We start from the raw sequence: 72,089 nt of genomic DNA on the forward strand, positions 1-72,089 counted from the left end.
AATTAGGTGGGTCCAAAAACACCAAGCTTGGATTTTCCCATTCATGAATTAAAAGGTTGTTATGGGATATGAGAGTAAATCAACTAACCAATTATACACACAATTAAGCAATCATAGGTGGCTAATTTATCAAGACATTTAATTATACTACCCTTCCAAGGTGCAATTTGGCATCCAACAATTAAATATTCTTTATTAGCACACAAGTAAATTACATTTTGGATTTGAAAAGATGCCACACTATTCTTATGGGAGAAATAACATAGATTTTTTATTAAGGGGAAAACATGCTTTAAAGGAGACCCTTTACAAATTAGTTTTGAGAGGGACCAAAACCTCATAGCTAAAGATAATCAAGACTACTCACTAGATGAAACAGAACAAAGAGCGAAAGGGGGGAAAACCAGCAAGCACTCCCCACTAAAGCTAGAAGTTGCATGAGAAATAAAAAATACAAGAGACACTAGTAAGTAGCCAAACCAACCAAACACAACTATGATTTCCCTTTTGTCATACCTTGTGGGAATGAAGAGTCATATGGAATGAGGTCTGAGGAGATTTAGATTTTTTGTTTTTACCTATTATTTAACCATCTGTTAGGAATATAATTATGGTTGGCACTTGGATATGTTGATGATGTATTGCATTGATGGCAAGTTTGTCATTGATGACACCATATATGTTTTAGTTTATGACACATGAAGATTTTGTACATTGCAGAGGTTTATTGAGTCAGTGAAGTTGGCATAGAAAAGGTTAAGTTATGCAAGCTTAGGATTGTGTTCACGGATGACTTAAGTGATACATCTATTTTTTTCTTACATTCATGTTGAGTAATTGATGAGTTATAGTTCATTTGGTGAAGATTGGTAATAGACCAATATGCAACAAATTCTGTCAGAGATAGTTTCTCGTAAAATGGTTGTATCATATAAGAGAATTTGAATTAAGGTTAGCAAGCTTGGATCCTAATTGAAGGCATGTATGTGATGCTATGTTTGTGATAGCATATCTTGGAGATTATTCTATAGAGGTCGCAAAATTAAAATGTGTTATATTTTATTAGCAGTTAGTTGTGCTACTAAAATGTGTTGATCCTTGTTGGAAGAAGTGTCAATTTTATTGTAATGTGTGGAGACATTATTGTAATAATTGTATTGATGCTTTAGGAGTGTAATCCTTAATGAGGCCCTATATAATTATTGTATATTGGGAAAGCCTTAATGGGCCAACCTAGTTAGTGATTTGGATAGGGTATAAAGGAAATTTATTTCCTTGATTTGGGAATCATCATGAATGTGGTGTATGTGGTCAGAGGATGCAAATTTAATCAGAGTAGAACAAAAATAAAGTTGAGTGTTGGATTTGGACTTCAAAGGAACTATATTGGAAAATAACTTGCAATATTGGTCAATTCAACTTATTGGATTTGTTATCCTAAATATTTAGTCTTCATTATTGACTCGTGTAGTTTGGACCGTGAGTTCAATTGTCCTCCGCAAGCCTTTAACAAAGTTTGAACCTTCTAAGAAAGGGTTCAAGGTCTCCTAACAAGGATTTGTCCTTTAACCAGAACTCTTGTATTGATTGCATTGTATTTGGCTCCTAATAGAGTCACATCCTTTCATAAGAAACATTTATATTAGTCCATTATCTTGTGGATACCATCCCCACCAGGATTTTCCCTCTAATGAAGGGTTTTCCTAGTAAACAAATCATTGTGTCACTATGTATGGTTTATCTCTTGCTACGCTTCATTATTTTGATTATGAAGTTGGATGCGATAAGTTGGATATAAGTTTAATTTGGTCACAACTGACAATGTGAACTCCTATTATAGAATACAAACTCCCATGGAAACATTTTACAATGGCCAAGGGTTCAAACCTAACTCCTCAAGTGCTCCATTTGAGACTACTACCACAATGTTAATGAAGCAGAGGCATGATAGGTCTACTTAAGTTGTGTTGCCACAAATTTCATGAAGGTGAACAAATACAATCTAAATGAGTGCAATAAAAGTGCTTGCAATTGAAAAAGCTGTGCATCAAGGCACACACAAGACTAGAATCACTAGAATTCAATGTTGTCACGGAGGGACACTCAATTGAAAAAGGTGTGATGGAGATCTACAATCATATTAACTTTATCTTCATTACTCATTCAAAGCAATGATAACCACAATTTTTTTTTAGGTGTCAAACAAAACTTGGGGAAAAATATTTAACAATGAAATTTCAGCTTATGCATGAATGAAACTAGAAACTCCAAACTTTCCCCCTACATATTGCAAAAACATGTTTTAAATTTAAATTAAATTTTAGTTTTATTTTTTAGTTGAAAACCATTAGGTACCACAAATAGACCAAAAATGTGTTGCATAGATCGAATAAACCTCTCTAGCTTGTTGTTGATATGCAAAGCTTTTCCAAATCTCAAATTGGAAAAATAATTTCAAAGGTTCATTAACTTCAGTAAGAAATATTATTGTCCAAGACTATTTCGATGAACTCAATGCAAAAATGCCATCCTAGAGCCAATTTGCGTCCCACCTCCACAAAACTCAAGGTAAACAATATATAACAAGAAAGGTTTTAATTCTATCTGAAATGGAACTAGAGACTCTCATTTCCCATGCATACAACAAAAACATGCTTAAACTTCAAATTTAATTTGATTTTAGTTTTTAGTTGAAAACCCATTGTATACCACAAGAAAACCAAGAATCCTCAAGATATTTTTAATAAACCTATTCATATTGTTGTTGATAAGCACAAGTTTTGCAAATGTGAAACTAGAAAAATAATTTCACATCTTTGTTAACTCTGGTAAGCAATATTATTCTCTAACACTCTTTTGATGAACTTGATGCAAAGAAGTCATTTTATAGCCAATTTGCATCCCACCACAAGCCTTCATATTAGTGTTCCACATGTCACTCTCAATCCTCTAAAAGTTCAACGAGAAACACTTGAGATAAGGCAACTAGCAAACTATGACCCCAAAATAAAACTGAGTGCAAAAAGATTCCAAATAGTTGTAACTTCAACAAATTAAAATTGAAGTATCACTAAGAAATTTGGAGTATGGTGAAACATGTCTTTACTCAAAATGAACATTGAATGAATGCACGATTGCATGTGTTTCATGAATCCCACTTTCTCAAGGGAGTGAGCAATGGCATCTTTCTTTCACCTTACATATCCAAATCAATGCAATAATAGATTAATAGTTGATTAAGCAACTTTTTCTATTTCCATGGGAAGGTAGTTGATATCTAATTGAATGGATTTTGTTGGTGGAGCCGGTGAGAGTGTTGACATTGGTCCTTAGGCTGGCACGAGGTTTGTGAGTTCTATTGTTGGCTTATATGCAATTGGATCAAGGTTTGGAATTGGTCCTAGTATGGGGTTGGCTAGGGTTTCTACTAGGGCTATCATTGGCGTTGGAGCATCTGGTTTGGGTGCTAGCGAGAGTGCTAGAAGTAGGCTTATTCCTTTGCTAGTGTTGTTGATGTTAATGGTGTAGCTAAGTTAGATGTTGGTGTCAGGGGTGGCAATGACACTAGTGCTAGGATTTATTTTTATGTTGGTGCAGTCGCTGGGTCTAGTTCTAGGAGTCATGTGGTGACTAGTGTAGGTGCGAGTGTGGGTACGAGTGCTAGCATTGGTGTGGATGTTGGTGCTAATTCATCAATTGGATCTCAGTTGTATGTTGCCAAGGTTGCAACAGGGTCTTCAAATCATCTTCCTTGTGGTGGGTTGGGCCCTAAGGAAAAGGTTCCCAAACTTGTCTCTAACCCTATTTGGACTACTTTGGAGGAGGATGTGGTGAAGGACATCAAGGGTGCTTCTTTTGTGTTGTCTTATCATATTGTGATTTGTCGATTTCAAGGCTTATGGTCGAGTCTGCCTGATTTGCACACATGGATTTCTTCTCACTAGAAACCCATTTTATCAAGTATTGTTCTCATATTTCCCATGGCCAAAAGGTTTACAAGCTAAATTTGAGAATGTTGGGGATAGTGTGAAGATCCTTTGTATTTCTTCCTTCTCTTGGCCATCCCAACATCACCCACTAATGGAGAAACTGTGGCACCCATTTTTTTCTGCGTGCCTCTGAATCTTTTTCTAAATTTTCAATTTCGGTGACGCTTCCTTATCTCCACCTTCATTTTTGGGTTGCTTCCCTCTTGGAGGTTGTGGGAGATGTTATTTGTGACTTCTTGAGAGTTAATGAAGAGTCATCAAATGTTATGCATTCTACTTATGAGATAATCCTTGTAGAGATGGACATTTCTAAGGGAGTACTTGAGAAGATCATGTTGGTGCTTCCTAAAGGTAGTTTGATTCAAACATTGGATTGTGAAGGGGTTCTCTTCAAATGCAGAAAATGTTATAACACTAAGCACTTGGTGGCTCAATGCAGTGTTCAAACGGTTAAGGGTAAAAATCCCTCTTCCTAATAAAAGGGGGCTTCTTCTAAACATTATATTGTTGCTAACAAGAATGGCATCTAGAATGTTGAGCAGGTATCCATCAAGCCTCTTGGTTATTTGACTCGTGTTGATTTCATTTAGGCTACTAGAATTCTGGTGGGTAACAATGTGGTTGGTAAGGATGTTGTTGATGTTGCTATCAAGGGTGTTGGTTTTTTTAACATTGTTGGTTATATTGTTGTTGATACTTATGTTGCTAGATTTTTTGCAATTGGTCCTATCCAATCTGTTGGATTGGGTGTTGTTAGCTCTATCTAGTTTGTAGGATCCATTGTGATTGGTTTTGATTTTGCTCCTACAGGTGGTGTTGGGATTTCTCCCAAAGTTGGCTCTATAGTTGTTGATTTTGATGTTACCGGATCTATTATTGTTGGTTATGTCATGTTTATTGGATCTACTACTATTGATTTTGTCCAATTGGTTGGATATGTTGTTGTTGGTTCCAGCCAGTGTGTTGGATCTATTGTGGTGGATTTTCTTATTCTAGAATCATAGGTTGCAATATCATTGGTTGAGTAGGGTGGAACTCGGCGGCTAGAAAACACCATCAGAAATCCTCTCCTTTTGACACGAACTTACTCTCCCAAAAGAAGGTAGGTAAAGGGAAATCTTCGTATTTGCCTTGTCTTTAGTTGTTTGAGGGGTTTCTTTCCCTTGGGGCAGATTGGCCTTTTTCACTTTCCTTCCTTTAATCTATCAGTCACTCTTGGTCACTTCTTGTGGGGTTCCTCTTTGGTCCATGGTTTTGGTTGTTGCAACTCTTCTTGTAGTTGTTATGTTAGTTTATGCCTAATAGAAAATCTTGTTGTGAAGTTGTAAAGGGTTTCAAGGTCCCTTCAAAACCAATTTTTGATTTAATACATGTTAGGAATTAGTAATAGAATATGCACAAACATTCAACATCCAAACTTAACAACCAATTAGAAAGCATCGTCCAAAATTCTTCCAAACCATACATGCATCCCTGGTTAAGCACATATTGTTATGACTCTAATTATGTAAGAAAGAAAATAAAATAGTGATCTAGACAATCAAACTAATAAACATATACTCGCAAGCTTATCATGTGATAGTGTAATTTTGAATTCCAACATCCTCCTTTGAATGTTGTAGATTGCAACAAAACTCATGGCAAAATAATATATTATGACATTTATAATCTCATCAAAAAAATCAAGAAAAAGTAATCCAACCTTACTACCCACAGTTAAACAACTTCTTAGCCTACAAAAAAAAATGCTTTTTGTTCACTAAAATTACTAAAAATGGAATAATCAAACGTATTCACAATCCACACTTTATTATACACTATCAAAAGTGTTGCATAAAAAAGAAAAAGTCTTTCAAATAAAGACATCATCTAAAAATAGAATTGATTAAGAGAACTAAAAAGAAAGTTAAAATGACCAATGACTAAGGCTCTAAAAAAACGAGCTAAAGATAGCAAGAACGTAGGATAGTAAAAATATCCTAATACCCTTCTTTAACGGTCATTCCATGAACTATCCTAAAAAAGACAATGCATATCTTTTAAGTATAAATCTTTTAGGTTACTCTTCTACTACAGAGATCGTCTCTAGTGTTGAAAGTTTAGCATCAATCAAAGTAATATTGAGTATATAAATCTATTATACTCATATATATATAACACAAGGCATGATTCAGATCGGGCCTATATTACTGTTGTTGCTGATTCACATCAGGTTACTATCATTATTGATATTATAACTTTGTTATCTCCAATCAGGGACCGAGTTCCATTTATGTTGCCATCGATATCCATATTAAGTATTATCGGACATGTCTTATTTGGCATGATTAATCGCTAGCTATTTATGCTAACTAATGGACGTGACCACGTAGGGTCATGGCCCTACAAGGACATGATCCTTCATCTAATATAAGTGTTTGCTCTCATTAGTGGACAAGGCAATATCAATACATAACGTACTTGTAGTCCCAGTATCACAGAGTAATATTGCACATTATCAAATATATTCTTTCCAGCATTCAATATTCCAGACAAAGCACATTGGAACATTCAAAAGGTACACTCCTACTACATGCATACATACAATAAGAAGTAAGTAAAGCCTGATATAATTTGATATTCTTTCTATCAGAGATCCTATAAAAATAACATGGTATCAGAGTCATTTTGATAAGAATTTTTATTCAAAACTTATATAAATATATATAATTTCAGACTTTACCATTTATTTATTTATTTTAAATCAAAATGGTTAACCACGTGAGGTTAGAGGATAGATTGGAGGGGGCATCAAATTTTTCTTCATGGAAAATTTGTGTCATGATAATTCTAAGAGAAATGGAATTAGAGGAGTATGTAGAATCAAATAAAACTATTTTGGAAAATGTTCCAGACAAAACAACATGGAAAAGGCACAACAATAAAGCCATGAAAATAATTATAGACTCAAATAAGGATCATATTCTTCCTTCTATTTCTAGCCTTTCTACAGCATTTGAAATGTTCTCCACTATCAAAAACACCTTTGAAATCAATAATACTAGCAAGTTTTTGACCTTAAAGCATGATTTATTATACATAAAAATGAATAGTGGGGAAACTATCACTTCCTATTTTTTAAGAATCTCTGAACTAAAAGATCAACTTGCCACAATTAGAAATCAAGTTGACAATAAAGAACTTACCATGATTTCCCTAAGGGGACTTTCTCTATCTTGGGAAACTTTTATTCGAGGACTAAGCTCTCGACCTGAGCTTCTAGAATTTGAATTACTCAAGAATGAATGCACTCAAGAGGAATCAAGATTAGTCTCAAGGGGGATAAACTTAAATCAAGAGGGAGACATTCATGCGCTTCAAGTAAGCTCGAACAAAAAAGGAAAATTCAATCGAAATAGGAGAGAATCCAACAAACCTTATAAGAAAAGAGATTGGTCAAAAGTGAAATGTTTTAAATGCGACAAAATTGGTCACTCTCATAATGTCTATCCTGAAGGAAAAAGAATTCAAACTGCTTTAGCAAAAATAAAAGAAGAAAAGGAGGAAGTAGAAAAAAATCATGCATTTTACCTAGCACTCTCCGATGAGTTAAACTCAAACAAAAACACTTGGATCATAGATAGTGGAGCATCTCAACATATAACAGGCTTTAGAGACAAATTTGAAAACCTCTCTGAATGCAACTCAGAAGAGGCAACCATCAGGGATAACTCCACTCATCCAATTAAAGGTATTGGATCTTGTTCCATTCATCTAAATGTTTGCATTACTCTTCAACTTAACAATGCTTTATATGTACCTAAAATTAAAAGGATTCTAGTCTCAATATCTGGCCTTTCTGATCAAGGATACAGAATCGTTATTTAAGAAGAAAAAGTTTTGTCTTGGCCTAAAAATGCTAACATCAAGAAAGCCATCACTATTGGTGTTAGAGATGGGAGCTTATTTAAAATTTGTAATGAACAAAATTTTGCACTAAGTCATGAAATCTCAGAGTCTACAGAAATTTGGCATAGGAGATTAGGTCACCTACATTTCCAAGCATTGTCATATGTAGGAAAAATTGTCAAAGGGTTACCTAATCTAAAATCAAATCACTTAGGTGTTTGCAAAGGTTGTGCCCTAGTAAAAATGTCAAGAAAACCTTTCCCGAAAGTGTTCATAAATCAAAAGCAATATTAGAACTCATTCATTCTAACCTATGTGGTCCTATGTCTGTGCCCTCTCTAAATGGGATAATGGAGGAGAGTACATCTCTAAAAAAAATTATAGATTTTTGCTTTACTGTTGGGATTAATAAGGAGTTTTATGTACCTTATAATCCTCAACAGAATGGAGTTGCAAAACGTAAGAATAGATCAATTGTCGAATCAGCCAAAGCTATGATGTATGATCGAAACCTTTATACTCTGATCTAGGTTGAATCATCTAACATTATTGTTTACATTCAAAATTGATGTCTGCACCCTGTCTTGGAAGATACCACTCCAGAAGAAGTATTTACAGACACCAAACCAGATCTAAGTCACCTAAGGATATTTGGGTGTCCAATCTATGTGCACATTTCTAAAGAAAAGATAACAAAGCTAGAACTATCCAAGAAGAAAGGAATTCTCATCAGGTATAGTGAAAATTCCAAAGGTGACAAGGTCTATATTCCAAGTTAGAAAAAAATTGAAATCAATAAGGATGTTAAACTTGAAGAAGAAAGTGCCTTCAACCTTTCTAAAAATAATGATGAGCTATTCATAAAACCTACCACTGAAACAAATGAAAATCATCCAATAGAAAATGAGACAGAGAATAATACTTCATCTCTTGTACATACTTCGGATGATGTTGAAAATTCATGTTGAACCTGATGAAGTATTAAAAGAAAGCAGGAAAACAAAACTCAATCTTGTTATGTTGCATTAATAATAGAACTTATCAAATCATAACTTTCTAACACTAAAGAAGCCTTATCAAGTCAACCTTGGAAAGAAGTTATGATTGAAGAATACAATTCAAAATTAAAAAATGATGTGTGGGATGTTATAACCCAACCTAAAAATAAATCAATAGTTTCTTCCAAATGGTTGTAGAAAATCAAGCATGCACCTAACAGTAGCATTGAGAAATATAAGGCAAGATTCTTAGCACGAAGTTTTTCACATAAGGAAGGTATCAATTATGAAGAAACTTCTGCTCCAATTGCTAAATATGCATCAATCAGAACCACCTTGGCCATTGCAACATCTAAAGGATGAAAAGTCCATCAAATGGATGTTAAGACAACTTTTCTAAATGGTGAAATTGAAGAAATGTGCATTGAGCAACCAAAAGGGTTTATTATTCAAGACAAGAATATTCATGTATGTAAGTTAAAGAAAGCACTATATAGGCCCAAACAAGCTCCCAGAGCGTGGTATGAAAGAATAGAGAGTTATCTTACAAAGCTAGGGTATTCTAAGAATGAAGTTGACCCTAATTTATATTTCAAAATAGATGGAAATGACATGATTATTCTTGTGTTATATGTTGATGACTTATTAATTACAAGTGAAGAACATCTAATAAGAAAATGCAAAAAATGGTTCCAATGCGGACTCGATGACGGGTAAATCAAAGCCTTAGCCAGCATGCTCTAGGGATAAAGTTTTGATTTTAAATTAAAAATACAATCAGCATATGAAGGCTCGTGATTAGGGAGTTAGACTTCCATTAGGTCCACCTAATGGGAGGGCTCTAGTAGCTCAGGAAAGCATAACTCTCACTTTTGACTGCATGCCCTTGAAGTCTTCCATCCACAGGAAAGCCAAAAATCTCCAGCCAATCCTCCTTAGGTCTATCATATCGCTTTAGGAGGGAGACAAAGGAGATGGCGGTAGAGGCGAAGGTAGAGGCAGTATAGAGAGTGAAGCTGGGAGTAGTTCCCAAGTAAGGGGGAGACAGACATGGACCCAAGCTGCAAGGAAATTAAGGTCAGGATTCATTAATGTAACAATACATTGAAATGGCATGTTCTATTGTAGGAAAATGAAGTAAGGGCCTTGGAGGATCGCTGTTTGTTGATGTTTCCTATAGAAACTAGTGCTTGTTTTGATACCAGTCATGGCTGGGAATGATTAGGGTCAATATGACTTACTATCTCCTTCACATGCTCCCATAATAGATCATCCATTTTTCTTATTGGCTGCATGTTGATTGCATGGGAAAAACAAAAGATTCGATCTTATCTTTTAATCCTTCGAGATTAATCATATGTCAACCATAAAAATGGTTCTAGGATCTTTCTTGATTATTCTTGCACACTCTCTAATCTAGGTTAAGATCTTCTCTATTTAAAGATTTTTCTATATAGTTACCCAAATTTGAAAATTATGGCTCGGCTTGAATTTTGTATCGTAGGCAACCCAATTCGAAAATTATGGCTCGGCTACAACGGCTCAACTTCCATTTTATATCCAAGGCTACACCATGAGAGTTTTCACCTCCAAGATTTCTTACAAGAGATTACACCAAGAGAGCTTGATTACAATTTTTCATATGCCTTGCTTAAATAGGCACTTACCACCCAAGATGTTGCAAACGTCATATGTTGTTTGGTAATGTATGACTCATTATTACCTGACAATACCTATTATGTGCTAGTAAACATATGAATATCTGAATTTAATCTAATAAAAGCCTTCATATGTTAATTTTATGCAAGGGGATATAACTTAAACATTTCTAATTGGTTAGAAATAAGGTTGGATGCCTTTTGTCAATATCATGGTTCATGATCAAACATTGTAACCTTCATTGGATACACTTTATTACCACACTAGTGAAGATTTTTGGGTGTCATCACCACCCCAAATTTACCTTCTCATTGGACAACATGTTCATTAGGAGCATAAATATTTGATATCACCCATTAAAAATTATTGCACCTCTATAGAAAAGAAGGCAAGAGATTATAGATTTTAGATGGATCTTAACAAACATCATTTCAATATCAAGTAAAGAACATAGGGAGTGGGACTAGAGCCCAAGTCATCCCAATGGTATATTGTCACGAATGGACGGATTCCTACAATTTTAGCATAGAGATTCTGAGCATACAATATATAAATAGATCTTATCTAATGTATTTTTACTATACTGCTATTTACAGGAATCAAAGCACTATCTCTTCTTTGGTTAATTCTCAAGGTATCCAACTGAACTCATTGCCAACTTTGTTCCAAGAGGCTATTTCGTAATCCAAACACCAATTGCAATTACGTATAAAAAAAATTAATAGAAAATGTATACCTCCACCACTGGGATGCACATCATGCGAACCTTCAGCATCCATAGATTGTGTAGGGTTATGCCCTCTTTTAAAGGGATTTGGAGGCATTTTGGGCTCATTTCAGAACTTGATTTTTGCTCATTGCTTTGTTGTTCTTCAGAGGCTACCAAAATTATGGGGGATCTTCTTTCAGATTCAGATTTTTTGCGCATTGCAAATCTTTGTTGTTTTGACCTAAGAAGCTTAATTATTTTAAGTATTGTTTCTAGCCAACTATGGTGATAATTATTGCTTATTGTAATTTTTAATTGAGCCAACTTGACAATCTATGATTCAACGTCGGCGTCCACCGTTTCAAAATCCTACATATCCATCTGCCTTGACACCGGCGTTGAATCAATGAGAGGGGCACGGGAGAGGCTCGCAGCAACCACCTCTCCTAAGGACTCTTGATTAGTCACAATTAGGGGGATATAATCCAATATAATGTTTCTACAATGATTAGAGTATATGGTTTTTTGGGGTAGCCTCTTGACTCCCTTATCTCTAAATTATGGGATTTATAAATAAGTCATATGGAAATGAATGAAAGAATGTTAGCAAAGTTTTAAGGGGTGTAGGGATTTAGAGGAAAGAGCGGTAGATCATCTGGAGGCCGCAATGAAACCCAAAATAAAAATGAAGATGTGGGTACTAGCAAGAACCAGAGGAATGAGGGTTTCAACCGCTCCCATGATCAAGACTTTGGAAATCAGAGAGGAAGAGGTAGAGGACATGGACAAGAAAGAGGACCTCCAACGCCTCCTACAGCTCCCACTACTCCCTCTTCATCTCCACTTTGTTTCATGGACGATGAGGATGATGATCATGGTGATCCCAATATACCTGATTCACCTGATGGCAGCTAGCTAAACATATCCTAAGATTTCTAAGAGGAACTATTGGCATGGTAATCAGATATGATCAAGTTGAGACAAATCTTCATGGCTTTTCAGATTCAGATTGGGCAGGCAGTTCTACAAAGAGTAAGAGTACTTTAGGATGTTGCTTCAGTCTTGGATATGGGATGATTTCCTAGTTCAGCAAGAAAGAGTCCTCAGTGGCATTAAGCTCTACTGAAGCAGAATCCATAGCCTCTTTCTTAGGAGCCAGAGAAGTTGTATGGCTATCAAAGCTTTTATTTGATCTGTATACAGAAACTTTGGAGCCTACTATCATTCATTGTGATAACCAGTGTTGTATTAACTTTCAACTAATCCAATATTTCACAATCAGTCCAAGCATATTGAAATTCCCTATCACTACATCAAAGATATGGTAGATCGAGATATCATCAAACTTGAGTACATTAGTACTAATGGACATACGGCTGATTTTTTTACCAAGCCTCTTGCTAAAGTGAAGTTGGTATACTTAGAAAAACTTGGTATAATTAAATTGTAATTTTGAACATTGAATTTAATTTCAATTGATGTGTTTATGCTTCTATGATTGTTGCTTCATATATGTAATGAAGGATGACGATCTTTCATGGACATATATATTCAAAAGGTAATCCTTGTAAGGTGACGATCTTACAAATGATAGGCCTGTTATTATGACTATTTGTCGGCATGTTCCGAAAGTCATGAATAACAAATGCGTTATGATTACTCTAGATATTGTTTCGGACAATTAGATATCATAATTTGTGTTATGATAGTGTTTATAGCATTGTGATTATGTTATTTGACAAGTCTCTATTTCTTAGAGTGGTAGTGTCAAATAATATATTATGTGTAGATCTTCTAATATTTTATTACTTCTCCTTTGCTAAAGAGGGAGTGTTGAAAGTTTAGCATTAGCCAAAGTAATACTGAGTATCTGAATCTATTATGCTCTGATATTATATATATGCATACGTATATATGTACATATATGCCTATAAAAATAATGGATTCACAATGGATCTTGACGATTCTTCGGCTTCCCCTTCTTATGCCAAGTCATCGAAACTGCAAAGGACATTGTGTGAGAGTAGAAGCCCTCGATTAACTCATCTCCGCATATAAGTAACACAAGACATGATTAAGATCAGACATATATTATTGTTGTTGTAGATTCACATCAGGTTACTGTCATTATTGATATTTATTGTTGTTGTCGATTCACATCGGGTTACTATCATTATTGATATTATAACATTGTTATCTCTGATCAAGGATTGGGTTCCATTCATGTTGCCATCAATATACACATTAAGTATTATCGAACATGTTTTATTTGGCATGATTAACCGCCAATTTTTTATGTTGACTAACGGTTGTGACCACATAGGGTCATGACCCTACGTGGCCTTTGGCCACATAGAGTCATGCCCCTATGGCAACATGACCCTTCATCTTATATAAGTGTTTGCTCTCATTGGTGGACAAGGCAATATCAGTACATAAAATACTTGTCGTCCTAGTATCACAAAGTAATATTGTAGATTATAAAATACATTCTTTCCAACATTCAATGTTCCAAACAAAGCACATTAGAGCATTCTAATAGTACACTCCTGCTCCATACAAACAATAAGAAGTAAGTAAAGTTCAATATAATCTATTATTCTGTCTATCAGAGATCATATAAAAATAACACCTGAATCTATAGAATGTCAATGATCAAGAGTAGCCTAGAAAAAACAGAGAAGGTTCTTCCCTACTCTGGAGTGGTCTACAACAAGAGACAAGAGTCTGCCATGGACTTTACCACTAAGGAGACCCTCCTAGAACTACTAGGCCAAGGACTAGAAGTTATCTACAAAATGAACACTCTAATGTTGGATAACAAAATTGTCCATCCTAGAAACAAATGCACACTAAGAATAGTTGTCACGGCTTTGAGAAAATCAACAAACCCTCAAAATATTGCAGATGAGCTAAATGCCCCAAAAGGGCCAAAACAAACTATAAAATACCATGATTTGAAGTTTACAAAGCATCATATTTCAGGAGAAAATGATGAAAAACCTTCAAACAAAAATTCCTAACAAATCCCCACACAAATTTAGCATATTACACAACTAAAAACAATTTTTAAGGAGAAAAATCAACCAAAACCAAACAGAATTTTAAGGTGAAATTTTGATCAAAACCAAACACAAAATTCGAGACACATATTGAAGAATACGAAACAAATGATTTTTTAGAGAGATTATGAAAATCTAATAGGGAATTTTTGAAGAAATTTATTAAAATCCAACAGATAATTTTTAGGAAAAGCTATTGAATCCCTCCAAAAACATTTAAGGTAAAAATTTACAAAAACCCATAGAATAATTTCCGTGGAATTCTTTTTGTTAGAACTCACTCATAAGGGAGTCATACATGTCCTTGCTCCCACTCTAACACCATGAAATTATTAAAAACAGATTAAGAAAACTAAGAAGAAAGCCTTGATGACCATTAACTAAGGTTCTAAAAGAAGAAGCTAAACATAGCAAGAAACTAGGATTATAAAAAGAGTCAAATAACCACATCCTCAATTATATTAATAGCAGATAACCAAGCCCTCCTCATCTAAAACACTTTGCCTTTAGATGGTCATTCCTATATGGTCTTTATATTAGCATCAGAAAGCAACACAAATTACGAAAATAAAAGAATATACAATAAGTCCAGAAGTCATCGGGTTGTCTAGGTTTTGGGCCACATGGCCATTACAGAAGCGTTTGGGTTTGGGTTCTTGGTGGGGAGTGCTAGAGACTATCCAAGGAGTGCTTCAGGTTCCTTGTGGATAAACACCCAAATATCCACATGGCACCCATGACATCCAAGGCACTCTCGGATGTATCCATGCGCTCTCACAAAAATCAAAGATGGAAAAAAGGAACTTTTTCAAGCAAAAACCCTAAAACTCACCCCTAACACCCAATTTCACCCATATGAAATTGTCTTTTGTTCTCATGACACATTCTTCGGCCATTTCTTTTGCATTTTGCATGTGGAAGGGTGACTAGTTTTTCCAAAGGAGATCGAACAGGGTGTCAGAGGAGCAAAGATAACTTGCACATGATGATGATGATGATGATGACAAGACACTTACTGATGCACCTACTGGAGTGCAAATGCATTTACTTATGGTTCAAACTCCAAATGTTGTTGAACTTGAATCAATTGATGAACTTAATGTAGATCCTTTTACTGATTGAAAAGTTTTAAGGCATTTATTTCAATTTTGTAATTGTAATGATTTTTATTTCCATTGTTACCCTAAACATATATGATAGATTTATATGATATAATATTGAAATTCTGAACCATTAGTTGTCATTTAATTTAGTAATCACTACCATTTTGGCATTAAGAATTGATCAATGACAAGTATCATACTATCATATGTACTTACAATTCTGGTTTTTGGTGTAACTGTATATATATGGAAAAAAATACACTCGTAGCCAAAAATTACAAACCCAAGGGAAAAAAATCCATAGCAGCATTACCCATATCAGAACTGGCAAATTCACAACGTCCATATACTGATGCCATTACAATAAAACAGGACAAAAATCTAAACAGAAGATCCTTCTTCCATTGAGCAAAATAACTCCAGGGAATATCAGGATGTCAATTCAAACTTGTCAACATTGTCCCTTTGTACAACCAGTGAAGATCCTTCTTCCATTGAGCAAAATTAAACTCCAGGGAACATCAGGATGTAAATTCAAACTTGTCAACATTGTCCCTTTGCACAAACGGTGAAGATCCTTCTTCCATTGAGCATAATTAAACTCCAGGGAACATCAGGATGTAAATTCAAACTTGTCAACATCAATACTGTAATGTGAATCCAGCCAAATAAAAAACAGAACAGAAGGACGTACAGAAAACTTATCACATTGATGACGGGTAACTACAATGATGGTAACAAGACCTACAGACATTGTGCTGTATAGATGACAAATCGGCATGCTTGATATGCAATAGTTGCATGTTCTTCCATCAGCAGGCTAGAGCTCGGTTGACTGAACAGAATGGAGGTGATCCAATCATTTTTTGCATTAATTCAATACACAACACTAACCATACAGACCACAAAAGCTTAAAACAACTGCTGGATATGGTCCAGAACTCGTGGCATCAATTACAAAAAGTGGAGAGAAATCATAAACATATCAGAGGTCATGAAGACTTTAAAAGAGAAAAATGGGAGAGCTACAAAGCTCTTATGTGTCATGGAGAGCTATGAAAAATAAAATTGAAGCAGTAAAGCATAATAGGTGTCATTGAGAATAAGAATTATGTAGCATCACAAATTGACACTTTTTAACTATGAAAATCAATAGCTATTTAAAATAATCAACAACAAAATAAAGGAACAATCCCTCAACAAATTCATTTAAAAACAAAATATAAATGCAAAAATAATACCGTTCATGGTTATAGGAATACCAGTACAACAATGATTTGCATATAAAACTTATGTTTTACACAACTTCAACAAAAAAGCTCTCTATGGTTCCTATAACAATCAATAGAACATGTGGGACCAACTATGACTTGTAGTGCAATAGTTCAACAAACATGTTTCATCTTATAGCAAGACTTGCACAAGCCACTTCATTTTCTTAACAGAACCATCAGTAATTAATAGGCAGCAAGCCTCAACCCGTAAGTGTGATTTATGGAAAAGGATTCAATTTTCTATTTGGATCACATAACAAACTGTTATAGTAATGTCTAATAATGGCTACACGTAGCATGGCTGATTTCCTGAAAACTAGTCTACGGGCCCTTTGTCAGTTGGTGAAGTTGAAAGGCCCTAATTAAGCCCACCAGGGATCAAACCTTATCAAATGCAATGCTCAACTGACACCAAAAAGAGATGAAGCAGGGAGACAATTTGACTGAATGGAAACCCCAGTCCTTGGTAATAGGCCTAAGCTTGGTAATTCTTCCTGAATGGAAAACCCTCAGTCCTTGGGAGAAATTCTTAAAACTCCAAAAATTCTCTTCTTCCGGCTTAGAAAGGATTGTGCCATCCTAAAGAGTGGTATGGAGCAGACATGAGATGGCGTAAAATCATGAACCAATCCCTCAAAGTAAAGCTGTTGGAAAATTCAAAGCAACTGGGAAAAGCTATTAAGGTTAGTCTTGCAGGACAAGTATCTGAACTACACGATTTCTTGCAATAGACCTACTAATGAATCTGTAATTGCAGTTTCAACAAACCTAATGTAAATCTTATCTCTGTCAAAAACTAATGGGATGCAACTGGACCAAATTTTGGGAGGATAACTGGCTCAATTCAAAATTACTAACATCATCCCCAAGTCCAAGCAAACATAATCATAATATAAGGGCTCCTAACATTCAAGGGTAGTTCCTGGTGTTCAAATAATGTTGAATATACTGCTAAATATAGTTGAATGACATTTATTTAAAATTAAGAGTATACTGCTTCATATAGTTGAATGACATTTATTTAAGGTAGTCACTTGTTGCCCCCTTGTTTGCTTGCTGCATCTGTTTGCTCACGGTCAAAAAAGCAATAACTTTTTGCTACAATTCGATCATTATTTAAAGGGCAGTGGCACCAGTTTCAAAAAAATTGCACTCCGCAAATTGGTTGTTGAACTACAGTGTTAACATTGTCAGAGTAGATCTCAGCTATAGTTCGGTTTTATTAGATGTTAATTTTTAATCTTCTATTATTGTTAAACATCTATTAAGTGTTAAATAAATTATAATACAAATATTTTATTTTAATTCACTATATAAATAAAGGCTAGCAACTCCCAGGTAAAGTATAATAATAAAGAACTTGTGATGTTTTCCATTTACATCTGATCTATGCTAGCTAAGATAAGAGTATAACTTTCAAAGTTGCATGAATATATTCAAGCTACAGATAAAGCTGAAACGTGACATGTAATCATAAACAAGAGACGCAATGTGTCACAGTTCCTACCATATGTTCAGTGGTTGATTTGATGTGGAGGGAGGGAGGGAGGAGTTTGGTCTTAGGTAAGAACTGGGCAAGATGTAGGAGGTTGAGATATATTTAAAGCAGATTTGAGTGCATTGATAGTTTAGTAAGAGCCTATGTAATATACATTGACTAATCAAATAATGAAATACAGATTCAGCCTAAGTAAAGCTTGTTTCATCATCATTATATCTAACCGTCAAATAAAGATTTGGGAGGAAAACATTTACAGATTCTATTTGCCTACAACAGCATTTGTAATTAGGGAAAGATATGAACAGCAAATCTGGAAAGAAGCTTTTAGAAATAATTAAAAACAATAAACAGCAGATATATTAATAAAATTCCACGTAATATACACTCTCGTAGTCAAAATTAATAAACAAAAGATAGTAATAAAATGTAGTACTGTAGTAATTTTATGTGTCATCATGTATGCGGCATACGGTGAAGAGGATAGTGCCTCATTTAACTCTGTTTCAAAAAGACAAATGCCAGTGGCTAAATTTGTGTACCCTCTAGACAATGTTCGTTGCACTAACCAGTAACTCATTTTAGTTGAATGCAACCTTGCACAGTGGCATGCAAAAAGGCTACAACCTGATCTCTGATGTATACAAACTCCTATTAATAAGAGATGAATAGGTGATGTTATTGTTAAGACAAAGAAGACTTGGACTCTCTGTGCCTTCAAAGAGAAAATTATAACAACGGAGTATGAAGAGTTAAACACTTTCCTGAGTAAGACTTCCTCTTTTGGATATATCCAGTTTCAAAAATGATTACAGTAAATGTTAAATGCGGAGAATGAAGGTAGTAAAGAAAAATTAAAATTTAATCTAAAGAACAGTACATGTAAATGTGGAAATATTAATTGAAACTAATGAATGGTCTCCCAATGCACAATAGCTGGAATTGGATCTGACTCTTCCATACATGCATTTGTTGATAGCTCCACCGAACTTAACTCCAATTTAACCACCTTGTTTTTTGCAGTTAACTGTAGTGAACTTGAATAAATGTCAAACTGTGCGTCTGCTGCTGCCACATGTCCATGCAGTTTCAAACATGTGTGCAGTCCAACTTTCTCTGTTCATATTCAGTACAATCAAACACATTTATGAAGTTAAAAGGCAAGGAAAAGCAAAATGGCATCTGCAACATTTTTGAGGTGCTGCTCTAAAAATATTTGCCTCCGCTTGAAGATATTTTAAGATATGGCTGTGCAGTATGTCTTCAAATAAGTTCTTTGATCATGTTGACCAGGCGGAATTCTAATTTTGTTCATTCATTTCTGGATTTTTTAGTTTTTCTTTATGGTCATGATATTTAAATGTAGATCTGAAAAATTATTTGTAATTTAATTTATGAAGATTGCAGTTGATCATGAATATGAAATTTATTGAGTTTTTTCTGATCTATACATTGCAATGATGCTGGTCTATATGAGCTCATTTATAAGTGAAGATCCCACTTAATATGATTCGAGCTTGTCAAGTTGTTTATTGCCATACAGTGATTAGAAGGTAATACAATGGAAGTTTGGAGCAAGGATATGGACAATGCTCAATGATGCCAGTGACCCAGCTCGCCATGTTTTTCAGTTAAGACCTGTAATGGGCACGCTGGAAATGCCCAAAAACTGAACCAATTGCCGAAATAGATTTTTTATGCAAACTAAAGATTGAACTGATGCTGAAATTATATTGATTCTCAAAATGATGAAATCAAGTACAAAGCAATGTATTCCAAAGGCCAAACCCCAAGGGAATGACGTCTAGAATGTTACAAGAGAGGATGAACGTCCTCTATTGCCAAGAAAGATATGAGTCACACAATCAAGTTCTTATCAAATGTTATTCACAAAAATCCGATGCTAAACAATGAGACTCTCACCCCTATTTATCTTTTTCCTTCACCCTTCTAGAAGGAACCAAAACATTAATTAATTGCAAGTGCTAGAAGCTTCCCCCTTCCAATCATTAATGCACTCTCTAAAAACTCCTCCCTTACAATACAATAATTAATTGTGCTTCTAGAAAATTAAATTACTAGAGGCTTCCCCCTTTCCAATAATTAATACAAACTCTAGAAGCTTCTCCCTTGTAATACAATAATTAATTAAATTAATTAAATATAAAGTCACCTTTTAATTTTTAATTTATTTAATGACTTTATAAGAAATTAATTTAACTACTAAAGTGGGGACATTACAATCCGCCCTCCTTGAAATTGCTTGTCCTCAAACAATCTAGCAATACAATGAACTCCAACCTCCCCCCGGATCCCAATTGAAGTAGTGGACACTAGACCAACTGCAAACCAGCATCACAAAGACCAACCACATGTCCGATAGCCTAGCACCCAAAACTTGTGCTAATGATGTAGAAGTCAGAATGTCACCAGAAGGCAGCTCCATAGAAGATCTATGAAACCTATGCTTCCTAACTGCTGCAGCATAAAATTGAATATTTGTAGATGGTGAAAACTGAACCCAACTCCACTCAGGTGAGTGATCAACATCAACCTCAAACATCAGATTGACATAAGACAATGTTGCATCCATTTTGAACATAGTACTATCCCAGAAGTGAACATCAACACTTTGTTGATTGATAGTATAATATGACTCTGTCACTATATCACTCACCTCATTAGCAATAACAAGTGTACTATCATCAGAGCACACATCTACAACCGCATGCATACTACTAAACTCCTCGTTGGATGGTTCAACTGACACAGAAGTGGCTGCTGATATGATAGTATTCTCGCCTAAATCCACTATTGTTGCATCGCGATCCCCTGACAAAGCCTCATTCCCATTATGTCCATTATTACCATTAATGTTATTCTCAGGATCGTTGTTGTTGCCTTGGCCTCCATTATTGTTGCCCCTATTGTTGTCGTTTCCTCCATTGTTATTGTTTCCATTGTGGCATCTCCTAGATTAATATTGATGCCCATCTGTCTAGCCATAAGCTGCAATATCATATCCATTCACCCATTCTGCTCCTATTGCATACGCTGCCCCTCCTGATCTAGACTAATATACATTTTGTCAAACACTTTTCCCTCTGTCCGGCTGTTCCAAATTCCCTATAAGACCTCCACAAGACGGCAAGACTTATAGCTCTGATACCACTGTAATGGCTTTGATACCATTGTAATGAGCACCCGCCAGTTATAACTTCGTGAAAGACTTTGCAAGAAAGCTCTGATACCACTGTAATGGATACCTTAGAAATGGCTCTACTTATCAAATGTCATTCACACATCCAAGCTCTTATCAAATGTCATTCACAAAAATCCGATGCTCAACAATGAAACTCTCACCCCTATTTATCCTTTTCCTTCCCCCTTCTAGAAGGAACTAAAACATTAATTAATTGCAAGTGCTAGAAGCTTCCCCCTTCCAATAATTAATGCACTCTCTAAAAACTCCTCCCTTGCAATACAATAATTAATTGTGCTTCTAGAAAATTAAATTACTAGAGGCTTCCCCCTTTCCAATAATTAATACACACTCTAGAAGCTTCTCCCTTGTAATACAATAATTAATTAAATTAATTAAATATAAAATCACCTTTTAATTTTTAATTTATTTAATGACTTTATAAGAAATTAATTTAATTACTAAAGTGGGGACATTACAATTGTAATGGGCACCCTAGAAATGCCCAAAAACTGAACCAATTGCCGAAATAGATTTTTTATGCAAATTGAAGATTGAACCGATGCTGAAATTATATTGATTCTCAAAATGATGAAATCAAGTACAAAGCAATGTATTCCAAAGGCCAAACTCCAAGGGAATGACGTCTAGAATGTTACAAGAGAGGATGAACGTCCTCTATTGCCAAGAAAGATGTGAGTCACACATCCAAGTTCTTATCAAATGTCATTCACAAAAGTCCAATGCTCAACAATGAGACTTTCACCTCTATTTATCCTTTTCCTGCACCCTTCTAGAAGGAACTAAAACATTAATTAATTGCAAGTGCTAGAAGCTTCTCCCTTGTAATACAATAATTAATTTAATTAATTAAATATAAAGTCACCTTTTAATTTTTAATTTATTTAATGACTTTATAAGAAATTAATTTAACTACTAAAGTGGGGGCATTACAAGACCTAAGACAATCACAATTACCTTGATAAACTTCATGTTTTCCTCGCAAAAAACCTCTGTAGCAACCAGATTCATACGCATACTACTATGGAAACTTCAATGAATGCAGAAACAAAGGAAACTCTGGCTAAATTCAAACACCATTACAAATATTTTGGGATTCACAACCGCCTTTGAGGATGAATTTCATGGTGGCAAAGAGGAGGACAAAGCTATGGTGAATTTGATGGACAAAACGCCCATATTTCAGTGGTTTTTGGACTGTCAAATCGCATGTCTTACAGCAGCGGTGGCAGTACGAAATAGATTTGTTGTCGTGGCGTTGGAGCCTGTGGTGAGGGAAAGTTTCAGACTTTATGCCCAAATTCAATTCATTGGGACATTGGTTGATAACTTTTTCGATACTGAGCGGTCGCTGCATATTTCGGCCTTTGAAATCTATTAAAAAGAGGTTTTTTGGAGCCACCAGCTTGCCGCCTTTTATGAATCTTGCATTAATTTTGTCACATGCAGGGTGAATAAGTATCTGATGGTGGAGATGATCTCTGATGGGGATCTTGAGGCATGGGAGGAGTTGCTAATGCAGAGCTCTGAGAATGTTTGTGTTGTCCCCAAAAGGGAAAAAAAAATTGGCCTTTTGGTCTCCTACTCCTGAGTAACGTCTGCCATTAAAGGAAACTCAGAGAAAAGATGATGGGGATTTGATATTGTTTAAGAAGACATCCATTGGGTCTTGATCAGCCATTCAGTGAAGCTCAGTGAAGTGATTGGAATAGAGATTTCATTTTGTTCCGAGAAAAATCCCATTTTGGGTTTTGATCAGCCATTAAATGAAGAATAGAGAAGTGATTGTAATAGAGATTTGGTTTTGTGTGAGAAGAAGCCCATTTTGGGTCTGGAAACGAAAATTGTTAGTGCATTTTTTTATTTCCTAGTGGGTTATTTATTTTTCCCTATATTGGGAGAAATTCAATTCTCTGAAAGCAAGGCAGAAAGAGAGTGTGGTGAATTCTTGTTCTTAAAAGCTTGCTCTGGATATTTCCGCTGCCTTGGCTTCTTCTTCTTCTTCTGATCCGTTTTCTGCTTCTGCAGGGATTGCTCTTCCATCGTATGTGGAAATGGAGGATGTGAGAAGGAAGTACGCTGTCATGCTTGAGGAGCAGAGGTTCTGGCAGACTTATCACAACTTGGAAAGACATCGGTGCTTTCAATTGCAGTATCATAATCCTTTTTGTGGGCCAGGAATCCAAAACATTCCTTTTGGATTGATGACAGTCATGGTATGTTGCAGGTTTATACCTCCAGAGGTATTGCTTGATTTGGGTTTTTTAGGGGTTTTTGATTGGTTCATAGTTTGAAAACTCGCCAAGCTCTGAAAAATAAATTCAGGGAAAACCCAGCCAGTTTTCAGCAAAAACTTGGAAACTTAAAAAATTGCTTAAATTTAATTAGAAATGCATTTTTTTGCAAAATTCAATGAGAAGATATATCCAATGAGGCAATAAATGAGAACACAAAACAAACAAGCTTAGTCTAGATATATTTAAACACAAAGGGGGGTACAAAATCGCATTCTTCTAAGGCAGACTCATTGCTGGAAGCAAAACAGTAAATAATTTATGTAAAACTAAAAGTAAATACATCATTCCAATTACATCTTCCTCTTCCCAGTTCTAATAAAAAATGAGGGAGAGGTAGAACTACAAGCTCTAATCTTAGAAGTCGGCATTGGCCATGACTGCCTTCTTGCTCGGTATGTCTAACTCCGTTTGTGGCTTGTCCTCAATCCTAAATATAGCTCTGCCTCTAGCTTCTCCTGGCACTAGCAGTGACTACTCATTCAACTCAATGTCATCCAGCCTGAAACCAAATCCACCCCCTCCTCCATAGCCTGCCTCTTCAAATCATTGATGTCATCCTCTTCAAATCATTGATGTCATCCTCTTCAAAAACTCAGCTCCAAACCCGCTGCAAATGTGCTTCAAACCCACCTCAAGTCCGCTTGAAATCGATTGAAATCAGTTTGCAAGTGTTTGGAAGACTTTTCCACTCTCAACAATATACAAGTGAAGAAATGAGAAATGAAACTGATTTGGGTCATTTTTTGCCTTTAACTGCTGTTATGAAACTACGACCAAGGTTTTGATAAAAACTCAGAAGTACTCGACAAGTTCTTGCCAAACAAATGTGAAATAAATAGTATTTTTTAATTTTTAAAATGTATTCGTTAAAGTGAACTTTTTAGTAGAAGCTGAAGTGTAAAAATACTTTTATTTAATTGGTCAAATTAATGTGACTTTAGCATCTACATGAATGCATAAGAATTCCTGCTTATGTCAGGAACTAATTACTCTATCCGGCCATAATTCAAGTCCTTTAACAAGATCAATCCATCATTATGCTGTAATAAACCTACATTATTAAATTCTTCTTAGAAAACCAGGGTCTGGTCCTGCCCAAATTAGGATCTGGATTTGGTCCAGCCAAAATTCGTCCAGCATTCAGAATATTGAATTTGAGTCTGCAGTGAAGGACCCGGAGAGAATTTAGAGGACTTCGTAACGAAATTTGGCTTTGTTAAATATATAGCTTCAGGAGAAGTATATATATATATGACTGTCTCTCTCTCTCTATCTATCTATCTATCTATCTATCTATCTATAAAGGTTATTAATATTAGAGATGTCATAATGTTTGTGATATATATTTAAATGTGCAAAAGTTATAATCAATTTGGAGATCGACTTAAATGATCGATTCAGATGTGTTCATTAAAGTTAAATAACTTGTATTATATACATGCCCACATAGGGACATGACCCTACAGGGCATGTATTCTTTCACATAACTACTTAATAGCATATCTGCCGATGGGACTGAGCATCAATTACAATCGGCAATACTCAATCTACGTCGGGAGATCTCACAGCCTCAAATATAATACGATCTGATCAACATACTTTGTCTGACTCATAAACTTTGTCTAACGGTTATATACAGCAGTAACAAATCAAATCAAAACTGTCTGATCTTGTACACTGAATCAGACATCAAACATTCAGTCTGATATTTATATATCAGACATCCAGTCTGAGATTTATATATCAGACATTTCTGATATCTTCAGTTAAGCAACAGTAATTAGAGAAATTAGAATCTCTACAGGCTTCAGCAGCAGACCCCAGAAAGAATTTGATCGGTTTTAGGCATTTTTTTCATTTTTTTGAAGCTCTTGTTTGGTCTATTATAGTTTTGCATTATTTGTGGGTTGTCATCTCTGTATTTGGTGACGTTTCTAAATGCTTGGTTGTTGTTTTAAGAAGATGCCAGTGTTGCAGACTTGCACATATGAAGAAGGAATTGCATGATTCTCCTTTTGCAATTGTAGATAGGTACCTAAAATATGCATTCAATATTCTAAATTCAGGTATCTTGAGCACAGCGAAATGTTGTGTTTAGGTTCAATGGACTTGCCAATATGGGTACCAAATAGATGAGTCATGAAAGCATATATAATTACATGTTTTAGGAGTTGTTATCTGCAGTCATTAGGAATAGAAAGGTCTATCATCAGAGATTGGCAAGAGTGCTAGTAGCAAATTCAATCCTTCCACTAAATACTGCAAGACAAATTTGTGAACTTGGAGGATGAAATTAGACCAAAATAGACCAAAACAAAAATTAATATATATGGTGGTGTATTTTGCTATGTTGTTTTATGATTAGCATAGTAGTGTATTATGAACTATTTGCTGCAGCAAATATAGTTAAACAACCTGTTTGGATCCATATACAAGAACATGAAATGTGGATACAGGAATTTTTTAAGGGGGTTTTGAATGCATTTGGGTACAGGTATGTGTGTAAACAAAAATAAATTTATTAGAAATATTGGGAGAAGAGATGACAGTAGCAAATATCACAAAGGCTTAGCAACACTAAAACCTTTATACATGGGGCCTGGCTTTATCAAAGTCTTTAGAAAAGTGGAGATGACACATAATACAAAATTACATGTACATGAAATTACTCACCTGCTTATGATCTTATATTTCTTTTCTGTCTCATCTTTGCATCATGCAGAGACAGTTCTACAATTCATTACTTGTATATAGACAGAATACCAGAATACCATCTGCCAAGAGCTTGGCTCTTCCAAGGTTTAGTCTTACAGACACCTGCAATCCATTTCCTACGCCACATAAGCCATTCGACTTAGAACTAGTATAACATCCAAACGTATTATCCGCACTAAAAAACATTTATATATGGAACACTTGACCATCTCATCTCAGGTGTAAAAATCAGACAGATAAAAACTATGATCTCAAGTGGTTAGGTACATATGAAGGAAGAATGTGGGCCTAAATGAGAATTACTATCTTCAAATTGACAATGAAAGCTATGATTAATTGACACATTCTAACAATGTTGCCTAACAGCAAAGAAAAATCCATGTATACAGCCTCCAAAATGACTGATTGTCATGATGCATAACATTATTTTTTGCTATGTGGCCGACTTATTGAGTATTGATGTCTTTGAGAATATACTTATGATTATTACTACATTCCTGAACTTGGTACTTTAGTGCATTGCATAAAACAGGAAAAGGAGGCTAATCTCCTTTAAAAGTTGATCCTGGATGCACCTAGATGCCCTGTGGATGTGGACAGATGCGTTGGACCCATCCCCCGCACATCTGTACCCAAATGCATCCACACTAGGAAGCAGAGGCAAGGGGTGTGCATATGGTAAATAGGAAAAAAAACATATTATTTTTGTACGGATGAACCCGAACCCAAACCCACCCCAAAAAATATTTGAACAAATCTCAAACCTGAATCCAAATCCAAACCAGGACAGGCAACTTGGTAATAAATGATTCTGTTTACTTTTGGCCGAATGATAGTCAGGATTTATAGGATTGAATGGCATAGCAAGTACACAAACTATCTTTACCATGCCTAGACTAAGAATTAAAAACGCAGAGAAAATACATGTACCATCTTACTTAATGATACTCGGTGAACTAAATCATATATATTTTATATAAAGAACTGTTGGGAACCATTGCTAAAGAATTGCCAGAACCAAGCAGTACTTAACCAGATGAAGATTGATTATTTTCTTCTTGAAAGGAAAGCAAGCCCAACCAGCTGACTTGGACAAAAGCACATAAATCTTGCTGCATATGCACAGAAACTTCTTGACATCCTTGGATATAAATTAAAATTTGAGATGTACTCCTCCTTTATGCTTTCTCAAATGGAATTCAGTTCTAAAGCAACAGTTGGGCATAAGGAACACAATTTTTTGCATATATAATGACCCTGCTGAAGTCCAGCAGGCTCTGTTTCTTCATAATTCTGCATAAAAGCTGTGCAAATAAATGATTAAGAATTAAGGAATACAACTTTCTTACAAGCATTGCTCCAGATCAAAAAAAAGGTCCCTTTTCACACTTGTGCCAAGTCCTGAGGGTTTTCCATGGCTGCCTTCAGTATTTGCTCCGCTCTCCTCTTCTTCTCATCTTTCTCCTCATCCCTTCCAAACCAATATCCAGGTGGGGGCACCCCACTGTTCCTAAGCCCAGTAGAAGCTGCATGGGAAGCAAAAGCTGCCTTCTTTCCAAAATCAAATTTGAAATGCACGTGTGGTCTTTCATCAGGCAAAACTTGCACTCCTTTAGATGCACCTCCATCTAGCTCATTCGCACAGTCAAGCCCCTGCTTAGCAGCCTCAATTGCAGGTGCAAAGGCCTCCAAAACAGAAGGCATTTTGAGTCCTTTTTCAGTCCCAGCACCCCAATTACGATCACCAGCCTTGAATGTAACCTGCTCTGGGACCCGAACCGGGCTTACAGCTCTCTCCTCTGCACTCACAGGCGGTGCCAGAAATGGGTTAGTGATTGAGTTATTGTTAGGGTTTGAATTAGGGTTCAGGCTTGGGCTAAGATGTTGAAGACTTTTCCCTTTGGCCCTGGCAATGTCATCCATTTCAACTGGAGCAGCAAACGGTTGAGAAGATGAAGGTCCTCCAGCACATGCCAACCGCTGCTGCAGATTCAACAATGACCTTTCTGCCTTACGTCTTTGCCTAGCCTGCTCAATTTTATCCATCCTAGGATCTGTCTTCCGCTCGTTCCACACAGGTGTATGCACATAAGTATGTGGATCGGGAAATGCGGGGAGCCAGTGTGGTATATGAGAACTAGGTGGGGCTTCCCCCATCTGTGAAAAACTAGGCATGAGTTCCCTTTTCTTTGCAACAGGAAAATGAGGCACAGGTCTCATGAAGGGAATTTCTTCTGACCTGTTTTATGAGTTCAAAGCATTTAAATTAAAATGCATCAAACATTCACATCCTGATAAATAAGCATAATATCATTACAAGCTAATCTCAAAGGAAAAGACAGGATTTACTTTGGGAAATATAAAAAATTGGTCAATCTTTTCTTGATTGAAAATGATAATTTGTAAATGTGTTTAAGAAATAACCATATACTCAGAGCTGTGCAAATATTGGCAAATACTGAACTTCTTATGAAAAAATATTCAATAGTAAATAACAAAAGAAAAAGTTGAAGTAACTATTTTTCATTTATCTCAATGAGAAGTGCATGGATGATTAGTCCAAAAGGAAAAAAAGGTGCTTGGTATCCCTAGCAGTTAACTTCCTCTAAAATTCAAAAGAATAGATCTTTTTTTTATCTCTTTCCCGTCATTATTGAATATTTTTACCTGTGAAGTTTTATTAAAGCTAATCTTTTCTTAGCTGGCAAACAATATGTTTTAGTCCCTACCTACATATAAGCGGAGACTAATGTTTTAAATTTTTACATTCAAAAGAGCAGTATTAACCTAAACTAATAACCGTGCACAACGGGAAAATAGACTTCTGCCAAGGTTGTCATTTTTCTACTTTTCATCACTGTTCAGGAAATGATGTTTTATTTAGTTTGATTGGATATTGCATATTTTTATTTTCCCTAGTTTCATCTACTTGCAAAAAAATTTAAACGCAAATATTGTGGTTTGCATGATGAAAGAAATGGAGAGTTTTAGTTTAAACAGTTTTAGGGCATCAGCAATTTCTTCCTCAACTGTAAAACTTATGAAATGCCACTCGGTAGCATAACCTGGAAATGGACTGGAGGATATTTCTGTGTGAGGCAAGCATGAAATGAATTTTAATTTACTTTTATTCTCAACTATAAAGCAAAAGTTAAATAGAAAAGTCTGAATTTTTTTGTGCAATGATTAACAGAGTTGCGGATCTCTGTAAGGGTAAACATTACTTAGCTGACCATCTTGTCAGATCCCATGGTAAATGCTTCTCCTGTGCCTTTGGTCTATTCAATGTCTTAGGAATGTCTTTGGTACAGTTTGGACTGCTAGCTTCTGTTCTTAGTTCTACTATGAATTGTACACAGGAAAATCTTCAAAGTTAGTCACATGCCATGATTTCTGTGAGTTTTTTAATGAATCTGTGCACAGACAGGGATATGGAAAATCGAGGACTTGAAAATCAGGAAGCCGGGGATCTGTACCAACCAAAACCAATACAAAGCCATCATATGTCAGCTCCATTGGCCATGTGAATCATCCCTCTCTAGTCCATTTATTGCAAAAACGGACCTAAGAAATCAAGTGGATAAATTTGAGGAAGCTTCAAGTTGATCTTATGGTTTGCTACAGTCATATTATACTTTTGCTCATTTTTCCTCATCAACATTGTTGACTTAATGGCATATTTTGTGCAGAATCTTGAAGTAAGTCACCTATGATGATCTCTGGTTTATAAAATTAATGCACCCTTTCTAGATCCTATAGGCTATTATCATGCACAGATCTTCAATGGAAGAAAGGTATAGATCTGTATTTTGGTAAAAGCTGTAGGTATGCCCTACAGGATTATGATTTATTAAGGTTTATAGCATAGTAACACAGTGATGCGTCCCCCCCCCCCTTTTTGCCCCACTTTCCGGAGACTTCAACGCACCAAGGACTTGGGGACTCCGTCCCACCGTCCCCAGCGGCACCACCAGATTCTGCTACCTCCACTGAGGATGGGGGACATCTCGATGTTGACTATTTGCAGATTCGACTATTTATGTTTAACATTCGACGTTCCAATTCAATGCAATGTTCAAGTATTTACTCTTTTACATCTTTATATCTTATATTGCAATACATTTTTTCAAGACTAGCATTTTAAGTACCATATGCATATATATATACCCCTCCTCCTGTCCCCAAATTAAGGCCCTCTGTCCCCCCATCCCAGAAACCTGTCCCCCCATTCCACCATCCCCCAAAGCGGTGTAACTATGGTTTATAGAGGCTGAATAGCACCATAAAAGTACTTCTCACTGTTGTTTAATGTTAGGAGAGATTTTGATTTGCAAGGGTATTAAAATTCTAAAAAAATGTTGTTTGGGTTGATTATTCTTTAAATGAGATGGTTAAAAAGCTGTATTTTCTTAACACGCTTCTCAATTAAATGAGAAAGTTAATACAAAGTTCGGTGGGATCCATTTTCATATCTGAGAATCTGGTTAAGGATTAAATTTGGGTGTTAATTAAGGATGTATGATTCTCTTTCTGAGCAAGGACAAGTGTTAGAAATTAGAATTAACAAGTATTAAATATGAACAAGACATTTCAAAGATTTGGTTCCATTAAATAGGTCTATAAATTTTCTCAAGGTGGGTTAAAGTACCATTAAACACAACCGTTTCCAGATATTTTGAAAATGAGTACACATTGATAATAATCTCAAAATATTTAATAACTTTGTCAATGAAGCTTAGATATCTCTGTCCCCATGCAGCAGGTTGCAAGGAAACGCAAAGGATATCAACAGATTTCCTGGAGATCGCAAGTAAGTTCTGATTGGTTTTATACCAACTACCAAGTACTTTTTTTAAACCAAAAAGATTAGAATGTTCTATTATACAATGTTCTTGGCCTTAGTGTTGTAGTGCCGCTTGGCAGTGCCAGATCAAGGCAAGAAATACCCAATTTTACATTGTGAACGTTTTCAAATTTGGTTCGGTTCTAAACTTCTAGCATATACAAGAATGACAAGAAACTCTCTTCCACTTAAAAGAAACATTGTTATTATTAAAGTCAAGTTGGACAGATAATTTTGTTAACACGATCTCAATCGATACCAAAACATGAGCTTTGGAACAGGGTGTAGGTATGTCAATTGTTCGATAAAAAGGCTGAAAGAGATCTAGTCACATGGGCAGCTTGTCATGACTGTAAGTGAACACTTACATAGAGCATTGAATTTGTCACTACAGCTGTATCCTGTTACAGTTGACTGGAACTCAATTAACTACTGAATGGAATACTTTAGTGCATCTATCATGTGAAATTCAAAAGTCCATATTTTATTTCAATTTTCAATAGACAATGAAATCTATATACAATAATGCAACAATATTGTACTATAATTCCATTAAACTTGACAGAATTTCCAATAGGCACATTCATCTAGCCTTAGTTTCATTTATATCTGGTCATTTTCAATCCTTCCAAGATCCTTAAGACAAAATCAAAGCAAATTATTTTGCACTCTAATTGGCCATTTTCAATCCATCTGAGGCTAAGTTACAATTTTGCTAGATAATACGAGCAATTTTGCAGTAAAGCGAGTTATAAATATCTTATGTTCTCAAATTAGACACTGACTTGAATAATTTGCAGTTGGTTTTTAGAAATTGTCCATAGAGTGCTTTGTGAGAAGATTCCAAACCCAAGAGATTGCGACAGAAATAGATGTTTCTACCCTACCATTAAACTTTTCCAACTACTCGATTTTTTATATTATTGACTACCTAAGTTGATCAATCATTTAATTTCATGAATTCTGCAAACACTCAGTCTGTTTTATAGATTTGCTACTTGCTATTTAATTGAAATTTTTTTATCAATTTGAACCATGAATCTTGGTGCAGACTGAAAATAGCCATCTGAATTGAAAGAAAGTCTATTATATCTGCATGTTACATGGTCAAAGAGTTGGTGTTTCTGCCACTGGTGCCATTTCTTATCCAGACTCGGATCAATTTTCTCCAGATATGGCTAACAAATGGCTTCAAAAGAAGTTATTTGGTTTGGTCAGTGAACTCTTATACATATTTTTCAATTGTATATTAGTTAAAGCAAGTAACTATTTGGAATGTCCATTCAGAGTATAGGCTAAATTGGTTTGCTTTGGTATGTGAGAGTTGGATTCCTATATGGCTGCATGCGACGTTGTATTTCTTGATGGCTTTCGCTTATTTCGCAAAAATACAATTCTGCCCAAATATGTTTCCTTAGCTATTTGTATACACTATTGATCAGCATATCATGTTTAATAACATTATTGCATTCAAGTATCCCTGCAACCCAGCCCAGCGCCCATCCTGCCTTACCCTGGATGGCTTCAACATAAGTTGTTAAGCAGTTCTATTTAATGTGATTTGATAGGTTTTTTGTAAGACTGTAATGTTTCAAATGATAATCAAAGTATGCAAATTGAAACTACATATGAGACTTGCTGTGCTTATCATGAAACTTTCCTTTGAACAAGGCTAGTTACAAAAGGGTACTTGGAGTAGCTTTGTAGGGGTGGGGGCACTACCAATCGCTGTATGTTGTCATAGAAACTTGGAAATTGAAATTTCTATGTCTTGACAATATAGGTGTAGCGGTGCAAGTAATCATTTTTCACTTAAAAGGATGTGTAAATCCAATTGGACAGTGTTATCCCTTTCAACTTAGAAATTAGAGCTCTGCCCATAAGTTTCAATGATATAGTGAAATTTCAATCAACAAAGCATCTATTTGCTACATTGCAATTAGCTATTTCCCTGAATCACTCTAAAGTTTTAAACATAGAACAAATCTCCTACTTTTGGTTGCATTGCAGCCTTTGTCTACTTTTGTAAATGAAAGAACCAATACTGGGACCTGTACAAAGGTTTAGCTAAAATATTCGATAAAAATAACCAATCCAAGAGTTGTGATTTTTCATTGAATACAACTAAAAGAACATAGTTGATTAACCCAAATATGCACAAACAGGTCTTGCATCAAGCCCAGTGCAATTCTCCCTTATTTATTGAAAAATTTTCCCTAACGAGTCCTACTATAGAGCTAATCTTTAAGTTACAAAACACATTTCTATATATTTTGTAAAACAACGAACCAATAATCATGCTGTGGAGAGATGACCAAATATAGAACTTCAAAAGGAAAAATCTCCCTAATGAATAATGAGGCAACCAGTCAAAAAGCAATTTCTTTTGGAATTCAAAGGAAAAATCTTTTCTAAAATCCTCCCCATCTTTACTAAATAATTTACCCTACTTCTACCAGAGCTAGCCTTTGAACAGCTCCTTTATGAAGTTAAAATTATATTTTAAGTTAACTTTTGAAAAACTCCAATCTTTTCAATATACAGATAATTTTTCTTTAAAATTCCGCCAGGAACCATCCAATTCGCACAGAATTTCTTTTAAAAATGATAAAATATAGCTCACCTGTTTGTGTAAAGGATGATGTCCTTCACTGTTGCAGAAGCGGAGAGACGACGAGATACGAAGTTCGAGGCGCCAACAAAACCCTGAGGGTGGTTCATGTCTTCCAACGACTGAATCACATCAAAGACGTTGCACTCAGTGCGGCACGCCAGATTAGCATAAAAGTGCGCTGACTTGCCGAGGTCACGGAGGTACCGCACTGCAATGTCAGCGAGGGCTTCGAGGGCAGACTCCTGGCACGACTGAAATCCCGCGGTTTCGCATATCTGCCCCACCGCAATGCGGGCAATGGCGCGCCCGAATGCATCGATGCCCGCTTCCACCTGCTTTTTCTCATTCTTTGCTTTCTCTGTTTCTGCTGTTGCTGATCCACCATTGTTCATGCTGGAGTTTTTCAGATTTTAACATAGCAATCTCAAAAGGGATTTCGTCAGCTCTCTTTCTTTTAGTTAATATCCTCGTGATGAAAGATCAAGAATGGAGTCACGGTCTACCTCGCGGGGTATCGAACCCTGGATCTCTAAATAATCGTTGGAAAACGAGTCACAGGGTCAAGAATGGTCTGGTGGCTTCAAGCTCCGAATAAGGAGAATAATTGCCTTTGGCACGAGATTTTTTTAAATCTAGAAGTTAGAATTAAAAGTTCGTAAATTTAATGGCAATTTGTTATTTTTAAATGAGAGTGTATTGTTTATTTTTAGTCCGGCAGGAGACTATAGTTTTGACGGAGTTTGTGCAATTAATATTTTCCTACAAAAATATAAAAACATTGACTAATTCTATATATTTGTCAATATTATTACTATAAATAGATTTTTTTTATTGTAATACAATTTTTTTTATTGGCTATTACAGTCTTTACTAGTGGTTTGAATATTTTTGAAAGAAAAAAAATCATTAAATTCATTAATATTTTATAGACCTCAAAGTCTTAAATGTATGAGAATAAATGTGGTAGTTATGGTTGCATCATGTTTCCACAATTTTTGCCATGTTGTCTTTAATATATTGTGTCATGTTGACAAAAATAAATATATACGGGCATAGAACTCTATTTTGTTGTGTGCCAACATAGAGTTTTATCCTTTTAGCTTGTTGTAAACATTTCTCCATTTTAGTCATTGTATTGTACCCAGTTTGTGTTATACTACTCTGGCTATTGATTTTATGAAGTAAATTTATATGCCACTATTTGATATTTATGCTCACCGGTGCAGTGCAATATATCATAATTCAGTCTTCTATATTTCTAGGTTCTGAAAAATGTTGTACTCAAATTCCAAACCTTGCAAATCAAAATAGGATCAATTATTTCTACATATGTAATCTGTCATAGTATAAAATATTCTAAATACCATATTAGCATATAAAATTATCTATACTAGCAAATTTAAAGTTATGCAAAATTTTCTTTTCTTGCCAAATCAGTGCCTTCTCAATTCAAATGGGTAGATTAAATATAGCTTCTCCGACTTTTATATTACTTCAACCTTTTGTATCCAGTTTGCATAATGACTCTGTCAAATCTGTTAAAACAATATCTATGTAATGCCCAAAACAATATTTCCTCTTCTTGTTTATTACTGAAACAAGTATCTATTTTTTACCAAAAGGCAGGGACTCTAGCTCTTGTAGAGCACTTGTTTTTTTTTTTTTTTTTTAAGTATCTTTTTTTATTATATTGTTATCAAATTTAAGGTTTATATGTTTATAGTCATCAATAACATAGGTTTTTTGTTGTCACCATAAAAATCAAATGTAATGAAAAAGATGGACATCACAATAAATCATTAAACAATTTTGAAGAATGAGATTATTATATTACTCCACAAAATAGGGGTGGAAAATTCACACATCAAATTCTACACAATATAAAGTGAAATGAACCAATGAGACAATAGACAAGATGCTAGGTGGTGATAGTTATGCCACTAATAGGAAGTGGATCGTTGTTATTAATATAACTAGGTGAATTTGTTTCTTTCACTTGACCCCATCAAATAAGTAAATAAACTAGTTTTTGGATTGGTTAGAGAAAGCATTCACTATTTGGTTGGTCAAAGAAAGGAGACATTATTTGGTTGGTCAGAGAAAGCACTCACTACCCTACTAAAGTGAGTTAAAATCTATTTCTTACTTTGCATTGTCAATTGGTGTACAAAATTCGTTAATATTCATCAATCTTGTATATAATTTCTAAGGAAATTTTAAGCCATATATTGTATATAAAAAATCCTAGTATAGATTAGCATATCAATCGTGTTCATCATAAGTCAAAGATTCAAATTGATTTAATCTCTCACATCTTGTAGGGAACTAAAAACCTAAAATATTCCCTAAAGAGAATGAGTTTCCATCAAGAAGTAGAGAGGTGCATTTTTTGTTAGTTGAGTTAGGGATTGAATATAAGTAAATGTATTCATGTATAGATGATTTAATGTTATATATTAGGTGATAATAAAAATAAGGTAGAATGCCTTGTATGCAAAGTGAAGAGATATTGTAAAGATGTACAAGGTCTTATATTTCCAAAGAAGGTTTTGCATCACATGCCCATTATACCTAGACTTCAACAAATGTTTCAATGCAAGTCTCTTGCTTAATTGATGGACTGGTATGCAAAGAACATGATTAAAGATAAATTTATGTGAATTTTGGTCAACTCAAAAGCATTGAAACACATAGAGGAAAAATGACCAAAAAAATTCAAAGAAATCCCACAATATCATATTGGGTCTTGTAATTGAAGAAGTGTACATATTTTCTTTCCTAACCTCAAATTATAGTGCTTGTCCTGTGGGGTTGATATCGTATAATGGTAACCCATGGATAAGTGTTAGAAAGGAGTACCCTATGCTAACTCTCATTGTTCCACGAAAATATCAAGTTAAAAATATGGATGTTTATCTTCCACCTTTTATTGATCAGATGCAACTTCTATGGATAGGCATAAGAATGTAGGACATATCACATACTCTATCAAATGTGTCCTTCATATTGTGTGGTGTGCTATGTGAGGCTATACATGATTTCCTAGGCCTTGGCATTTGTTTCGGTGAGATAAAAAATTATGTATTTACATGTGCACATAATTTATTTTCATACCAATTTTTAAAATTAGTTTTGTACTAATTTTTTGATGTTATTAACATTATTTTATTGAATTGTATAGCTTGAAATAAAGGGGATATTTGTGATTGTAGAAAAATCTCAAGGAGGGTGTTATTCTAAAGATCTACATAAGATTCTAAAAATCTCATAGAGGTCATCCCATGATTATGAGTCTATGTAATTAGCTTTAGAAGTATGAAGAAGACAAATCAAAATCTTAGGAGTTTTTTTAGTTATATCTACAACTAGAACAACTTGTAGTTAAATGCCAACAGGAATGAAAAGGAAATCCATATTTATGGGCTTCCTTACTAAAAGGATCTCTTAGTATCTCACATATTAGATCCTACACAAATCTTCAAAAAATTTCAAGATTCTATATTTTGGTATGTACAGAGAAAGAGAAGGACAACTTATCTTTCAGGTTGATCTTTTAAAGACCAAAATTGATAGAAAACATTTGTGGCCTAACAAGGAAAGTGAAACATGTGGAGAAACTCCATACATTTTTACAAAAAATAGCTAGACCAACTTTAAAATGTCATTCATTCAATAAGGACACCTATTGGCTAAAGATTTTACAATTGATGAACATATCAGAGGATTTAAAACATGTGGCTTTCATAAATTTATGAAGGTATTATATATCATCATTTGGCATTCATTGGTAACATTGATTAATTACTAAATAAGTTTTGATATTTTTTGTGTGGGGAAAATTTACTAATGAAATTTTCATAAATGTATTAGTTGTATATACACATAGAGGAATTATGACCAATAAAATTCAAAGAAACCCCGCAATATCATGTTGGGTCTTGTAATTGAAGAAGTGTACATATTATCTTTCCTAACCTCAGATTATAGTGTTTGTCCTGTGGGGTTGATAGTGCATAATGCTAACCCATGGATAAGTGTTAGATAGGAGTACCCTATGCTAACTCTCATTGTTCTACGAAAATAACAAGTTAAAAATATGGATGTTTATCTTCCACCTTTTATTGATCAGATGCAACTTCTATGGATAGGCATAAGAATGTAGGACATATCACATACTCTATCAAATGTGTCCATATTGTGTGGTGTGCTATGTGAGGCTATACATGATTTCCTAGGCCTTGGTATTTGTTTCGGTGAGATAAAAAATTATGTATTTATGCACATAATTTATTTTCATACCAATTTTAAAATTAGTTTTGTACTAATTTTTTGATGTTATTAACATTATTTTATTGAATTGTATGGCTTGAAATAAAGGGGATATTTGTGATTGCAGAAAAATTTCAACGAGGGTGTTATTCTAAAGATCTACATAAATTTATTTTTGTAAACAAGAAGGATTTTCTACGAGCAGATCCTAGATTCAGAAATCGCCTGAAGAATCAATTTGACAGAAAAGTTGAAAATAAAGGTTATCCCATGATTATGAGTCTGTAATTAGCTTCAAAAGTATGAAGAAGACAAATCAAAATCTTGGGAGTTTTTTTAGTTATATCTACAAGTTTCAATTAAAGAACTAGAACAACTTGTAGTTAAATGCCAAAAGGAATGAAAAGGAAATCCATATTAATGGGCTCCCTTACTAAAAGGATCTCTTAGTATCTCACATATTAGATCCTACACAAATCTTCAAAAAAATCCAAGATTCTATATTTTGGTATGTATAGAGAAAGAGAAGAAATCTTTGAGGTTGATCTTTTAAAGACCAATTGATCTTTTAAAGACCAAAATTGATAGAAAACATTTGTGGCCTAACAAGGAGAGTGAAACATGTGGAGAAACTCCATACATTTTGACAAAAAAAAGCTAGACTGACTTTAAAATGTCATTCATTCAATAAGGACACCTATTGGCTAAAGATTTTACAATTGATGAATATATTAGAGGATTTAAAACACGTGACTTTCATAAATTTATGAAGGTATTATATATCATCATTTAGCATCCATTGGTAACATTGATTAATTACTAAATAAGTTTTGATATTTTTTTGTGTGGGGAAAAATTACTAATGACACTTTCATAAATGTATTAGTTGTACATCGTTTCATTGGTGATTAGAGGAGATTCACATCTTACATTTTACTTAAGGACTGCAATAATTTAATTGTTAGCATTTACAAGGTATGTGGTTATATGAAATATTCATGTGTGAGAGGTATAGATATATTGTATTGCATTTTAATTCTTGATTAGATGTTCATATTAATCTGCTATTATTAAATTAGATGGGTGACCTCTAAGGAGATCCATGAATGTGAAGTGTATAAATGGAATAAGGAAATTGCAAAAATTGTATGTCTGTCTGAGAAGTAACTCCCTACAAGTTTCATGGACCTACAAATCCATTTACTTATATACCTAGTTGATGGCATTAATTTGGCAACTATCGTATCAATGAGGTGGATGTAAAATCTAAAGAGACGTGTCTAACAAAAGCAACATCTATATGGTTGCATGGCTGAAGGGTGTGTACTAAATGAAGCATTTTACTTCCCATCTAAATACCTTGATAAATATTTTGAAGGTGGACCATGCATTTGGGATGAAGAACAATTATTAGATATTATTGATAGATAAAAACAACAATCTAATGGTGTTGAAGTAGAAATTAACAATTAGATTTGTGATCACTCTGGTTATTTTTCTTTTAATCATTAATTTACTTTGTATTATTTTTTATGATATTCATGTTGATATGTAATAAGTGTAGGAAAAAGTATTAAATACTTGACAACTTCATCCTGTACCACATAGACTTAATGAAAAAATGGATTGACTTGTATGATTAAAAAGAGAGAAGTGTTAGAAGCTAGGACATAGTTTAGGCAATCAAACCCAAGGAATAAACCATCCCTTGTTGATCTTCTTAGGGAATGGGGAAAATATTGCACACTAGATTGGGTTACGAAACAATTTCTAAAACAAATAAATGCAGGTACATATTCAAACATAACATAAGATGAAATCAACATATCTAGAGGTTGTGAAAAAAAGGTATTGTTGAAATTATAAAAATATTGTTTCCTTATAATTTTTATAGTATTAACTATTTTAATATTTATGATTACATTTATTTTCACTTAAAAAATAGTCTTTCACAAGTGAGGAAATATCCAACAATGTGGGCATACTGTTGACATTGTCATGTAGAAAGTGTAGATGTAAAGAGATGATCCTTCAATTGTGGCATCCATCATGATGTTGAGGATGGTTATGTATAGACACAAGAAGAACCCTATCTAGAGTTAGATGACGTTATGGAAGACAATAATATTAATGGTACAAATAGTGGTGATCCAAATACATATGGTAACAATATAGATGGTATACAATCAATTTTTAATGATGATGAAGTTCAAGATGAGGATGGCGATAATAGTGAATATTGGATAGAATATATGAACACTGATAATGATACACTAGCAGACATTGTAGCACACAATGATGATAATGACGAGGACTTCTAAATTTTTAGAATGATTTGAAATCCATGTTTAAAAAATGATGGTTCTTATGGCCTAAGATTTTAAAAGCTTCAATAATACTATTTGTGTCCATGCAAATTACCTATTGCAATATCCTTAAATTGTTCAAATTTTGGTATTAATTATTGTAAAAATAAATTAGGTTTACTTGGATGCTTCTTCCATTTATTTCATATCAACACATGTTAGTGAAGACACAAAATTTAATAATATATTAAGTATTGTAACTCAAAATTATTTAAATAAGTAATTTTTTTAATTTTGTTAAATAAGCATTGTGATTACATACTATTGTATGTATTCACCCAAAAATGGCCCTCTAGACTATAAGCCCCCTTTCTAGCTATTTTGCATAATTTTATTTTGCATAATTTACCTATCACTCATCTTTGATCAAATAATCATTTTTTTTAAAATTAAAACCTATGGTTTGACCACCTTATCCTAATTCTTTTATTTAATTAGAAGAACATGTCCCCTTTTAATTAAATAAAATCATCAAAGTCCCTTTATTCCTAAGTGTGCACATGAAAGGACATTTTCCTATTTTAAAAATAAAATAAAAGTATTATTGTCTACACATGTAAGGGCACACTTTTTAATGCGATAGAAATTTTTATTTTCAAAACAACTTTAATCCTTCTCCACATATCTTTTTCCTCTTAAACACCGTCATTGATCTTTCTTAATTGAGAGTCTTGTGCACAAAGTCAACTTGAGACTCATTCTCCACCCTTGATTTTGCCTCTTAATCTCTACCATTCATTTCTCTTTAAAAGGAGGTTCTCTGCTCACTCTCTCATACCTTATGCTTTATGTTGTCATTTTTCTTACTCACTCTTGAGCACTTTGCACTCACATTTGCTTACTTGCACACTTAGCTTGGGTTCCTTTTATGTAATAGCTTAGCTCAGATAGTTTAATTCGGGGTTTAGTAACTCTTTGTAAGCTTAGATATTGCATCTCATTTAGCTTTACTTGCATTTGCATTGCATACTTGATTCTTGGATATTGGTACCTTTGCTTCTACAACTTTGAATCTTTTGTTCTATGGTGCACCTTGCAAGGGTTGCTTAACTAGGTTCATTTGAAAGCCACCCCATTATCATTGTACTCTTGCATGTCATAGATAGGAAGCTATAGTTCGCCTCTTGAGATGCTCTTCATCATGGGTATTCTTGAGAAAAATGGTCCATAGAAGCATGACACTTTTTATATGCAATTTTTACGCCCACCATGGGGCTGGAATCCTTAGTTTAGCTCCATTTTACTTGTTTTTGTTGGATTTTGTACTTGCATGTTTTGAATTTTGTTTTGCGGGCATCAATATCATACGACACTTTCTATTATGTAGTACGACACTTCATTTTACTACAGTACAATACTCTTCATGTTTTGTCTATCATACTAGTACTCTGCACTCTATCGTACTGCCTTCTATAGATTTTTGTATTGGTTCATGCCCTCTATCGTACTGAACTAAAATATCATGCAACTTCAGTAGGGTATATCGTACGAATCTCTATCAACAGATGAAGTATCACCCAATCTAGTCTGCTAGTATGATTTCAGTTTAGGGTTTTAGTTTATATTTACAAGCTTTTATTTTTGGTTTGTCTGATCTTCTAATAGGCTCTAATAGTGGTTAGAAGGTTACTTTGAGTTTTCATCCTTATTTGATACCCTAACCTTGTGGTTTTGTAGGGCTCACTTGCTTGCTTTGCTAATGGAGAAATTGCAAAAAGGGCTAGTAACACTTTTTGTAGGGTTTCCCAAGCATAAAAACAAAAGGGTTTTCTTGTGTCTTCATTTAATTTCAATGTGCTTGTATATACTAGTTTCTATTTCATTTCATAGGCACATAAAACCCACACAAGTAAGGTTCCTTTTTTGATAGGATAGTATGCTCTTTGCCCCTAAGGAAAATGAGACATCTTGACTCTTCATTAGATAAAGAAAGTGGGTGGCATATTCCACTCTTTAGTGGTCGTAATAAACTTTCTTGGTGTGTTTGGGGTCCATGGATTGGGGAATAAGAGAGTATGCTCTTTTCCCTTTGGCAAATTATAAATCTTGACCTCCATGGTGTGGATGCATTTTGTTCGATCTCCTAGTGAGATTTACTCCTATAGAGGGCATGTTATTTGGTGGAAACATACCAATAGGAATGACCCAAGTGGGAACAAAAAAAATTGAGCTATTTGATCTACTATAATCACAAGTCCCTTGATAAAGGTGAAAGCCTCAAGGGACATATCTTGACTTCATTTAGTGAGGGTACTTATGGGATTGTGACCATGAGGAAATCATTAGGTGGGTATGCTTAAGGTACTCTTGTGGTTGTGACGCCTCCATCCCACATCAGGTGCAAGAGGGGTGTTATGAACATAATCCTTACTAAGAACTATAGGTTAGAAGCTACCCTATTTTGACACTCAATACCTTGGTGCAAGGATCGATCCTAGTGGACTACCCAGATCACCCCACGATTTACATTCACCATATGTGTTCCTTTAGATATGGGTAACCCATATATGACAAAGCCAATATCTATTATGGGAAACCACTTTGTGTAAGGCAAGAGAGCATCAAGTTGTGGGCTAAGTTATTGAGTATTAAGTTGTGACTTTATGTAGATCTTACTTCATATGTGTTCAAATGTGTGGGACCCATGGAAATCTTATTAAATATACACAATTGGTAGTCTCATAGGGCTTTACTTTTCAAGACCTCACAAGTGCTTGTATTGGAAAGGTTGCTTTGTCCCTTGTCCAATTGTTTAAAGATGTATGTTTGCATCACCATTGCTACACAAAACTTGATGTTTTTATTGTTAAAACTAAAATTGGGCATTGTCATATCAGTCACTCAAGAACATTTGGTCAAACAAAAATAGTCAACTTAGGTCTTTTGGTCACAAGAAGTCATAAACTATTTTTTACTAGAAAATTGTCATTTTGCACTACTAAGAAATATCATACGATAATCCATGTATCTAAAAAGCATCATACTTCCTTATATAGTCCATTATACTACTATCTTTCTTTTTTTTATACTACCATACTCAAAGTATCCTTCTACCTGGAGGTATCATCTTGTCTCTTGCAAAGTATCATACAAACCTATTTGTTGTCCTACTACCACCCAACTTACTATATCGTATCACCCTATTTCTACACTTAGTTGTCTTAACTTTAGATTTTTTTTGGTTGATCTAAGGTGTCTATACTTGTCCATACTAGTTCTCTAGTTTGAAATCTGTATGTTAGGGACTACTTAGGTTGAAAAAGATTACCATGGAAAATTGGTTAGATACTTGATTTGGAAATTTGTTCACTTTTCATCTCACTCATCTATCTACATAACTATTTAGCTACTCACTTATCTCTTGACTTGAGTCGTTGGTGTTATATATTACTTGGTGTCATATATACATTAAAACATAAGATTCATTAGAACATTGACATGACCATTCAATAGAACATAAATAAAACATCTAGATACAAACATCAGTCCTTATAAAAAAAGTTACATAAGTTCACATGAATCATTTCTTTTATGTTTTTTTTGTCCTTCTCTTTCAAGTAAAGTCAACATTTAGGGTTTTTAAAAAAATAAAAATTGTCATATAAATTTTTTTTTTTCAATTGTAATATTCAAATCCAATTAGATAATTTGCACTTCAATTGGGAGGGAGGAAATATTTTGCAACTTGTCTATTTCAAATTTTGGGAAAAAAAATTGTGACATGGGCGATAAAGGTAAAAGATCAAGTAAATATTCACGGAGAAGAACTAATGAACAAGAAGATGAAAATCATTGAAAAACATTAGCAGGATACTATAGGAGGCAAGGTATGTACATGTGTAATATTTTTTCCAATCCATATTATTCATATAGTGCACGTAATCGTATTGTAGACTTTTTGTATGTATATAGTTAGGATTAGGGTTTATCCAATTAGGAATATGGTAAATATAAACTTAGGGTTACTATTAACTTAATATTAACGGTTTATTGAATTATGAATATTTAGGATTAGGTTTTATTAAATTATGAATATTTAGGATTAGGCTTTATTACATTATGGTTTTTAAATTATAAATATTTAGAATTAGGGTTTATTACATATATGGTATTTAAATTATGAATATTTAGAATTAGTGTACATTTTAATTATGGTGTTTTAATTTATGAATATATTTAGGGCATAGTGAAATAGGGCAACTTACTGAGGTTGGAGAAAGTTCATCCCAAGTTCAAACATGTACATATGCACACATCACTTGCAAGTACAATCTCTTTCTAGATTTCTACCTATCTAGAGGCAAACTTTATATCTTTGATTTTTACTTTTAGAGACAAATCCCCTTACAAACTTGCTTGATTTTATTTGTTATATCATGCACGTGCAGTTGTAGATGATGAAAATATTGGACATGATGAAATTGAAGATGAAGCAATGGATATCGAAGGACCATCTAAAGGTTAGATAAAATTGTATTTAATAGCTCATTTATTATGTATATACACATATGTGGATCCTAAAGAGAAGTTGTATCTTAAGTCTTTATTTTAATTTTTCCCGCAGCTTGAGATCAAACAATAAATGAGAATGTTAATCTAGCTCAAAGTTTGAAGAGAAAAATTAATCATAGAAACATAGATCATTTAATTGAAATAGATGTGGAAAAATTGAGAGAATATGCTAGTCGACCTACACATACTACAAAGAAGAAATTGAATAAAAAGTCTAAAGAAATAATTGCACAATTTGAGAAACTTGATACAGTGGAGAAAACTCAACTATTATCAATTTCACTTCTTAAAGATGAATTAAAAGAGCCATTGAAACTATTGGGTATAGATACAAGTGTAAAAAAGAGGATGACTTATAAACTACAAAAAGATATTGTTAAAAGTGTGAAGGAAAGGTTACATTCCATTGGAAAAAAAATCTAAATATACAAATAAATCCATTGCACGAAGAGTGATACCATCTATTTTAAATAAGAAATTATGGCAAAAAAGACAAATCTCTTCACTATCATCTCATATTGGGTATAGTCGAAAGATGATATTACATTATTTGAAAAGGAGAAACAATTTGGATGATATTACATTAGAAGGAAACTGGGCACTAAAGTGTAGAGTCCCTTGATCTGATAGTATTGTGGAAACAATTAAGAACTTAGTCATTCAATTTTGGATTTCACCAAATAGAAGAGATATCATCAAGTAGATGATTGGGCCTAAGGAGTATCTTAAACATGCAGAACATTGGTTGGATGTCACACAACATGAGTTGTATCCCTTATTTTGTAATTTAAATACTGACACAAAGATTGGACAAACAATGTTTGAAAGATTGAAACCATAATTTGTGAAGATAAATAAATCTTTTGAAACATGTTGTTGTTGATATCATGTTGAATTTGATTTACACTATCAAGGGTTTAGAAAGATGATAGAATAAAGTGGTTGTTCTCAAAATTCTTTTCTTAAACAACCGAGCCAATTCATAACATCAATCTTATGTAACAAACCAAATGATCATGCAATAGGTGAAATAGATTGCATAAAAGGAACTTGTGAAACATGTGGTAACCTGACCAAATTTCCTTTGAGAGATGAAGATACTAATATGACGAGGATGGTAAAATATAAGAGATATAAGTATATAAAGTCAGAAACAAAAGTTGGAAAAGAATCAACAAGGTTGGAATATGTAGAGGATGAAATACTTGCTGGAGAATTTATGTTAATTTTTTCGTAAATTGATTCAACCATATATATGTCATGCTTTTTTTGCTAAATGGCAAGGAGAATAGTTTCAAACACTAAGAGAAACTTTCCCACTTGGGACAATTTTATCTGTTGTTGACTTTATCGAGAATTACTCCTTTTCTCAAAAATAACTTCAATTGGAATACTACTATACATAGCTGGATACTATTATGGTTCAAGTGTCTTATCGACATGCACAAATTGATTTGGATGGTGTGGAAAGTATAGATCAACCACGAGTCATTAAAAAAGAGTATCACTTTTACATGAGTGATGACAAAGAACATGACACACATTTTTTGGAACATTGTTTTAGGACATTTTTTGATTATTTGAAATACAAAGCCATAAAAATGGAAAAAAAACATTTTGTATGGTTAGATGGATGTGCAACATAATTTAAATCAGCTAGACCATTTTATGCATTATGTAGATATCATTAATACCTTAATATACCACACATTTGGAGTTTTTTTTAGAGTGGACATGGAAAGGGTGAGCATCATGGTGTAGGAGCTTGTATCAAATGTGCTTTAAGAAAGTACCAAATATACTATAAAGGATATCACATTAATAATGTTCATGATGTGGTTGAGTGGTGCAAATCACATTTTATGATGCCAACAAATATAGATAACATGTCATCACAAGAAGATCGAGTCATACCCTTCAGAGTGTTTTGAGAGGTATCAGTTATAAATTAATTTGAATATTATAATTGAATCAATTTTATATATGTTATGTGATAACTATTTATATGTATGTATGGACCTTACATTCAAGTGTCAATAGAAGATCAATGCATGCATGCAAGAGGGTAGAGAAGACATGATCTTTGCATTTAGTTTTGAGTACAAAAGTAATGTGTGGTCATTATACACAAGAGAATACTAATGTTTTTGTCCTGATTGCATTGATGAAAACTATGATGGTTGCATTAATCAAGAACGTGGATATGTGGGTGAATGGACTTTGGTGCCACTAGATGTTATCAATATGAATGAGTTTTAGGATAAAAACTATGATGATATTCCATTGATTTCTAGTGATTATGACCATATTTTAGGATTGATCAGAGTTGGTATGTTTTTCATAATATACTCATGTATTTTTCGTTATATATATATATATATATATATATATATATATATATATATATATATATATATATATATATATATATATATATAAACTCGGGTACATGACACATGGAATTTATATACATATACTTTGTGTACAGGCAATGTTTTTGCAATCATGGTAGAATCTGAAAACATAGAAGGTGTTAGCTATTATTTATTGCATTGCACCATACAAAGAGAGAAGCAAACAAAGACTGGAATAAGTAATAGAATTATGTTTCCCATAGGTTAGTATATAGTTGAATCATGTACATGTGTATGTACATCTATGTTTTTTATGAATTCAAATTTATTGACTTATTTGATTGACCTATATGCAGGTTCTATTGTTGTACAAGGAATATATTTGAAGCAAAATAGAGTACTTAAGAATGATATTCATTTCATTGATTATCAACCTAGCAATAAGGTATATCAGTATAGTAACCATGTTGTTACCACTAGTCTAACTCTTCATCTAGCCAAAGGACTTGGAATATATAAGTGGTGGCTCAATATTGATGATTACATGAAAATATTAAATGTTATCTAGCAACGAGCTGACCCACTTGATACAAGATAGAAACAACTTGTAATTTGAAACAACTTGAACATTTTGAAATTTGAAATTTGGTCGAACTTGATCATTTTTAATTTTCAATTTGGTTGAATAAATAATATATTACTTTTACTCTTTCATTTAACTTGTGAAGTTTAAATTGTGATTTGTAATGAATTATAGAAATTAGGAACTTGTATGCGACTAATTAAGACATGTGCCTTGAGGGGAAGAATTCAAACACTTGTCTTAAGGGGAAGAAATTAGGACTTGTCTTAAGGGGATGAAATTAGGACTTGTCTTAAGGGGATGAAACTAGGACTAGACTTTAATCATATCTAAATATCACTTGCATTAGTAGGAATTAGGAATTATGTAACTAATTAGGAATTATGTAAAGTTAATTACCTAGTCCTGACCCTAACCAATTTCATAAACCAACATAATCTAACATGTAAAATAACATGTAATCTAACATAATCTATCATAATCTAACATAATTTCCAACATAACTAGAACATTATCCAACATAATCTAACATGTAAAATAACATAGTCTAACATAATCCAACACAATCTAACATTTATTCTAACATAAATTCCAACATAATAGAACATTATTACTTTTACTCTTTCATTTAACGTGTGATTTGTAACTAATTGTAGAAATTAGGAACTTGTATGCGATTGATCAGGATATGTGCCTTGAGGGGAAGAAATTTGAACACTTGTCTTAAGGGGATGAAATTAGGACTTGTCTTAAGGGGATGGAATTATGAATAGACTTTAGTCATATCTAAATATCACTTGCATTATTAGGAATTTGGAATTATGTAACTAATTAAGAATTATGTAAAGTTAATTACCTAACTCTAACCCTAACCAATTTCATATGTATGTGTACATCAATTTCATAAACCAACATAATGTAACATAATCTAACATGTAAAAGAACATGTAATCTAACATAATCCAACATAATCTATCATAATCTAACATAATTTCCAACATAACTAGAACATATCCAACATTATCTAACATGTAAAAGAACATAGTCTAACATAATCCAACATAATCTAACATTTAATCTAACATAATTTCCAACATAATAGAACATTATCCAACATAATCTAACATGTAAAAGAACATAGCCTAACATAATGCAACATAATCTAACATATAAGAACATATATAATCTGGATGAAATTCTAGATCAAATAACAAATAACAAAAACATGTATAATCTGGATGAAAGTCTAGACCAAATAATCTATAATATTAAAAAACTATAGATCGTCAAGTGCATGACTATCATCATGACATCTCTTCACAATGTGGTCTGAAGACTGATTATCAGGATGCTCAGTAGATGTGTTGACCCCTATATATATTCAAGATAAAGTGAAATCAATGTATATTAAATATCTCTTTTAAATTTACAAATTGTATGCGATTTATATATTACATTTAAAACTCACATGTGTTTGATTCAAAAAAATTAAAACTCACCTGTCCACTACTGACATCGTCGAATGACTCTCAACGACGTACACAATTTGGCATCAAAGATGAAGTAAAAAGAGGAATCTCCCCCTACAATACATACATACGCATGTGCAACAAATCAAATTAAAACATGTATTTAATTACAAAGACACAATATGTATATGTGCATAAATTATTAGTTGAACAAATGTTCAGTTGAAATTTTAACTTGAATATAAAAAAACTATAGATTTACCTATGTAGATGTTGGCATTTGATAATACTTAGACTGTCTATCATTGATCGTGCCCACCAATATATCTAGATTTTGTTGGGCCTAATCTAGCTCCATCCTTGCATCTATGCTAGCATGACTGGTGGTTGGCACATGTTCTAATAATGATGAGCCAAGTGGACTAACTAGATGAGATGGCATAGAAGTAGAATCATCACATGTCAACAAGTCCATCCATCCTGTGGTCGACAAGCTGAAGTCAACATCATCAAGGCCCACATCTGAACTCTAAACATGCCCTATATTGGCTGAAGGGTCTATACTAGTATGTATTTGTCCCTTTGCAGCAACATAGTGGTTAGTAGGTGGAGCATAATGTGTACTACAACCATGACCACTACCTGATTGATGAGAGAAATGTGGCTAAGGATGTGTCCCAATACCACCATGGGCACGATGTCAAACATCTTATATGGGTATGCCAAGATGCTTTGATATGAATCTATATGAATATAATAGATTCTCAACAAAACTACTCATAGTATCTCATGCCAACACTCTAGTAAGACCCTCTAAGCTAGTTAGTGAAGGGATGCCTACTGCACTATACAAGTCTCCTGAAGATGAAGCACCAGGCAGTGATCTGGAACACCGACATGACATCAAATACTGGCCAACCTCGTCACTCAAAATAGATTTGACAGCTGTGGCAATCTCTCCAACTCCTTGAATCACCCCTCGCAATTGCATGCTACACATGGCCTCATTAGCTAATAGACCTAATATAGGGGAAATAGTAGGTGACCTCTCTTTGACAATCAACCTATGTGTTAGTGGTGGACGACCCCATTTCCTATCAACTAGTCTGCCACACCCCTATCCTAAATGCAATGGTAAATCAATGTAGTTCACCACCTTGCCTAAGCGAACCTCAACATAAAGTTATCATGCAAAATAGAGTGGAATTGACCATGAGCAGCAAGGAAGCGTGGGTATATAAGTGCAGCCATTTGTGGATCTGTACACTTAAGGGGATAGTACCCCTTCACATACTTTAGTGGAAGATAATAAGGGAAATATTCCCTCTTTAGTGTCTCTTTGGGCACTAAGTGCTATACCTGCTGCAGTGAGAGCCTTGAAGAGACCTGTTGTATCTTACTGTCAAGGAAAATTTGTATAGTACATGCAGAATATGGAGCAGCACCTTGAATCTCATCTCTAATATAAGTAAGGCTCTGTAAGATGCTTTGACATGTACTACTATACACACTAAAGCATGTGCCACTAGCCAAGGATTCATGAAGTCTATGAATCTCCTGGTTAGTGTGATCATAGAGCATGTCGGGTAGGATAGGCTATTGATCTATGGGAATAGCACGCTTGTGGGGGGGAGTGAGGACAGGCTGTTGCTTGGGGAGGATAGGAGGTTGTTGTTGCTTGGGGGGGATAGGAGGGTACTGCTGTTCAGGGGGGTAGGAGGCTGTTGCTTGGGGGGATATGAGGCTATTGATCTGCCATTTGAAGGTTAATGTCTGTAGTATGTGTGCGTGTATATATTGTATAAGCCTGAAATTAAAATTAAAATAAGACATTTTTAATAAACTCAAAATTTATCAACTATAGTGACATTTAAGAAACTAGAATTTCGTAAACATGAAATTGAATGTATATAATACATGTAAACATGAAACAAACATAACATATGTGAACTTGTACATCCTAAATTAAAATATGAGATTTAATAAATTTGAAATTTATTGTACTTGATGACATTTAAGAAACTAGAATTTTGTAAACATATGAAATTAAATAATACATGTTTAAACATGAAACAAACATATGTTATGTACATGTACATAGAATTTTGTAAACATGAAACAAACATAACACATGGGTGGACTACTTGACACATAACTCTAGGTTAAATATAGAACTAGATTCACTAAATAATTGTGTGTGTGACAACTTCATAAAATTGTTTCAATTAAATCTAGATAGAGTCTAGATCACATGGGTGGAATACCTGACACATAACTCTAGGTTAAATATAGAACTAGATTCACTAAATAATTTAATATGTATATTGTCACGATCATGGCTAAGGTTACTAGGGAAATAAGTAGGACTATGGTTAGAGTTAGAGTTAGAGTTAGTGTTAGGTTTAGAGTTAATTTTAGGGTTAGACTTAAAGTTAAAAAACATTAGTTTTAGATTAAGACTTGTTAATTAGGGCTATAGTTAGGTTTAGAGTTATAAAATTAGTACTACATATTGTTCTTGAACTGCATGTACCTCATAACTTGCTCAAATCAATTTGATTAGGGTTGGCATCAAGCTTAATGTTTTATCATGATTATGGTTTATATTATGGTTCTAGGGTTAATTTTAGGGTTACCTGGTTTAGTATTAAGATTGAATTTAGGGTACCATTATTAGGATTTAATCATGATAAATTTTCATTAAGTTAGGGTTATGAAAATATGGTAAAGGAGTGTCTGTTCAGAATAATGTTCTATGTTGAGTAAGCTAGTATGGTTAGAGTTAGGGTTAGTGTTATAAAATTGTGTAACTTATATAGTCAAATCATTAGTGTTTAATATCAGTGTGAGACTTGCATTAGTGTTACAAGTAGAATTATGATTAGGTTTAGGATTTAGTGTTAAATGTTGAGTAAGTTAATATAATTAGTTCGTTACTTGGTTCAATATTACCTAGGATTAACATGTAAATATGTTATGGAACTATAGTTACATGGTTAGGCTTAGGATTGTGGTTAGGATTTCTAGAGCTCTATTGTTAGAATCATGATCAATGTTAGCAAAAGTTAATATAATGTTTAGGGATATTTAGGATTAAATGTTTAGGGTTAGTGCACAAATCTAGATTAAAGTTTTTAGTTAGGATTCATAAATTAACCCATTTTTTAGGGTTAAGAAGTGAGGATTGTGCTATAAAAAATTATAGTTAGTCATCACATCATGGTTATGTTTAGGGATAACTTTTGGGTTAAAATGATATAACTTTAGGTTTAAAGGTTTATGTTTCTAGGATAACTTAGATTTTATAGTTATGGTTAGAATCAACCTGTCAATTCTAGAGTAAATATATAATGTTTAGAGTTAAGAAATAAGATTAAATTTACATGAGGGTTAGCATTGTGTTACATGACATTTCTAGGGTTAGGATTGCACAATTATATTTATTTAAATTAGATTAGGTTAAATAGTCAAGGTTTAATTAGACTTTCAAGATTAGGGTGAGGAGGTCAAGGTGAAGTTTATGTTAGGGTTCATATATGTGACCTAACCCATCGGAACTAATATTAAAGGGTTAGTCCATTGAAATTAAATTATTAGAGGTAAGGTGAAGATTTAAACACACAAACACAGACACACACATGTATATATGAACTTAAATTTTAATATATTACAAGTTTGTGCATGTGTACATTAAAAATTTAAATGTATGTGTACATATGATCCACAATATGTATGTATGTATGTATACATACATACATACATACATATATACATACATATATATACATACATACATACATATATATACATACATACATACATACATATATATATATATATATATACATATATATATATATATATATATATATATATATATATATATATATATATATATATATATACACATATGTACATGTACATGATCTATGTATATATAACATATATATATATATATATATATATATATATATATATATATATATATATATATATATACACACACACACACACACACACACACATGAATAGACATGTGCATATACACATACATATATGCATGTATACACACATGGTATATATATATATATATATATATGCATATATAAAAAATATATATGTATACATGCATACATGATATATATACATACATACAAAAAACATATATAAAATGAAACTAAAAACATATAAAATGAAACTAAAAATGTACAAAATGAAACTAAAAACATGTAAAATAGTTTAAAAAAAGGGAAAAATCATACCTTTTTCGAAGGTTGGTAAATTCAGATGCCTCTCCTCTTCCTTGTGCTTCCGATCGAAACTATTTGCCATTGTCGAAAATGACATGTGGGGTCACACAACCCTATTTGAACATTCCCATTTTTCTTACTTTCAATTGAAATTATATAAACTAGTTTTGATCAAAACTAATTCATATAGTTTCAATCAAAACTAAGGAGCTTGACAATGGGGTTAACAAACCTCGGTTGGGTTTTATAGTTTTGATCGAAACTACATAGAAAGTTTTGATCAAAACTTGCTATGTAGTTTCGATTGGAACTACATGGCATGCTTTTGATTAGTTTCGATAAAAAATAATTAGTTTCTATCAAAAGTTTAATAAAAGTTTCCATTGAAATGAGGAAATGAAAATTTCATGGTCGCAGGATTTTGAAGAAATTTCTTCCTCCAAAAAAGTGTAACCTACTATTGTGGGTTCACCCTATATTGTTATAGAAGCATATCTATGTCGTCATTGATATTTCTTCTCACTCGTAGACATGCACACGTTGTCCTTTGCAAAGGTAGGTCCTCTGCAATAACAAATTAAAGGGTTAAATTTTAAAAAGTCGAGACTTTAAATATTTTAAAGAATGTTGTGGCACTCTTTACCTTGCCTAACCACATCATCTTGCATGTTGTATTGGACCTCAACATGCTCATTAGGAACAACTTCTACATCCCCTGCAACTACAATACAAGTTGTTATTCTTCATTCATCTCATCATCAGGATCATCGTCATTGTCGACATCATCACCACCACTATCCCATGGTCATTTTCATCATCATATCATCCTCCTCCTCCTTCTCATCATTATCATGATCAAGAGAAACATCATCATCGTGATCAGTAGCAACATCATTTGCATCAGAAGCATCATCGACTAACTCTCGATCGTGATCCACTTTTTCCTCTTCCTCAATATCTTCTTCTTCCATCGCATTATACTTTATCAACCTTCCCTTTGGATCATGTCTAACAAAAAATGACCAACTTGGTTTATGTGGAACCTTTGAGTAAAATACCTACTCACATTGGCTTGGAAGAACATAGGGCTCATCCCCAACTAGCTCAAACAACCTTGTATCAATCATTGGAAATCTATTCTCATGCTTAATAACAGTTCTATCAGGATCATTTTGATTGAGTCATATTCTGTACCATTTGATGACAAAGAGAACTAGTTTGAAGGAATTAAAGTCACAATCAAGTATATATCAACCAATTGTATCAATTTTGAGATTCTTGAGGATGTAAGTCAATTCTGGATGAAATATTGGTCACTTGGAAGACTACACTTATCCCATAATCACAAGTTCTCTTTGTGTCATCTAAATCTTTGATACAAAATTTATAACATTGCATAACATAGACTTGAGGCATTTCACCTACAATAATTTCAAACATGTATAAATTATTGCATCATGAGTTCAAAAAATACGGTTGATTAACAAACTTATAAGTACTTGGAGATCTCTTAAATTGTATGCTAAATCTATTTCCTTTTGTGTAACATTGAGATCTCCATTACAGAGCTTGTTTAACCAATGAAGACACATATTCCCATTTTAATCTATGACAAGAATGTTGACATCGTTCAATCCATATCATCATCCAATCTTGATTGTTTTCAATAAACAAATGTATTACATCCCACTTTTTAATAGCTATACAAAAGTAAATAGATGACTCACAATATATTTATTTTGAAGATTAAGAATTAATTAACTACAATAACATCTCATAATTTATTACCTTTCACTTTCCTAAATCTACTATTCCCCACCAAGTACTACTCATGGAATTTTTTAATGGATTCGACATCCCAAATGCAATCTATATGGGTCTTTGCTATAAGATTAGGAAGATATTGAATAATGTACACCATCTGGTATACCATATATCCCTCAATCATAGAACCCTTAGGATGTGCTCTTTGTCGAACCAAAACCTTAAAAAATTTCAAGTGTCTCTCAACTATCCGCATTGACCTAGGCCATAAATGTCTACACAATTCAATCTCCTCAACTAGGTGTATGATGTAGTGTTCTTGTGCATTGAAAAAGTTGAAGGTAAACACTTTTACATTTCATACATTAGTAGACGAATTTTTTTCTTCCAATATTTTATATCTTCTTTATGGATTTCTTTAGATGACAACCACCTACAAGGGATTCAAGACACAAAAACATATAAATACAAGACTTTACAATATATTCCTTGTTTGATATATTGAACAAATATCACTACTTACCTCATGTATTTTCCAATATAATATATCACTTGTTTGATATTATTTTTGAAGTTGTTTGGAAGCGATTAGGGTAGCACATATTGCAACAATTGTCAATTGATAATTTCATTCTTTTCTAACATAATACAATGAAAATTGAATGCAGTTTCACAAATATAGTATAAATACAAAAGATTGTGACTTACCTTGATGAAGGTATGTCAATCATGCGTTTTCAGCCCTGGGCCAAATTCACTTTTCTTTGATATGAGATTTCTTATATTCGTAGCAAATCCTATAGGAAATTGAATTTTTTGAATGACTTCTTTTATGGCATTACTTTGTTGCTCCATTAATAACCAAAGAAGGACACTTGCATTAATCTGGTCTTCATTGTTATTTGATTCAATGATATTTTTCATTGCATGATTGGAATCATGTATGTCACTAAAAATTTTGGCAAGTTTTTCTTTGTCACAACTTCCATCCAATATTTTCCATAGTGTCTCTCTTACATTCTTTCCAATATGCATAGTATCAAAAAAATGCACAATTTATAGCTGCTCTTAGTAAGATAGCCTAATGAGTTCTCTGGGATAACATTTTAGTCCATTTGGAAGGTGGTTAGTATTGATGCCTTGACAACCTTGAATTCTATTATATTCCAACTACCATATGTGAGGTGTCATTCTTCGTGGCTTTGATGTAGTCTCTACTTTCCCATTGAAAAGATGTTTTTTGACACTTCGATACTTATGATTTATGTGGAGGAAGTGTCTATTCTCATCAAACACCTGCTTTCTTAAACTTTTGGAATGCCGAGATTTCATCTTTGGACCACACATTGGACATGCAAATTTTTCCTTTGTTTGAAGACCTACAAGATAACAATACAACTGGATTAAATATGTTCATTTTTGGAATTAATGTTATCGTGTACAACTAGATTTTAGCATAACATACCACAGAAATGTCTTAACTCTGGGGCATCATGAATTGTCTACACAAGCATTGCATGGAATTGAAATTATTTTTGTCTAATTGGTTTAGAGATATCATACATAGTGAAACCACTTCATAACACCAACAACTTGTTGATAAGAGGCACACTATATACTTTCATATCTTTTGCTTGGTACTTACCTAGTTGAATGAATAACATCAGTTAATTATTATTGTAATTTCACTCCAATACTTATAATTACATGTTATTAACAATAAAATAATAAAATACCTAAAACAATCATAGTCAACATAATGTACTCTCTCTTTATTGGCATCCATGGAGGAAGGTTAATGTTGATAACAAAAATAGGCCACACTAAGTAAATGGATCTCATCTCTCCAAATGGATTGAAATCGTTAGTTGCTAGAGAAAGCCTAAGATTTTGAGGTTCTTCTTTAAAGTGTGACCACTTTTCCTCTATGTCCATAAATGCTAAACCATTTATAGACATTTGAATAATGTCATCTTGACTTCTATTGCATGCATGGTAATCCATAAATTGTGCCAAACTACTACACTTGAATAATCATTTAAGATGTGGAATAATGAGGATGTAACAAAGAACCTTGTGAGGCACCTTTTTTGTGTTAGAGTAATAAGATATTTCCTTATTAATTAAATTATTAAGTCACTTATTATCTCTAGTTTACTTAAGCTAAACTTTAGGCATATAATAATAATAATTATTTATTAATTATTATCATGCAAACTAAGTTTTACCCTGTTAGGGTTTTGATCTCCTTTATAAGGATGATATCTCCTTGTCACTATTCATTCACTTTTGATAATAGTAATATGTCTTTTGCTCATCAAGGATGTCTCATCTATGGATTTGATAATTTCAACCTCCATAGCTTTTTGCTTCTCTCTTTTGTGACAAGTGTTTGCATGCAGGTGATTCTTGGGAGTTGTGGGGTTGATCTTTCATCAACATTTTGTTACTTGATCATCTTGATATCTTCTCATATGACATTTAGGGCATTATGTTGCATTTTTGTGTTCTTTATGATAAATAACATGATCTTCAGGACAAGAATCTATTGATTGATACTCCATTCCAATATGTTTCATAGTGGCACATAATTCTTGGTACTAGCAAGGGAGAACATTTGATGGTGGTAACAAATAGTTGTATATGAGCAATGTTAGTATGCTAATAGAAACCAAATTTAAATAAAGCTTCTACAAACTAAACAAAATTCATAAACTTCAAGATAGACTAAGATGAGCTCTCAATTGAAAATATGAGCCATTAATGGACTCTCTCAATGAGAAGCTCTCTTGTTGAGTAGCTTTGTCTAAATAGATAGGATGTATGCTCAAGCTTATGCTTCAAAAATGGCTTCAAATGGAGTTGGAATTTGGGTGTGAGTGTATGGTTTTGATGTAAAATGGCTTCTTAAAATGGCATTATGACTTTACTTCATGGATTGTGTTATTTTGCAAAGGGGAAGGATCCAATTTATAGGCAAGAGGCTTGAGGGATTGAGGGCTAAGATGCAAGGATGGGAAAAAGCTCATGGAGGGCTCAGATTGCATGAGAAGAGAGCACATGGATTGTGCTTCCTTACAGCCAATCAGGGAGTGACACATGTCACAGGGTGAGAGGATGGAGGAAAGGGGAAGGATGAGTCAACAAAGGAGGATCAAGGGATAAAATCTTCATAAAGACCCTCATAATGGCTTGTAAGAGCAATAAAAGAGCTTGGAAGAGTCATTTATGGCCTAGTGGGCTTCATAAAGTTTTATGGTTGAGATATTTTGAGGGAGATGAGAGCAATTTCGACTTGGGCTTGATTAGGAAGGTTCTAAGCTTGCTTAGGATTGTGCAAATGATTAGAGGATGGATTAGGATGGTTTAGGATTAGCTTAGGGATAGGCAAGTGGATGGCATTTAATGAGGGTGGGTGAAGGAGGAGATATTTGTTAACTTTGGCTTGGGTTAGTAAGTCTTAACCCATTTTTAGGGAATGTGACAAGGTTAGGAGGGGATTAGGATTAGTTTTAAAGACATCTTCTAGAAGAGTCTAGACTTTGGACGAGGATAAAGACTTCCTAGAATAGTCTAGAATTTCCTAGGATGAGGATGAAGACTTTCTAGAAGAGTCTAGAACTTCTTAGGATGAGGATAAATTAGATTTTTAGGAAATAAATAAAGTTTTATTTATTTCAAGGGTTTGGGTTGAGGAGATATTTATTAAAACTTTTTTAATAAACATGAGGATTAATATTTAATCTTAATTAAATATTTTGAGTTGGGATTAGGGGTAGGAAATGATGGGATTAGCCTTTAATTAAAATTAAAGAAGGATTAGAAGATTTTGGAAGAGGTTAGTGGTCTTAAGGAAATTGGCCAAGTTTCGGGCAAAAAATAATTTATTTATTTATTTTGGGTTTTTTGGTCAATTTATTAATTAAATAATTAATAAATAAGGAAATAATGTTTAAATAAGATTTAAACATTTCTGGGAGGGATTCCTTAATTAAATATTTTTAATTAAGGTAAAGGGATTTAATGGCATAAAAATAAATAAATTAATTAAATAAATAATTAATTAATAAATGATGATGTCATTAGGACTTTTTCAAAAAATAAAAATACTTTATTTTCTAAAGGTTTTTAGGTGTCTACAATAGTCACCTATCAATCTACAAAAAAATAAAAAAATTCGTTAGTATAAACAATCATAATGGTACATATTTCACCTTTTATATACTATAATGACATATATCACAAACCTTAGCATACGTGACATTGTTATGTTGGATAAACCATTCATAACCTTTGAATTCATCAACAACAATACAACAGAGAGAAGAGTTGATTGGGATCCTTCATAAAGGGTCGTATTTTCCTTCTCAATCCTCATCATAATAATAATAATCATCATCAATAGCAGCAACACCAATACCAAATGTGTCATGGATCAATGCATTTGTACCATCATCATCAAATGTGTTTTATGGTGCATGATCATCATCTTCCATGGGATAATGATCTTCTCCTTCAATACTCACACCTCCATGTTCCTCCAAGATGTGTTGGTCCATATCACATACTACCTTGGGGAGATCGACCTATATAAAAATTAATAATATCAAATTTCCACAATCCATTACTAATGAGAGAATGCTTATGGATTTGATTGCATATGTTTTTTTTATCATCAATGTTTCAAATCACACTCTGTGATCCATCATTAGGATGAGAGAAGGATGTAAAAGGATGTAAGATGTATCAAACCTTTGTTATGTGGTTCATATGTATATTAATTGTGAAAATAATATAACATACAACTTACCAATGGATAATAATCAAACCCCCTTTCACTGTCACCATTCTTTGTACAATGTCGCTTAGTTGTTTTGATTTTGATTCTTCTTATCTTTAAGTCATTATAACTCTTGCAAGGACAATAACATTTGTCATCGCCTTCACTTTGAAAGTTAGACAACAATCTAGTGATTGTCTTCCTATTTTGATCAAATTCCCTTGTATCACCTGACATGATCCTCCTTCACAAGAATAACTTATTCTTGTACCCTTATTGAGTTGGTTGTGTATATCTGCAAAAATATTGGACACGTTGTACTTAATGTTTATATTTGCACATATGGTTTTGAAAGAAAAAATTGGTATAATTAATGTGTATATCTGCAAAAATATTGGACATGTTGTACTTAATGTTTATATCTGTACATATGATTTTGAAAAAAAAGAGGTCTAATTAATGTGTATATCTGCAAAACTATTGGACATTTTGTACTTAATGTTTATATCTACACATATGGTTTTGAAAGAAAAATTTGGTGTATTTATGCCTCTTCATTTTGATTTTTTTCAAGGGAAGCCCATCAATGGTAATAGAAAACAACAATGCATTTTTTAAGAGTTTACAATTGTTCAACAAAATTAATGTTTTACAAGAAAATGCATCTCAAGAACCATTAGCTCTGAAGCAAGAACATGGTGTTGAAACAGTACAAAAAGTGCTTGACATGAGAGGTCCACAAGTGAGGGTGTTGACCAATCTTGAAAACTTGAATTCTGAAATGAAAGCTATCAAGGATCAATCACCTATGCCAAAGTTACAACACAATGTGAAGTTGATTTTAGATATCGTAGAGGCAGATATTCAAATTTTTAATAAAAAATTATTGCACGAGAGAGAGAGAGAGAGAGAGTCTGTAGCAATATACCAAAAGGAGAAAGAGTGGCTTCAAAAAGAGACTACACAACAAAAACAACAACTAGACAATATAGAGGATATTATGGGAGTACTAGATAGAATCTAGGAAAGTGTTGTAGTAACTAGTATTGCATGAAGAAAACCAAATCCAAAGGTACATATTAGATCTACCTTGCTAATTCCTAATGAGTTGGGCTATTATTATTTGTCCCCATCACATTCACTTTGATAGCAATGTTAGGGAGGTGATCTCACCTAGTTCATCCTCATGACTTTGAATTCCTTAATCACAATCTTGGTTGCTCAGATTAATGTCCAAGACATTTGTACCTTAGGGCCTTATTTGTTCATCATTTGAAAGGGCCTCAAAGTCGACCACAAAATGTCTCTCATTATGTTTTTCTTTACTTTCATTAGAGGGGGAATTTGTCTCTTGCTTATTTGGACATAAGGGTGACCTTTGCTTATTTTGAGATGGCCCCTTGTCCTCTATCCCCTTCCTCTTCATTCCTCTTGTTTGTAACTCATTGTCACTCCCTCCATTCTTCTTATTGTTTTGGCCTTCTTATTTTCTTGAATATTAGGGAGTTGTTCACATGATTCCTCATTTGGTTCTTCTTTTTCTTTCATTAGTTCATATTTCAATGGAATTCTTTTTTCCTTCAACTTAGCCATCTATTGGTTCATTCGTGTGCAAGTGAATGGTGTTAAACATGAATTATTATTGTGTTAAAATTTCATCTTTGTTTGACCAATCTATATTAAGAATTACACTCTTTTTTGTTGCATTATGATCACCTTGGAAATAGCATCTAGATTTTCTTAAACTAGCATATCCTAATATCTTAAATGCAATAAATTGGAGGGTATAGTAAATCAGCTATATGAGTTACTTCTATAGTTGACTGCTACTTTCATTCATACTAATTATCAACATACTCTCTTGCAATTTATGAGCTTATATTTGTTCTCTAATTATTCAGTACTTCATAACATTCTGGATCATATATGATGCCCAAATTAGCAACAATAATAGATACTTGGGATCCTCACAGGGAGAATGTGCCAATACATGCATGGTTACATCCTTGGGTTCCATTGTTGGGCCAACGTATGGAGCCTTTATATCCAACTATTTGTTATAAGTTGGGGAATGCACTTCATGCCTGCATGCAAGTAATACATCTGCATATGCAATTTTATCACCTTGAAAAATTGTATTTGATCCTGCTAGCCAAGAACAACTTATTGTTCATTTTATTGTACCTAATACGATGACAGTTCTATAAGAATTTGTAATCAACCTAGCTAATCAACAACTAGACCAATTTAACTAGGTTATGGCTTGTTTCTTTCTAAAATATATACTATGATATGTTTTTGTAAAATTTCTTGTGAACTCTGCCTGCTTTTCGTGATTTGCATTATTTTTGTGCAGGATCTTGAGCTAAGTCACTTAGCATGGGTTGAGTGAGTTTTATTGTTTTATTATTTGGATTTTGGAATATGTATACAACTAGATCAAACTTTCTATTGTGTTAATATGTCATAAGCACCTTCAAAAATATTTCTTTGTATGTATAAAGACTACAAGTTGTGCAATTTGTCATGTATTGCATCTACATTTGCTTTGCCATTGCTTATAAGAGTGTTTCAAGGTTGGGAAAAACTTCAACATCCTTTACATGGTTTAGAGGTAATGTCATTGTGGTAGAGGCTTCTGAAAGGGAATGAGCCTCATGATTATGACATTTACATAGAAGCATAACTTGCTTCTTCAACTCCTTTTACTCAACTCTTCATTGAAGTTATTCTTCTAATAGTGAGAATAGTTGCTACAAATTCTTTGGAGTGAAGGGACCTTGAGCCTATGTTACATTTTTTGGAGACATGGGAGAAGTTACTTCCCGACTTAGTACTTCATAACATTATGGATCATATAGGACGCCCAGATTAACGACAATAGATAATTGGGATCCTCGTAGGGAGAATGTGCCAATACATGCATGGTTACATCCTTGGCTTCCATTGTTGGGCCAACATATGGAGCCTTTATATCCAACCATTTGGTATAAGTTGGGGAATGCACTTCATGCCTAGCATGCAAGTGATGCATCTGCATATGCAATTTTATCCCCTTGAAAAATTGTATTTGATCCTGCTAGTTGGGAACAATTGATTGTTTGTTTTATTGCACCTAATATGATGACAATTCTACAGGATTTTGTAATCAACTTATATAATAAGAAACTAGACCAATTTAACTAGGTTATGGCTTGTTTCTTTCTAAAAATATCTGCTATGATATGTTTTTGTAAATTTTTTTTTAAACCCTGCTCATTTTTTGTGGTCTGCATTATTTTTGTGTAGGATCTTGAGCTAAGTCACTTAGCATAGGTTGAGTGAGTTTTATTGTTTTATTATTTGGATTCTGGAATATGTATGCAACTAGATCAATTTCTCTATTGTGCTAATATGTAATAAGAACCTTCCAAAAGATCTCTCTGTATATATAAAGACTAGGTTATGGCTTGTTTCTTTCTAAAAATATTTGCTATTATATGGTTTTGTAAAATTTCTTGTGAGTCTACCCATTTTTTGTGATCTACATTATTTTTGTGCAAGATCTTGAGGTAAGTCATTTAGCACAGGTTGAGTGAGTTTTATTGTTTTATTATTTGGATTCTAGAATATGTATGCAACTGGATCAATTTTCTGTTGTGAGCTAATATGTTAATAAGCACCTTAAAAAAGATTTCCTTTAATAGATAAAGAGATACATGTTTAGAAGGAAATATAAAGACATACATGTTTAGAAGGAAAAGAAAAGAATATTTACATAGGTACCTCTTCTCGCCCTTGAAAAAAATCATAGAGCAAAGGCATGCAGATCACAAGGGCTCAACATGGCAATGAAATTGTAGAGTTGCAAGGGCACAACAATGGAATGCAGAGATCACAAGGGAACGATAATGAAATGCACCGATCACAAGGGCACAACAATGTTCATAGCTCTCTACCCTCATTCGAAGCTCTCTACCTCTTTTGTGTGTAACTCTCCACAATCAAAACAAATGGGGAATGATTTATGTCTTACAAGGGCATGACATGACAATGAAATCATAGAGTTGCAAGGGCATGACAACAAAATGTAGAGATCACAAGGGAACAACAAGGGAATGCACTGATCACAAGGGTACGTCAATGTTCACAACTCTTTACTCTCATTTAGAGCTCTCCACCTCTTTTGTGCACAACTCTCCACAACCAAAACAAACGAGGAATGATTTATGTTATGTTTTTTTTTATGCTCACACGAGCATCTCAATTACGATGTCAATGTCGGTATTGCAATGATGTCAGGGACAATTGCAAAAAAAATGAAAATGAGCACAAATTACACTGTCGTCGCAAATTACCATCACAATTTGACCCCAAATGTTTTAGTGATAAGGGCTCAATACCCTTCATTATTCCACTCATATCTTCATCATTATTTACTTCGCAAAGTTTCTTTATTATATTTTCTCTAATTTTCTTGTCTTCTACAACTCTTATTCTTCTATTAATCAATCTATTATACAAATCTTGTGCATATTCCTCTATATGTCTTCAAATCTTTTGTTCCTCAGAACCATATTCCTAACCACAACATTTTCTAGTTGTGGTCTATCCATGTTTCTATACAGACTATAGTACTTATTTAGTTGAACAAAATTGTCATCATTAATGATTTGAACATTTAAATTCTCTACCTTTGGCTTCCAAGGCTTCTTCCTAGTGGATGTCCTTGCTTCTCCAACTACCTTTTTCTGTTGGTCCATCCTCTATTTCTTCTTCATCTTATAACTCATCAAACTCATTAGATTCAATCATTTGCAAAGTCTTTCTTCTCTTTCCAAGCATGCTTGACAATTGCTTAGTCCTCTTTTTGCTAGGTGACTCAATCTCTTATTTTACCCTTGTGAGTCTATCTGATTTCCTTATGGCTAGAGGAATGACTGATTTGACATTAGTAATAGTAACATCTTCTCCATCAATCTTCTTGGTTGGCTATATAACAATGGGTTGTACTTGTGCTACTACAACATAAGGAACAATAGGTATCTATGAAGTAGATCCTGCTACAGTAACTCCTTCTGTAGGTCCTGCCACTACAAGAGGTGTGGCTGCCAATATTTCTATTTCCAAGGCAATCCCTTTAACTTCATTGAATTCTTCTCTAGTCATACCAGTTTCCTTTAAGATAGCTTCTATCTTTTTGTCTACCTTTTTCTTAATGTACAAACTTTCTTTCATCTTTTCATCATAAGTACCGCATCTAGGGCATTCCTTATCCCTATCAAACTCCAAGATGATCTTTGCATAGATTTCTATAAGATTTTCACTCATTTCATAGCCCATAGGGTCCATGAACTTAACTCTAGGTTCAACTACTTCCATACATGTGACATTAGTTTCAACCATGAAACATATGTCATCCTTGTACTTCTCTACCGGTGATGGAGGGACTTTGAATCTCTTCTTCATTTCAGATTGGAAACTCTTCAACATTTTGGTTATATCTTTAGTGATTATTTCCTCTAGTTGCCTTCTGTAATGATAACTGATCAAATTCATTGCACACTTGTTTCCATTCTATTCATGGTCTAGCATACCAAGAAAATTTCTGATAACTTGAAAGAATAGGTGAGTTATCAATGATTGAAATCTAAAAAATGCACTCTTTGTCCTTTTCAACTTCTCAATGTTGTTAAGCAATTGTTGCTTCACAATTTCACATAGATTGATCTTTTCTCTTTTTACTATCATTGGGTATGTTGCATAGATAAATCCAACAAGTACAAAACTTAACCTTGACCTATGGTTCATCTTGTAACCTATAATTTCACTAATGATTTTTACATCATCTTCCTTAATTGGATCAATTCTCATGTTTCTTTCATCTTACTTGGTCTTTAGATTGGTTTCAACCAATTTTTGAACATTATTTTCAATCACTGGATTGCTCCCTTCATTGCTTAATCTAGTAAGATTGTGGATCATGTCATTATCAATCATGACATGGATGTCTCTTACCCAAAACATTCCTTCATTCTGCTCAAGATTATTATGCTCCATTCATGGTTATCAAACTCTATATAGAAAATGTGCTTGATAATGTTCAATTCTTCTAAATGCTGAAAATATTACTTCAACAATAAATCATTGTTACATACCACATCCAAATCCTTTTGAATAATTGTCACCAATAGTATTGAACTTGCAGTGAATGTATTCCCTTACATCCTCTATGTGCAATACATTTGACATAACTTGCAAAAATTCTCCCAAAGGATCACCTTCCAGTAACACAAATAGGTGTTTCTTGAACTTGTACCATTATCTCTCACTAACATCACTTATAGTGGGATTTCCCATCTTAACTGATTCGAAGGTTTTGAAAACACAACTGAAAAATCCATAAAATACCTGGAATTCATGTTACTAGGGCTTTCTTACTTCACACTTCCAAATGCTTCAAATTTTCTTTTAATTCACTATCAAATCTCTCTCAATTGCTTCTTAATTCTTCACACGATCAAATGGTATTGACAATTATGTTTGCATCCTTTAAATATTTTCAAATTGAACTTCGCATTGATTGCACAATTACTTAATCCATAAAAGATGTTATCTGTTATCCTTTAAACTTGTTTTCATTATTGCAGCCTCATACAATCTCTTAATAACTTGCGCTCTTAACTAGAGCTTCCTTACAATCTACATTTCCTTTCGTTAACTTCATAACTTATAGCTCAATTTCTAATCTATGTTCTATCTTTTTGATACTTTCTCTTTGATATAAAAGTACCTAGTTCAAATAAGATGAATCACACACAATGACAAACTTCAATCTCTCATTAGGTGCATTGAAACAATGTTCTTCTAAAACCACATGTGAACTTGATGGATCATTTGCCTTCACAAATATTTCCTTGAATTCTTTAACATGCTCTTTGAGTGCTTCTTTTTTTACTGCTATTACTACTATCATTATTTCTGTTGATTATGTTCTTGTTCCTTTTGTAGTTTGGGTTCCTCTTGATGTTCCTTGTATCCATTCTAAAAAATCATGCAATGTGACCAAAGTTGTTGCATAATTGACATACATGTGTACTCCTTCTCTGATTAGGTCAATTTTTATTGACTGGTGCTCTGCAATTCCTCGCAATGTGTCCAAAGTTATTACAGTTGTAAAACACAATGTTTCTCCCTGTCCCATTAGCTCTTTCTCCTTCATTACATCTGCTTCAAGATCTTCTTTCATTACCTATAGGGTTAGTATCCCTAAACTTTCTACTATTTCCATTATTATTGTCAAACTTAGGTTTCCTACAATCTATTACTTATGTCCAAAACCATGACAATTATAACAATAGAAATTAGTAATAGGTTTGAAAGACTTACCTGTGCAATCTCTCTTCATATGACCAACTTCATTACATTTAAAGCATCTGCCTTTGAATTCCTATCTTACTTCTTTAGGTGGTTCAACTTGCTCTATTTGTTTGGGTTCATCACATTTCTCAGGTTGACCTACTTGCTCAACTTCTTTAGGCGTTTCTACAGATTTTCTTGGTTCAATCCTATTATGATCATTCTCCTTAGGTTTAGGGGTTTCAACAATTGGATTTGGTTCTTTTCTAGCTTCAACTTTCTTTGTTGATTTTTCTCCAATAAGATATCTAAGACCACCTTATCATAAGATCTCTAATATAATAATTTTCATCAATTTTCTCACTACTGGAATATAACTTCTCTAACTGTTGCTTAGCCCGAGTCAATTCTCCTTTGACAATAGTATTATACTTCTCTAGTTTTGTGTGCTCTATTATGATAGAACCCAATTCAGATGTCACTTTTGTTAGATGAGATCTTAAATATGTATTCTCATATTTCATATCTAATTCAATCTTGCTATCATTTTTCTTCAAGCTCAACTTTAGTTCAACAGTCTTCAACTCATGTTTCAAAATCTCATTTTCTTTCTTTAGGGTTGCTACCTCATCACTATTATTAGTCTGATGTTTAGATTCTTTTCTAGATTTGAGATGATCAAACTTATCTTTAAGTTTCCCAATGTAATCTTTTGCATCTTCATACTTTTCTTTTAGGTTGTCTCTTTCTTCAGTAAGAAGATCGATCTTCTCAAGGCTTCAAGATTCCTCTTTAATTGTTCCATATTCATAGGGATCTTACTGAAGTTGTTAAGCCTCTTTTGAGTAACTAGGCTCTGATACCAATTGTAAGAAATAAATAATACTAAGAAGCAGGGGGTGGGGGGTGAATTAGTATTCTACAATTTTTTTCCCACAACTGAATATTGTTAATTACTTTATAACTTGCATATGAAAGTAAACCAACAATGCTTAACAGTAAATAAATTCATACACAAAGAGAACTCATAGCACCATATTTTGCTAAATAGGAAAACCCTGGCCAAGAGAAAACCCCGATGGGGATGGTACCCACAAAATGATGCACTAAACAAAAGAATCCTATTAAGGATATTAACCCTATTAGGAGTTTATGAAATAAATATAGTGTCTTGGTCCTTGTTAGAGGACTAGGCCCTGTTAAAAGCCTCAATCCTGTTAGGAGTTGGTATTACAAAATGTATGCAAGATGAGCCCATTGCCCAAACATGCAATTATACAATGTAGTTTACAAAAGAGATAAATATAAAAACCACTTTATTGCTGACTGATGTACTTTGCATATCTTTGATCTTACATCAGAACTCACATCACACAGCCTTCACATAAGTTTGTATATTGCATACATAGTTGAAAACAACACACTTAACTTCACAAATTATAATATTCCTTTATATCTTACATTTTAACAAAACTATGTCCTATTAGCCTTCAAGCTTTCACACGCTTGGCATATTACAAAATTAAATATTGCTAACATAGGGTTAACATCTAGGATCTCATCCCTAATTAGTTAATCAATTATTTCGTACCCAAAATAATTCCTTAACCTTTAATTTACCTTTTACTATTGTGCCTTGTTCTTCTCTGTTCACTGCCTTTACTGATAAAAGTAATATATCTTATTTTGTACTGTTTGTACTGCACTGCACACTTAGCCATGTCATCAAGGCAGTCTGTATTACTTGTCCTTGACTGCACACATGCCAAATATCTATGTAGATAGTGCTTTACAAAAATTTGTCTTTGTATTGCCAATGAAACAATCTAACACTTAGACAATTTTCTGTCATAGACTATAATATCTTTAAATGTATATTCTTCCATCTCATCCCAAGGTATATGTTTCCATTAATGAAAACCCTAATTCATCCTACTTAGCCATATCTTCAACACATCTATATCTCAACAAGGAGTTCTCTAAGGGTGATGCCCCCAAAACCCATGTAAATGAAGCTACCCTTCAATACCATAAAGGGCATTGCCCACAAACCTTTTCAAGAAGATCTCCCTTAACTCCATTGGGAACTGTGGTCCTAACCTCCCATACTAGTTGTAAAAATAATAAAATGAAAATAATTATGGACCATGTTGATGCAAGAGAAACATTTTTTTTTTTTTTTTCCTTTAGCCAATTAAAATCCTATTAATTGAATTAAATTATACTTCTAATTTTCTAAGTCAAACCATATATGAAGATATGCTCCTTTAGTTGTAATAGTGAAAGATATTGACAAGGAATCTTTGTAGAAATAACATATTTTGGTTTGGAAGTTTACTTTAACCGGTGTCAAGTAATTTTTTGTTGTCTTAATTCTTTTGATATTTTTGTGATTTTTGAGAGATATCTTTTTTTTGGACTTATTAAGAATATGAAATATATTGGACAGGAATAATACAAAATCAATATCTAAGAAATAATTATGGATCATATTGAAACCGATCTACTCTTCTCATTAACATCAAATGCGCATTAAAAAAATCACACCAATGAATAATGGAAAGAAATGAAAGTTGAAAAGATTCTACAAATTGGATTCTAATATACTTCCTAAATTGGAGATTATGGGTATGAATATGTATATTCTGTAATTTATTTTTCTCTCCATATGGTGTCTGCTAGTAGTTGAGTTTGTACAACCAACATAGAATGATAGAGATCAACTTGAGGAGGGTAGTTGATTGGAAAACAACAATCAAACCAGGAGCCTTGCCCCTAGTCCACTGATGTGAAACAAACCCCTTAGTATCTGCACCTCTAATCTCAAACACATGCAATTGCTCCATATTAAGTGATGTTAACTTCCTAAGATTGTATGAGTGGTTAAGAAATATCTATTCCATTCAAATCCTTTAATATTTGTGATATGTATTTGAATTCTAATCCCTAAATCTCCAAAATGAATTACTAAAAATAAATTAAGAACCAATAACTTTTTATAAGTTGAATAGAGAATGGAATCCTTCTTTCCTATAGGCTGGGGCATCGTCTAAACTTGATAAACCCCAATATTTTTCATTCTTGATCCTCTAATCTATCACGAACCCTATCAAGATCTCTGTTCAAATTGTTGTAGATGAGAATTATGATGTTTGGATGTATAAAAATCTCTTAATGCCTTTTCTAAAAGGCTCAAAACACTAGGTCTTCCTTATAAGGTTTCCATGATTTCACCTTATTAATTTATATAGAATTTAAGCCTTTCATTAAAAAATGACCCCTAAGGCACTATATTTTATTATTATAATATTATGTCTCCTTTATTGCAATATTTTGCGTGTAGCCTAGGAAAAAGTGATTTTTTTATTTTAACTTATGTTTATTATAAAGTTATTATAATATCACTTTAAAATATTTATTCATATCCACAACTTAGGAAATATGAAAAATATTTCCTTATTTATTCATAAATTGTAATTATGAATTCATATCTAAATTTTATTTAAAGCGTTGTGATCTTTGATGATGACTAAACCCTACAGGCTAATTGGAAGTTCATCCTAGAGAATATAAACTTCCCCTAAAAATAAGGAACCTCACTCAAAGCACCAAAAACTTCTTTGGAGGTTCATGTATTGCTTTTCAGTCCCCCCCAAGATCATCCAATCAACTAGCATTTCTCCCTTAAAAATAGGAGACCTCCCTAAAAGGTAGAAATTGTCATCTAGAAGCTAAAAATGGCTGTAGAGCCCTTATAGGGCTTTATGACCCTTAATATGATTCCCATAATCATATTGTCATCATAGAGGAACTCGGGTGATATGTTAGCCCTTTGCTCACGTCATGTTTCATGGATATGGGACATTATAGTCCTCTATTCCCAGAGATCGCTTTCCCACAAGGAAAGTGCACCTGCATGCTAAAACCAAATGCTCATATCTTATATCAACTTTGGAACACTTCTCCAATAATCTATTGTGCTACTTTGATACAAATATCACTATGCTTAGAGCCATGAACCAACTCATCATAGTCCATAAAAAATACTGCACCATTCATGTAGATTCCATGATCCCAAATTCATAACCATGTACATAATCAATCAAATTAAGTTGCCATGTGCTTCTATCATTAATGAGAACACCCTCAATCCAATTGAAAACCTCACTCTAGCTGAAGCCACATATACCTCTAATGTTAAATGATGGTGGGAGCTCAATATTATGCTAGTCGCTTCTAGGGAAAGGATGGTGAGAATCCCTCCAAATCCTCCAAGTAGTTGTTTGAAACATAATTATCGATGAGAATTCTCTACATCATCCACCTTTCCAACTATCTATAATATCCTTTCATCCAAACTAATCATAGATGGAATGTGCAACTACTACAACATTGCCTTTCTAACCTATACCCCAAATTGGTGATCGTACTAGAGAAGCAAACTTGCAACCTTGCAGGACATGGCTTCCTCCCCCATGGACGGAAATGCACCAAACCAAAGATCCATCCACACCTATGCATCATCTAGAATA

At 33.6% G+C, this 72,089-nt stretch overlaps 1 protein-coding gene across 6 annotated transcripts; it reads right to left on the reverse strand.

Moving 5' to 3' along the window:
- Positions 1–15,632: 15,632 nt before the first annotated feature.
- TAF8 (TBP-associated factor 8) lies at positions 15,633–34,507 on the reverse strand. 6 transcript variants are annotated; one of them, XR_016356747.1, is made up of 4 exons: positions 33,882–34,507; positions 27,765–28,654; positions 26,374–26,517; positions 15,633–16,243 (listed from the first exon to the last, which is right to left on the reverse strand). XR_016356747.1 is itself a non-coding variant. In XM_089803429.1 (3 exons), the coding sequence occupies exons 1-2, from the start codon at positions 34,262–34,264 to the stop codon at positions 27,799–27,801; spliced, it is 1,239 nt and encodes a 412-aa protein (XP_089659555.1). In that variant the 5' UTR covers positions 34,265–34,507; the 3' UTR covers positions 15,633–16,243; positions 27,765–27,798. The 6 variants fall into 6 exon arrangements, 4 of the variants coding, with proteins under 4 accessions (XP_089659555.1, XP_089659553.1, XP_089659554.1 ...); XR_016356746.1 differs by lacking the exon at positions 15,633–16,243 and adding an exon at positions 18,515–19,296; XM_089803429.1 differs by lacking the exon at positions 26,374–26,517.
- Between the last annotated feature and the right edge of the window lie 37,582 nt (positions 34,508–72,089).

This window comes from Cupressus sempervirens, chromosome 10 (assembly GCF_028749045.1).
Source record: "Cupressus sempervirens isolate cs-2001-9-10 chromosome 10, ASM2874904v1, whole genome shotgun sequence".
Taxonomy (NCBI): Eukaryota; Viridiplantae; Streptophyta; class Pinopsida; order Cupressales; family Cupressaceae; genus Cupressus; species Cupressus sempervirens.

Bases quoted from the DNA above. Each gene is read 5' to 3' on its own strand.
- TAF8 (XM_089803429.1), bottom strand. From the start codon at position 34,264: ATGAACAATGGTGGATCAGCAACAGCAGAAACAGAGAAAGCAAAGAAT. The intron at 28,655-33,881 runs GTGAGCTATATT...CTCATAAAACAG, and splicing joins ATCATCCTTTACACAAACAG to GTCAGAAGAAATTCCCTTCA.